Source organism: Triticum urartu, chromosome 5A, assembly GCF_056163025.1.
Source record: "Triticum urartu cultivar PI428250 chromosome 5A, HENAU_Tu73, whole genome shotgun sequence".
NCBI lineage: Eukaryota > Viridiplantae > Streptophyta > Magnoliopsida > Poales > Poaceae > Triticum > Triticum urartu.
This window is the reverse complement of record NC_141877.1, coordinates 217,683,004-217,755,092: the sequence shown is the minus strand read 5'-3', so window position 1 is coordinate 217,755,092 and position 72,089 is coordinate 217,683,004.

Sequence of the window (72,089 nt, the reverse complement as noted above, 5' to 3'; positions counted from 1 at the left end):
TGCGGAGCCGAGGAAGACAAGGCAGTGGATGCCCACGCGGAGGGGAGTACGGGGGTTCACTAGTTCCGCTGCGGTGTGAGGCTGCCGTCGCCGAAGAATAACACGGGGTGTGGGTGAGTAGAGGGAAGGCCTAGCTGACGGTGGGGTTAGGGTGGGGTGGTGAGGCCAGTGCGACAGCATTGCCACCCACGGGAGGCAGGAGCAGGCGGTCCCACCGGCGCTGGTTTGGGCGGGTGGAGCAAGAAGATCAGAGGTTGAAGAAGCAGCACGGCTGTTGGATTAACATCCAACGGTCGAGCTGCTAGAATCATTTGTTGACTAAGTTTACAAAGCCCTGCATATGCGTTAGCTAAGTAGGCTGATACGTCTCCATCATATCTACTTCTCCAAAAACTTTTGCCCTTGTTTTGGACTCTAACTTGCATGATTTGAATGGAACTAACCTGGACTGACGCTGTTTTTAGCAGAATTACCATGGTGTTATTTATGTGGAGAAACAAAAATTCTCAGAATGACCTGAAACTTCACGAAGCAACTTTTTGGAAAATATAAAAAATACCTGCAAAAGATGAAGGCCAGGGGGCCCACCACCTGTCCACGAGGGTGGGGGTGCGCCTGCCCCCCTAGGGCGCGCCCCCTACCTTGTGGGCCCCCTGGAGATCCTCTGACTCCAACTCTATATATTTTGTTTCGGGGAGAAAAAAATCAAGGAGAAGGATTCATCGCGTTTTACGATACGGAGCCGCCGCCAAGCCCTAAAACCTCTCGGGAGGGCTGATCTAGAGTCCGTTCGGGGCTCCGGAGAGGGGAATCCGTCGCCATCGTCATCATCAACCATCCTCCATCACCAATTTCATGATGCTCACCGCCGTGCATGAGTAATTCCATCGTAGGCTTGCTGGACGGTGATGGGTTGGATGGGATCTATCATGTAATTGGGTTAGTTTTGTTAGGGTTTGATCCCTAGTATCCACTATGTTCTGAGATTGATGTTGCTATGACTTTGCTATGCTTAATGCTTGTCACTAGGGCCCGAGTGCCATGATTTCAGATTTGAACCTATTATGTTTTCATCAATATATGAGAGTTCTTGATCCTATCTTGCGAGTCTATAGTCACCTATTATGTGTTATGATCCGTTAACCCCGAAGTGACAATAATCGGGATACTTACCGGTGATGACCGTAGTTTGAGTAGTTCATGTATTCACTATGTGTTAATGCTTTGTTCTGGTACTCTATTAAAAGGAGGCCTTAATATCCCTTAGTTTCCATAAGGACCCCGCTGCCACGAGAGGGTAGGATAAAAGATGTCATGCAAGTTCTTTTCCATAAGCACGTATGACTATATTCGGAATACATGCCTACATTATATCAATGAACTGGAGCTAGTTCTGTGTCACCCTAGGTTATGACTATTACATGATGAACTGCATCCGACATAATTCTCCATCACTGATCCATTGCCTACGAGCTTTCCATATATTGTTCTTCGCTTATTTACTTTTTTGTTGCTATTGCTATCATCACTACAAAATACCAAAAACATTACTTTTGCCACTATTACCTTTTGCTACCGTTACCAATACTATCATATTACTTTGCTACTAAACACTTTGCTGCAGATACTAAGTTTCCAGGTGTGGTTGAATTGACAACTCAGCTGCTAATACTTGAGAATATTCTTCTGGCTCCCCTTGTGTCGAATCAATAAATTTGGGTTGAATACTCTACCCTCGAAAACTGTTGCGATCCCCTATACTTGTGGGTTATCAAGACTATTTTCTGGCGCCGTTGCCGGGGAGCATAGCTCTATTCTTTGCGTCACTTGGGATTTATATCTGCTTATCATTATGAAGAACTTGAGAGATCCAAAAACCAAGATCTATCCCTCAACTACGATGGGAGGTAAGGAACTGCCATCTAGCTCTGCACTTGATTCACCTTCTGTTATGAGTAAGCTTGCGACACCTAAACCTGCTTCTGCTATTCGTTCTGATATGTCGCATGTTATTGATGATGCCACTTCTGCTATGCATGATACTTATGATGAAACTACTTCTATGCTTGATACTACTGTGCCACTTGGTGAATTTCTTGATGAACAACTTGCTAGGGCTAGAGAGAATGAAAATATTGAATCTGATAATACTGATGAAATTGATGATGAAGACTTGCCTGTTATTCCTGAGGGTTATGTTTTTGATAAAGAAGCTTCTTTAGCTATTTTAGCTTGCAAAGATAGATACGAACTTAAGAGGTTATTAGCTAAATGGAATCAACAATCACTAAATGCTAGAATGAAACCTGACCCTGCTTTTGCTACTTCACCTATCTGTGTTACTGATAAGGATTATGAATTCTCTGTTGATCCTGATATAATTACTTTGGTTGAATCTGATCCTTTTCATGGCTATGAATCTGAAACTGTTGTGGCACATCTTACTAAATTAAATGATATAGCTTCCCTGTTCACTAATGATGAGCGAACTCGCTACTTTTATATCCTTAAAATATTTCCGTTCTCATTAAAGGGTGATGCTAAGATATGGTTTAATTTTCTTGATCCTGGTTGTGTGCGTAGTCCCTAGGATATGATTTATTACTTCTCTGCTAAATATTTCCCTGCTTATAAGAAACAAACTGCTTTAAGGGATATATATAATTTTGTGCAAATTGAAGAAGAGAGTCTCCCACAAGCTTGGGGGAGGCTTCTCAAATTACTTAATGCTTTGCCTGATCATCCTCTTAAGAAAAATGAAATACTTGATATCTTTTATAATGGACTAATCGATGCCTCCAGAGATTACCTGGATAGTTGTGCTGGTTCTGTTTTCAGGGAAAGAACACCGGATGAAGCTGAAATTCTATTGAATGATATGTTGACAAAAGAAAATAATTGGACATCTCCTGAGCCAGTTCCTGAGCCTATTCCTAAACCAACTCCGAAGAAGAGGGGTATTCTATTTCTCAGTTCTGAAGACTTGCAAGAGGCAAAGAAATCTATGAAAGAAAAAGGTATTAAAGCTGAAGATGTTAAGAATTTACCTCCTATTGAAGAAATACATGGTCTTAATTTACCACCTGTTGAAGAAACATATGATCCTAATCCGTTACCTATTGAAGAAACTCGTGGTCTTGATAACCCGACACAGGACGTAAAGGTAAATTCTCTCTATAGATATGATAAAGCTGAAATCCCATTTACTAAAATTGCTAGCCCATGCTTAGATGAGTTTGATAAATTTATGGCTAAGCAAGAAGACTTTAATGCTTATTTTGGTAGACAATTGAAATACAATTCAAATATGCTTGAACACTTGGGTGATTATATGGCTAATGTCAAAGGTGAACTTAAACTTATTAGTAAACATGCTTCTATGGTTACCACTCAAGTAGAACAAGTACTTAAAGCTCAAAATGATTTGCTCAATGAATTGAATAGTAAGAATAACGATAATGCTGTTAGAGTTATGACTAGAGGTGGTAAAATGACTCAGGAACCTTTGTATCCTGAAGGCCACCCTAAGAGAATTTAGCAAGATTCTCAGAGAAATAATGTAGATGCACCTAGTCCTTCTAATAGGAAGAAAAGGAAAAATGATATGACTTTGCATGCTTCTAGTGAACCTATTACTGAAACACCTGAGAATCCAAATGATATTTCTATCTCTGATGCTGAAACACAATCTGGTAATGAACCTGAAACTAGTGATAATGTTAATAATAATGTTAATGCTGATGCTCAACCTAGTAATGACAATGATATAGAAATTGAACCTGCTGTTGATCTTGATAACCCACAATCAAAGAATCAACGTTATGATAAGAAAAACTTTGTTGCTAGGAAACACGGTAAAGAAAGAGAACCTTGGGTTCAGAAACCCATGCCTTTCCCTCCCAAACCATCCAAGAAAAAGGATGATGAGGATTTTGAGCGCTTTGCTGAAATGATTAGACCTATCTTTTTGCGTATGCGATTAATTGATATGCTCAAAATGAATCCTTATGCTAAGTATATGAAAGATATTGTTACAAATAAAAGGAAGATACCGAAATCTGAAATTTCCACCATGCTTGCTAATTATACTTTTAAGGGTGGAATACCCAAGAAACTTGGAGATCCAGGAGTACCCACTATACCATGCTCTATTAAAAGAAACTATGTTAAAACTGCTTTATGTGATCTTGGAGCCGGTGTTAGTGTTATGCCTCTCTCTTTATATCGTAGACTTGATTTGAATAAGTTGATACCCACTGAAATATCTTTGCAAATGGCTGATAAATCAACTACTATACCTGTCGGTATTTGTGAGGATGTGCCTGTTGTAGTTGCAAACGTTACTATTTTAATGGACTTTGTTATTCTTGATATTCCCGAGGACGATAATATGTCTATTATTCTTGGAAGACCCTTTTTGAATACCGCACGGGCTGTTATTGATTGCACTAAAGGCAATGTCACTTTTCATGTTAATGGTAATGAGCATACGGTACACTTCCCGAGGAAACAACCTCAAGTTCATAGTATCAACTCTATTGGAAAAATTCCATCGATTATTTTTGGAGGTTTTGAATTTCCTATTCCTACTGTCAAGAAATATGATATTCTTATTATTGGGGATGTGCATATCCCCGTTGAGGTAACATAGTGTTATTCGAAATTTCTCCGGTTCCATGTTATTCGGAATGAGTTCGTTAACAAGACTTGATCAACCTTGTTAGTGGATTCCTTTTGATGAGCATGAGATGGATGAAACTAGAAGGTACAACCTTCTGTACCCCACTTTTACTTTCTATTATTTATATTAAATAAAATAAAAATAAATATTTTTCTGTCTGTTATCTGATTATCTGTGCAATATAAAAATACCCCAAAAATAAAAGTTCTCCAAATGCCCTGAAATTTAAATATGATTTTTTCTAGAATATTTGAGAATATTTGGCACTGAGAACACAACAGGGGGCCATCCACCTGGCCACGAGGGTGGAGGGCGCGCCCTACCCCCTAGGCACGCCCCCTGCCTCATGGGCCCACGGTGGCCCTCCTCCACTTATCCTTTCACCCACACACTCCTTCTTCCTCCCACAAACACGAACAACCAGCTCAAACCGGAGTCCAAGCTCATTTTGCTGCCATTTTCGATCTCCTTGCTCAAAGCACCCCTCACAAAACTGCTTGGGGAGATTGTTCCTTGGTATGTGACTCCTCCATTGGTCCAATTAGTTTTTGTTCTAGTGCTTTATTCATTGCAAATTTGTGCTACCTAGGTGACCATGTTCTTGAGCTTGCATGTCAAATTTATATGGTTCCAAGTAGTTTTGATGCATGATATAGGCTCTAGGCACTTGTATGAGTAGTTGCTATCAATATTATTGAGTTTGGTTTACTTTTATTTTGAAGTTACTAAAAATTTCAAAAATTTTCAGAGGAAGAAATATGCTTAGGAAAATGTTCCAAGGTGGTTCTTCAAGGAAGCAAGGACCCAGGCTTGCAATGCGTGATGCTGATGAAGAGCCACCAAGAGACACTCCAGTGCGTCCTTGTGAATGGCCTTCTGAGAACTTTATGGATCGAGCGGGAATTAAGGAAGAATTTAACGCATATTTGCGTAACGCTGATCTTGTGAGCTTCAAGGAAGAGAAGTGCAGCCAGTATCCCCAGCTCACTAGTTCCTTTGTGAGGAGGTTTGAATTTTCATCTTCACGTAATTCTCCAACTGTCCTGTTTGATCTTTATGAAAATTCTTACACTATGGACTTAGAGGATTTTACCACTGCTTGCAAACTTCCACAATGGGGTAGTATCAGGGATCCTCGCAAATATGAATTTAGAGATTTTCTTGCTAGTATAACTGTGGGAGAATCTAGAGATATAACACAAGCCACTATAGGGAGCGTTCACTTTCCCGCTATACATTATTTTGCTCTCTTCATAGGTAGATGCATTAATGGTAAAGATGAGTCATGTCACATGTGTGTCCCTGACCTCAGTATTCTTAGGAGTGCTGTGTTAGGAGATAAATCTTATAATTTGGGAGCCATTGTTGCACGTAGGTTGCATCTTAATAGATTTAATGGAGATTTCTTTGGTGGAATTTATGCAACCCGCATAGCTAATTTTCTTAGTATAGCCACGTGAATATGATATTGAATTACCCCTGCTTACCTAGACTTTAATGCTATGGTTCACCACCAGTTTGTCGAGAGGAATGTATCACCTCTCCAGTATCGACTAATCTTTGACAGACGCCGTGCTGTCCATATTACTCTCCCTGCTCCTGCCTTCTTTGATCATCAGGCAAAAGGAAGATATGTTATTACCAGAGAGGAGGCAGATGAGTACGAGAGGAGGGCTGAGGCCGCTCGTCGCCATGCTGCAGCTCAGGAGGCGATAGCCGCTGCATCGCAGTACGACCCCAACTACTATTATGGATATCCGCCAGGCCAGCCGTGGCCATAGACCAACTTAGGCCAAAAGCCTAAGCTTGGGGGAGTACGTATTTCCCACCGACATTACATTTATGCTCACACACTCATTGCTAGATGTCGGTGTTCATACTTTTTCATTGTATTATCCATGCTAGTTTATTTTCCTTTTTTATGCTTTCTTCTTGTGTGTTTAATAAACCTTAAGAAAAACCAAAAAAAATTAGTTGTGGTTTTTAATTAGTTTACTTTCCATGCTTGTAGTAGTAATTAAAAAGAAAATCCCAAAAGATTTCCTGTTCTTCTTTTTGCTTGTTGGGAGCTTTCCCGTGTAAATAGTTTTATTTCTTTTCTTTTCTTTGGGGGTCGATCGGAGAAGACCATGATTAAATTATTGAAGTGACTCTTATATGCATAATTGTTGATCTGACAAAAGAGCCCATATTGCCTTGTCTTCTCCTGTTTATTGAATGCTTGCAGATTCCAGCTTAGTCCAATGCAAGTGCACAATTATTATTATTCACATCATTCGGTCATGCAAGTGAAAGGCAATTATGATGATATATGATGGACCGACTGAGATGAGAAAAGCTGGTATGAACTCGACCTCTTTTGTTTTTGTAAATATGATTAGTTCATCGTTCCTGATTCGGCCTATTATGAATAAACATGTTTGCAATGACAACTAGAGATCATAGTTCTTGTGCCATGCTTGATTAGCTATGAGTTATAATGGTTTACCTTGCATGCCAACATGCTATTGAAATGGTTATGATGTGGTATGATAGGGTGGTATCCTCCTCTGAATGATTTAAATGACTTGACTTGGCACATGTTCACGCATGTAGTTGAAACAAAATCAACATAGCCTTCATGATATTTATGTTCATGGTGGATTATATCCTACTCATGCTTGCATTCGGTGTTGATTAATTTTAATGCATGTTCATGACTGTTGTCGCTCTCTAGCTGGTCGCTTCCCAGTCTTTTGCTAGACTTCACCAGTACTAAGCGGGAATACCGCTTGTGCATCCAATCCCTTAAACCCCAAAGTTATTCCATATGAGTCCACCATACCTACCTATATACGATATCCACCTGCCTTTCCAAGTAAATTTGTATGTGCCAAACTCTAAACCTTCAAATAAATATCCTATTTTGTATGCTCGAATAGCTCATGTATCAACTAGGGCTGTCCATATCTTCCATGTTAGGCGGGTTATTCTCAAGAGGAGTGGACTCCGCTCCTCACTCACGAGAAAGTGGCTGGTCACCGGGATGCCCAGTCCCATGCTTTATGCAAACTAAATCAAAATAATTACAAAGAAAACTCCCCCTGGGACTCTTGTTAGTTGGAGGCACTCATTGTTTCGAGCAAGCCATTGATTGATGTTTGTTGATGGAAGGGGGAGTATAAACTTTAGCATTTTGTTTGGGAACCGCCTATAATGTGTTTAGCATGGAAGATATCGCCATCTCTTGGTTGTTATGTTGACAATGAAAGTATACCGCTCAAAATATTATTCACCTCTATTTCCAAACCGAGCTCTGGCACCTCTACAAATCCCTGCTTCCCTCTGCGAAAGGCCTATCTATTTACTTTTATGCCGAGTCATCATCCTCTTATTAAAAAGCACCAGTTGGAGAGCACTGCTGTCATTTGCATTCATTATTGTTAGTTTACATTGGGTATGACTTTATTGGATCTCTTTTACCATGAATTACAATGTCTAGTCGGTCCTTGATCTTTAAAGGTGCTCTGCATTGATGTTTTGCGGTCTCAGAAAGGGCTAGCAAGATACCATCTTGTTATATTATATTATGATTGTTTTGAGAAAGTGCTGTCATCCGAGATTTATTATAATTGCTCGCTAGTTGATTATGCCATTGATATGAGTAAACTTGAGACCTAAGCGTTATTGCGAATGTGGTTAGTTATAATCTTTGCTGAAAACTTGAATGCTGGCTTTACATATTTACAACAACAAGAGCAAACAGAGTTTGTAAAAGTTTTTCTTTATCACTTTCAGTTCGTCAACTGAATTGCTTGAGGACAATCAAAGGTTGAAGCTTGGGGGAGTTGATACGTGTCCGTCGTATCTAGTTTTCCAAACACTTTTGCCCTTGTTTTGGACTCTAACTTGCATGATTTGAATGGAACTAACCTGGACTGACGCTGTTTTCAGCATAATTACCATGGTGTTATTTATGTGCAGGAACAAACGTTCTCGGAATGACCTGAAACTTCACGGAGCAACTTTTTGGAAAATATAAAAAATACCTGCTAAATATGAAGGCCAGGGGGCCCACAACCTGTCCACAAGGGTGGGGGGCGCGCCCCCCTACCTCGTGGCCCCCCTGGAGCTCCTCCAACTCCAACTCCAACTCTCTATATTTTTTTTCGGGGAGAAAAAGAATCAAGGAGAAGGATTCATCGCGTTTTACGATACGGAGCCACCGCCAAGCCCTAAAACCTCTCGGGAGGGCTGATCTAGAGTCCGTTCGGGGCTCTGGAGAGGGGAATCCGTCGCCATCGTCATCATCAACCATCCTCCATCACCAATTTCATGATGCTCACCACCGTGCGTGAGTAATTCCATCGTAGGCTTTCTGGACGGTGATGGGTTGGATGGGATCTATCATGTAATCGAGTTAGTTTTGTTAGGGTTTGATCCCTAGCATCCACTATGTTGTGAGATTGATGTTGCTATGACTTTGCTATGCTTAATGCTTGTCACTAGGGCCCGAGTGCCATGATTTCAGATCTGAACCTATTATATTTTCATCAATATATGAGAGTTCTTGATCCTATCTTGCGAATCTATAGTCACCTATTATGTGTTATGACCCGTTAACCCCGAAGTGACAATAATCGGGATACTTACTGATGATGACCATAGTTTGAGGAGTTCATGTATTCACTATGTGTTAATGCTTTGTTCCGGTACTCTATTAAAAGGAGGCCTTAATATCCCTTAGTTTCCGTAAGGACCCCGCTGGCACGGGAGGGTAGGACAAAATATGTCATGCAAGTTCTTTTCCATAAGCACGTATGACTATATTCGGAATACATGCCTACATTATATCAATGAACTGGAGCTAGTTCTGTGCCACCCTAGGTTATGACTGTTACATGATGAACTGCATCCGGCATAATTCTTCATCACTGATCCATTGCCTATGAGCTTTCCATATATTGTTCTTCGCTTATTTACTTTTCCGTTGCTATTGCTATCATCACTACAAAATACCAAAAACATTACTTTTGCCACTATTACCTTTTGCTACCGTTACCACTACTATCATATTACTTTGCTACTAAACACTTCGCTGCAGATACTAAGTTTCCAGGTGTGGTTGAATTGACAACTCAGCTGCTAATACTTGAGAATATTCTTTGGCTCCCCTTGTGTCGAATCAAATTTGGGTTGAATACTCTACCATCAAAAACTGTTGCGATCCCCTATACTTGTGGGTTATCATAGGCCCACAAGTCAGCCACCAAATCTGCCGGGTCCCAGCTGTCATCGGGAGGAATAGTTTTTTTGCATAATAAGGAGGCACTTCCTTCCGTTCGAAGATTTGGCCAGGGGTCCCAACAGTCAGCAGGAGCAATCATTTTTTCGCGTAATAAGGATGCACTTTCTTGTGTGGGTCCCTACTGTTAGCTTCTCCACTTACATCCCTCTTCTGATGGCTGTCATTTGTTGACCATTTTAACCATGCCGCACCGAGAGCACCAACGCGGTGGACGACGATGAGGCCCAGGAAGGGAACGACCCGGAGGCGGTGAAGCCACAATAGTGGATGCCCACGCTGAGGGGAGTACAAGGGCTGATTGGTCGGTTGTGGGGTGAGACTATCGTCGCCCGAAAATAACAAGAGGTGCGGGTGGGTAGAGGGATGGCCTGGCCAACAGTGGGAGTAGGGTGGGCCGGTGAGGCATGCGCGGCAGCACAGCCGACCATGAAAGGAGGGAGCAGGCAGTCCCACCGGCGCTGGTTTGGGCGGCTGGAGCGAGATTGAAGAAGCACGACGGCGGTTGGCTGGACATCCAACAGTCACTACTCTTTGTTGACTAAGTTGACAAAGCCTTGCATACGTCAAAATATGTTTTAGGACAACATCACCGTCAACCTAGTAGGCCCACAAGTCAGCCTCCAAATATGTGGAAAACACATACAACCCTTTTGCCCTTATTTTTAATAATTTACAGCCCATTTGCTAATTATTAAGGATATTTTGAAGCCCATATTATTTTTGTTAGCATTACAGACCATATTCTGGCCACTTCTAAAAAATTCAACAAAATTTTGCATATTTCGGTGGGGCCCGAACTCTTTTAATCACGAAATTTTGAGTCACATTAAAAATAATTTTATTTCAAACTAAAATATAACGAAATTTCCCTCGCAAAAACAATGAAATTTAAAATCTTGAAATCCTGAAAAAAATAAAATTTGAATCTAGTTGTCGCTTTTTTGTGTTTTTAAAATTTACAACCCATTTCTTACTACTTATAGCCCATTTTCTAGGGAAGCCGAATACATCCCTCCTCGTCTTTAAAGATTTGCAGCCCAACAGGGCTGAGAAAAGCAAGTAGGCCTGGGTTGGGTATTGTCCAAAAAAATAAAACTGAGCTAGTCATTTTGAGAAAGAAAAAAGATATCAAGTCGGCTCATCATGTGCTTAAATGAAAAAAAGCCTGGGCTAGACGGGCCACAGCCCCCACACAGCGCAGTTAATACCCTGCTCTGTCTCTACAACTGGGCGAGCTACTGGGTCCCTGTTGTTACAATATTTCTCTCTTTAATAAAGGAAATGGCAAGCCATTTGCCTTGTTTCAAAGAAAATATGACAGTCACAGCCGAGTTGAAAAGGGAAACAACATCTAACTCAAGCTTACAAACAATACAGAAGCCCAAGGATTAATTGTTCATTAGGTTTAGACAAAACCCAGACTGACCATGGCAATAATATCTAACCCAGCCACTATTTTTGGCAGTCACAAACAAATGGATCAGTCTGATCCATAAAATCAACATCCTGTGCCAAAAAGTTTACTGGAATATGACCACAAGTTGTTGTAAATAGAAGTCGAGCGCATTCAAAAGCCCATTTGTCCACCTGAAACTTCTTTTTTTCCGTTCAACATATCCATCCGTGAGAAATTTCTTGTTGAAAAAAATTAAGCCTCATTGACAACAGTAACCTCACATTCAACAGGAAGAATGTGACCAAGCTTCTGTTTGCCTGGTTGGATGCATATCCTTCCATCGTTATTGTCCTCAAACGAATGTCATGAGAACTGAGAAAATCTTGGTGCTTATTACGCCACCGATTGGTTGTATGTTTTTCTCCATGTGTTAGTGCCTATGTAGGGATGAAGATTGAAAATAGTTAAGGTCTAAAAAAAGAGAGTGTTGAAAGAGCGACAACTGAACGGTAATTCTAGTACAATATATATGGGCTTTCAATGTGCATGAAATAATCATCTTTATGTACAAATTCTCCAAACATGGATAAAATTGCAGTAAGCCAATAATTTTGTTCAGATCAATACTAAAAATTATATAAGATCTTGACAGAATCCATCACCATAGATAGGCTATCGATGGACGGACTCTTCATTGAGCATATAACATAATAATAGTATCCAAAGTGTACTCCAAGATGGTATAAAACTTATGTGCACAAATGAAAAATGCAGCTTGTGATTACAAAAGTGTAGATGATAATATACAGTACCTGAATAAGTGTGGAGCCAAACACCATGTCGTGATGTTTAAATGGATCACAAGTTACACCCAAGGTTTCAAGTATAGGCACAGAGGTGATAATTATTTGCAAAGGTTTATAACAATTATCAAGGAGCAACCTTTGAAGTGAAGGGGCATCTTTAATGATGAGCTATTGTCCTTCAAAACAAATTCCAATGCTTTTAAGGTGAGGCAACTTTATTTGGAGACAATGGATAAGAATTTATAATTTGAAAACAAGCAGCAAGCGCTCCAGGGCAGGGCAACCGGAGTGGATGATGCTGTGTAGTGAGGCCTCAGACAGATCAACCACCACAAGCGAAAGCCTTTTTAGCAGTGGGAGTCGAACCATTAGTACCAGATTGTCTGGTAGATGGCACCGGGCTATGGTGAGGGTGTGGAGAGAGGAGGAAAACCATGAGATGGACAACAGTGGTGTGGGCACAAATACATGGCGTTCGGGTCACAGTATGTATTTTTCATATTAATGGTAGAACTCAAGCTATTGCAGTTTTTCGAATCTAGTGGATGTCAGCCAGGTGTCCACCGGGCAGGGTATGGACATCAGGTATCGTGTCGGGATGCAGAGGTGTTGAATGGGGCCCTGGTGGGAGGAGATGATGGCTCTGAGGAGTTCAAATTCATGAACAACAGATATCTGACGACAGTCGAGATTAAGAGGCACGGTGCACCAGAGAGTGCACCACTGAGATGCGAGGACTTGTGTGCGGCAGCCATCCTTGGTGGGGAGAAGGGGGATGATCTCCCCAAGGATGGCGTCCGGGAGATCGCTGATGCGGTCCACCAGAGATTCTACGGGTTCCTCAGATCCGGGTGGGGGGGGGGGGGAGGGGGCTCACCGCTTCTCCCCACGCTGCCGGGTGCGGGGTCTACAACTGGCGTCACCGCTGGCGGGAGCCTCATCTTCATGGCTGTAAGTGCATCTAGTGCCACCCCTAGTTGGTTTTGGAGTATTGACGACAAACCTAGTTGAGGGACTAATGTGTTTGTGAGAATTGCAGGATAACACAGGTAGAAGTCCCTCATTGATTCGGTTTTCTTACCAGAGATGACCCCTAAAAATGTGTGAAGACATTGATGTCAAAGGTGGTATATGAAGATATTCACATTGAAGACTATGACAAGAGAAAACATTGCATGAAGCCTATGGAGCTCGAAGACTTAGATCTTTCGTAGCTCTTTTTCCTCTTCCTTGTTGAGTCATAGGAACCACCGCACTGTTAAGTGGGGTCCAAGAGAACCATTCAGAATGAATGAAGTGATGCTTAAACAAAACCTATGTCTTCGAGTGAAGACTATGAGAGCGAATCTTGTCCAGAGTCGGACAAGTCAGCTTTGCTTGTAGCCCAAGTAAAGTTGCCGTGTGAGTTTGAAATCTGACCGTTGGAACATGTGTCAGTTCCTTAGTGACCCAGGGTCATTTCGGACAAATCAGGTCGGGTTGCCTAGTGGCTATAAATAGCCCACCCCCTACAACCATAAACGGTTGGCTGCTCAGAGTTAGTGTACGGCTTTTGTCGTTTGAGAGCAACCCACCTCGAAGCCTTTGAGAGAGAATTCCTTGCGAGGATAAATCCCTAACCACCCAGAGCCAAAGAGAATTAGGCATCACTTAAGTCTTCGTGTCTGTGTGATCTGAAGACTTATTACACTTGAGGACTGTGCATCCTCCAGCCGGTTAGGCGTCGCGTTCTGAGCATCCAAGAGACATTGTGGATCGCCGGTGAACGAAGTCTGTGAAGGTTTGGGAGTCTACCTTGAAGACTTACCAGAGTGATTGGGCGAGGTCTGTGTGACCTTAGCTCAAGGGGAATACGGTGAGGACTGGGTGTCCTGAGCTGCGTGTTCAGGACTAGGTGTCCGGGACTGTGTGTCCTCAGGTTTAAATACCTAGCCGCCCTAACCAGACGTACAGTTGTCACAACAACTGGAACTGGTCCAACAAATAATTGTCTTCAACGAGTCACTGGTTTCATCCTTCCCGTCCCTCTACTTACTGTTACTCCTTGTGAAGTCATTGTATGATTGCACTATCTTTTGTCTTCACTAAGTGACTGCGTGTTCTGTTTGGCTTCATATATCTTCCTACCTGATCCTTACTGCATTGCTGCTATTAGTCATTGTGCTCTCACTTGAATACTTGACTATGGCTTGCCTAGTGTAGTCTACCTTCCGCTGCATGGTAATATGTTTATTTCTATCGTTTGTCTTCGAAACTTCCACGTTTTGAAGACTTACATAAAAATCGCCTATTCACCCCCCCTCTAGTCGATATAACGCACTTTCAATTGGTATCAGAGCGAGGTACTCCCTTGTTCTATGTGATTCGGTTTAACCACCTGGAGTTTTAGCTATGTCGACTGCAGGGATAATCAAAGTCTCCGCTGCGTGCCCCGTCTTCGATGGAACTGAATGTCCCTACTGGAAGAATAAGATGCGCATACATCTTGAAGCCATTGACGTCGACCTATGGTATGTCGTCAAGAACGGCGTTCCCAAGGTTGGAGAAGGTGTCACTGCTGCTGATGTCAAGAAGTTCGTTCAACTGGACTCTACCGCCAAGAATATCATCTGTGGTCATCTGACCAAAGGACAGTATGGCCGTGTGAGTGCTTTGGAAACATCTAAGCTGGTCTGGGACTGGCTCTCCAAGGTCAACGAAGGCGTCTCAACCCAGAGAGATCAGAGAATTAGTGTCCTTCGCAACCTCTTCAACCGCTTCAAGCGAAATGACAATGAGAATGTCCAGCTCACGTTTGATCGACTCACTGACATCACAAATGAGCTTCAAGCCCTCGGCGCTACTGAGATCACCAAGCATGAAGTCGTCAAGACACTACTGATAACACTTGACAGTTCGTTTGACACCCTAGCCCTGATGATTCAAGAACGACCTGATTTCAAGACACTCGATCCGTCCGACATACTTGAGAGGCTCAACACACATGAGTTTCAGCTTTCTGAGAAAAGAGATATCTACAGTCCAAACTATGGGCGAACTCGTGCCTTAAAGGCAAAAGCTGTCTCCTCATCTGAAGAAGAATCTGACAGTAGTTCTGATGATCCTGAAGACATTGGAAAGGAACTTGCTATGCTTGTGAAGAAGTTCCAAAAATTCACCAAGAAGAAAGGCTTCAGAAAGTCTTCACGATCAAGCTCAAGGAATGATGAAGCTTCTGCTCATGACTACAAGAAGAAAACATGCCACAAGTGCAAGAAAACTGGCCACTTCATCTCTGAGTGTCCGCAATGGGACAATGAGAACAGAAAGAAGAAGAAGAGCAAGGAATATGACTCTGACGATAAGAAGAAGAAGAAATACTCAAAGTCTTCTTCCAAGTCTTCCTCAAAGTCTTCATCACACAAGAAGAGCTCATCTGGCAAGGCACGTGCGCTTGTTGGCAAGGAAATGGATTCAGAGGAGGAGTCCGCTTCTGAGGAGGCGGAGGTGGAGTCTGAGGAGGAGTCCGATTCTGGCGTTGCAAGTCTGGCTACAGCATACGTTGCCAAGTCCATCTTCAACACTGAAGACAATGACTTCACCACCGACACCGATGCAAATGACAAGGACTACTCTGCTCCTACCTACTGCTTCATGGCACGCGGTGCCAAGGTAAACTCACGCACTACTCACTATCAAACATCAAGTGACGATGACTCTGATTGTGGTTCAAAACCCAGCTACAAAACACTTGCTAAAATTGCAACTGAACAACAGAAAGCCATGGAACATATTCAAAAACTGTTAGACAAAAGCGATGATCTATTAGGCGCAGAAATGACTCGATCTGAGTCCTTAATTGAAGACATAAAAAATCTTCACGTTAAGTATGAGGAACTTGAAAGTCGTCATGAAACGCTCTCAACAACTCATGAAAAGTGTTCCTATGATTATCTTCAAAGGAAGCAAGATCTTGAGAAATTGAGAGCGGCTCATGAAGATCTTCAAAAAGAAAATGAGTCACTTCGCGCCAAACAGATCAATTCCGCTCAGGAAGGATTTGAACCACCATGTCTTAAATGCATTGAGCGTGAAAATGCTACTTCTGTTGCTGAATGTTCTACTGCTGCTACTGTTGCAATATCTTACTGCAGGAATGGACCGCCTATGAAGAAGATCTGGGTTCCGAAAAAGTGTCTGGAGAATCTTCCTGTGAATGTCATCGTGACACCACACGTGAAGAAGACAAACCTTAGACCACAGGCTTCATACGGTCCAAAGGCTTCATACAGACAAAGGACTCACTTGAGTCGCACTAACGCAAATGTTTTGCAGGGAAACCATACTCAGGCCTATGAATATGAGCACGGTTCATCAAACCGCCATGTTCATAAGACCAAGAACTATTCTGCGCATTCTTATGAGTACTATTGTCCGCCTGCAAGACTTTTTGCTAGGGCTCCAAAGCCAAAATTCTCAGACGCTGCACTTAGACTTATTGCTTCTAAGCCACCCTTGAAGATGTGGGTGGCTAAGAAAGCTTAACTCTCTTTTGCAGGGAAAGGTCTCCAGTAGAAAACCAAAATCGTCTGACGCTATTGCTGGGGACCTTAAACATCTTGTAGGGCGCAAGATCAAATGCCCGAATGGTCTTACTATGTACTTCGTTCCTGAATCTCTTGCTACTCTCCCTATCAGTCCTAATCTGGATCTAAGCTTTCATAACCCACTGGTTTGTCAAATGTTTTTGCTTCACAATTCTCTTCGTGAAGCCTATCCCCCTAACTGCACTATAGGGTACGACACCAGCGTCTTCAGAATGGATTATTGATAGTGGGTGTACCAATCACATGACTGGCAAAATAAGCCTTCTTATGGACTCAACCTTACGTCCATCCGACAAGAGTCACATCACATTTGCTGACACTGGTAAAAGTAAGGTATTGGGTCTAGGTAGAGTTGCAATCTCAAAGGATCAACACATGGATAAAGTCATGCTTGTTGAATCCCTTGGCTTCAACTTAATGTCTGTCTCAATGCTTTGCGATTTGAACATGATCGTAATATTTGGAAAATATCGCTGCCTTATTCTAATGGAATCTGACAAGTCTCTAGTGTTTGAAGGGTATCGGAAAGATGACTTGTACGTGGTAGATTTCTCAGCAGGACCACAACTTGCTGCATGTCTTCTAGCAAAGGCTTCAGAATGCTGGCTCTGGCATCGGAGGCTAGGGCATGCCGGCATGAGGAACCTCCACACCCTTGCAAAGAAGAATCATGTCATAGGCATCGAGGGCGTCAAGTTCAAGAAAGATCACTTATGCGGTGCCTGTGAAGCAGGGAAGATGACGAGGGCCAAACATCCCTCGAAGACAATCATGACAACCACTCGACCCTTCGAACTGCTCCACATGGATCTTTTCGGTCCCACTCATTACTCAACTCTTACTACTACTGCTTGCCTCTATGGCTTTGTTATTGTTGATGATTATTCTAGATATTCTTGGGTGCACATAATCCTCTACAAGACTGAAGTGCAGATGTCTTCAGACGCTTCGCCAATCGAGCAATGAATAATTATGGCGCCAAGATAAAGCACATCAGAAGTGACAATGGCACTGAATTCAAGAACACTGGCCTTGATACATATCTTGATACCTTGGGCATCACACATGAATTCTCAGCCCCGTACACGCCATAGCAGAATGGCGTCGTCGAACGCAAGAACAGAACACTCATTGAGATGGACAGAACGATGCTAGATGAATACAAGACCCCAAGAAAATTCTAGCCTGAAGCCATTGATACTGCATGCCATACAATCAATCGTGTTTATCTTCACAAGCTTCTGAACAAGACATCTTATGAGCTCCTTACTGGCAAGAAGCCAAATGTCAGCTACTTCAGAGTATTTGGCGCCAGGTGCTGGATCAAGGATCCACATCACACTTCAAAATTTGCACCAAAAGCACATGAGGGTTTTATGCTTGGATATGGAAAGGATTCGCACTCCTACAAAGTCTTCAATCTCTTTCATTATAAAGTGGTTGAAACAGTGGATGTGCGATTTGATGAGACTAACGGTTCACAAAGAGAACACCTGCCAAATGTGCTAGATGAAGTTCCATCCAGCGAATCAATCAAGCTGATGGGAACTGGAGAAATCATGCCCTCTGAAGCTCAACCTGAAGAGGAACTCATCATCTTCGCACCTGATCAACCTGAAGACAATGCTCAGCCTGAAGACAATCCCTCTAACAACGACAATGATCAGCAAGAGCAAAATCTTCGTCCTGTACATCCTCGCGTTGCCAGTGAAGTGCAGATTGAGAGAATAATTGATAGCATCAATGCACCAGGTCCACTCACTCGATCAAGGGCAACTCAGCTAGCAAATTTTTGTGGTCACTTCGCATTCGTCTCAATAACAGAACCCAAGAAAGTTGAAGAAGCCTTCATGGAACCTGAATGAATTCAAGCTATGCAAGAAGAGCTTCAACAGTTTGAGCTGAACAATGTATGGGAACTGGTTAAGCGTCCTGATCCTCGGAAGCACAACATAATAGGCACCAAATGGATATACCGCAACAAGCAAGATGAGCATGGTCAAGTTGTCAGAAACAAAGCTCGTCTCGTTGCTCAAGGATATACTCAAGTGGAAGGCATTGACTTCGATGAAACATTTGCTCCTATGGCTAGACTTGAAGCCATACGCATACTGCTGGCCTATGCAAATCATCATAACATACTTCTATATCAAATGGATGTGAAGAGCGCCTTTCTCAATGGCAAAATTGAAGAAGAGGTGTATGTTTCACAACCGCCTGGCTTTGAAGATTCAAAACATCCTGACATGGTATACAAGCTCAATAAGGCACCGTATGGCCTCAAACAAGCCCCTCGGGCCTGGTATGACACACTCAAATATTTCCTGAAGAGCAAAGGCTTCATACCTGGTTCCCTAGACCCCACTCTCTTCATGAAGACATATGATGGTGAACTGTTTGTGTGCCAAATATATGTGGATGACATTATCTTCGGCTGCACCAATCAGAAGTACAGTGAAGAGTTTGGATATATGATGCAAGAGCAATATCAGATGTCCATGATGGGAGAGCTGAAGTTCTTCCTCGGTCTTCAAATATGACAACAACGCAACGACATCTTCATATCTCAAGAAAAGTATCTCAAAGATTGCCTGAAGAAGTTTGGTATGCAAGACTGCAAAGGCTTCACGACGCCATTGCCAGCCAAGCATCATCTGGGTCCTGACGACAATGGTAAAGAGTTCGATCAAATGGTATACCGCTCCATGATTGGTTCTTTGCTTTATCTATGTGCATCTAGGCCAGATATTATGCTTAGTGTTTGCATGTGTGCTCGATTTCAAGCGGCACCAAAGGAGTCGCATCACTTAGCTGTGAAGCGAATTCTTCGATATTTGGCTCACACCCCAACTCTAGGATTATGGTATCCAAAGGGCTCAGAGTTTGATTTGGTTGGATTCTCGGATGCTGATTATGCTGGTGACAAGGTGGATCGCAAGTCTACATCAGGCACATGTCATTTTCTGGGACGATCACTTGTATGTTGGTCTTCAAAGAAGCAGAACTGTGTATCTCTCTTTACTGCTGAATCTGAATACATTGCTGCTAGATCTTGCTGCGCTCAGCTTCTGTGGATGAAGCAAACACTCAAGGACTATGGAATTCATCTGAAGCAAGTGCCACTCTACTGCGACAATGAAAGCGCCATCAAGATTGCCAACAACCCAGTTCAGCACTCAAGACAAAGCACATTGAAATTTTTCATCACTATGTTGATTATATATATATACTAGTGTTCTGTCCTCTACAGCATTCACTTATAGCTATGTATTCTTGTTGAATCTTTTGAACTAAGTGAATGTGATCGGACCCTAACCTCTCTATGCTTTCTATCTCAAACTCTATCTCTCCAAATCATATGCATTCTATTGAAACTGTCGAATGTCTTCTCTGCGTCCTTGTCAGCAGAAGATACAGAGACAAACATTAAGTCCGTTTTCAATGCTCATTCCTTCACCTGAAACCCGAAGAAGTGGGAACGACCACCCGACAATCCAGGCGTGCGTGGGACGTGGAACAACCCCCGATATGCTGCATGACGGCCACGTGCCCATCAGATGTGAATCGCCAGGGGCACCTGTGTAATAACGCAGTGCCGCCCCTGTACCTATAAATACACGCCTCACCACAGTCATTATCTCTTCTTCCACTCCCGCATGAACCCTAGCGCCACCGCTAGCCCTTGACGACGCCGGCGACGAAGCGCTTCGCTGCCGCAACCTCTCCGACGCCGTCTTCATGCCGACCGCGGACATCGTCCTCTCCGCCATCGCCGTAGGTGTCCTCCGTCGCCAAGTTAGGGCACGGAAGATCGAACTGCCAGGCCTCCTCTTCCACTCCGTCTAGCAGTTCTTCGTGTGGTAAATAAAACTTCCTTTTTACGGCCCCGTTGATCCTATAGCTTTGTCACTTTCTACCACAAGCAGTTTCTATTCACACAAGTTGGATCTCTTTCACACTGCATCTCATAACGTGCCTAGTATATTCACTTATGCTTCACAAAGTAGTTAGATTCCTCACTTGTACTGATCTCTGGATTCGTACAAATCTAGAACCAACTCCTTATCTATGAGTGAATGTCTTCGCACGATGAGGTCAATGTCTTCTAAACTAATTTATCTTCAAAATCTTCTGAGAATGCATATGACCTCTTCCCCTTCCCTCGCACCTTAATGCTGTCACAGGTACATGTCCGTGGGAGAATCCCTTGGTTCTCATAGTCTGCATTCATTTGCAGAATTCTTACAGCATCATATAAATTCTCCCGAAGCCAGTTCCTGTTTGTCCAGCAAGCGAAAACCTTTGAAGCCTTTGAACGTATTGAAGCCTTTCAGTTTAAAATTCATGGCTTCAGAGAAATCTGCAAGGAAGGGTGACAGAAAGCGTCGAGGAGAAACATCAAGAGATCTGCCCGATGAACTCTCAGAGCTGTACAAGACACATCCTGAAGAGGATTACAATCAGCGCAAGACACGAATCCAATGGATTCGACGCTATTGGGCAGAATAGTGGTTCAAGTACAGATTTGTGACCAAGGAATATGCTGAAAAGAATGCCATCAAGTGACCATGGGGAGACATCCTCTACAAAAATCTTCAACCCAGGACCAGAGATGAAGCCATTGAACAAGGCTTCTATCCCTGCATGGTCCGTGGACCACAGCCTGCGGATGCTGACCCATCGTCACTGCTATGGTGTCGTGACGACATTCTGTTCAAGCGTAACTTCCAGTTTACCCAGAACTCAGCAAAGCAGAACAAGAAGACATTGGGACTAGACTTCAACCCTGGTCCTTCTGCTCCAAGGGCTGACAGCACACGTGATGCAGAACCCAATGTCGTCGGTCCTTTCTACAACCTTGAAGGTCTCATCACTCATATCTTGGTTCAAGGGACAGCCGTGAATGAGCCTGCAGATGATGCTAAATTAGATGAAGCGCCTGCAGCGCCGAAGCCAAAGAAGCTGAAGCAGCCAAAAGCTTCAAAGCCTGCCACTGCACCAAAAATCTCACGGGCGAAGCCACTGGCAACTGCACCTCCTGAAGACAGTGTGCAGTCTGAAGATTTGTCACGCATCTCCAAGCCCCAGAAGGTCAAGATGCCTCTGCCACACACCGGCCAAGAGCTAACAGCTGCGGCCATTCTGCGCAATGATGCCATTGATCTGTCAAGTGATGAAGATCTTGCAGATGACGCTCTTGAGCAACTCATCAAGAGCAAAGAAGAAGTAGAAATCTTCAATAATCTGCCTCTCTTTGACGTGGCCATCATCCACAACTTCATTGATGAATGGTTTGACACGCCCAACATCAGCTTCGACGATCTGCAACTTCCCATTGGCGTTAGTGTCGCCTTCCATGGCGCCATTGCTTCAGAGTTAGCTATCGCCCAACGCGTTGTTGAACTGAAGCAGAAGATTGACTTTGAGAAATCTCAGTTCAAGAAGCATATGGCCAAGCTCAGCGTGCAAGAAGTGAAGAACTTCAAGATTATGCTGCACGAGCTCAAGGAAGCCTTTCTCACAAAATGTGCAGAAGCTCAGGGTTCTCGTGAGCGCATGAAGGTTCTGGCTGACAGGTGTGTACAAGCCTACAATGAGGCTGAGAAGCGCAAGGCCCTTGGGCATCCTGGCATCGACCCCAGGATGGCTGCAAAGAAGAAGAAGAAGCCCGCTACGGCTGATCCCGACGCACCAAGGCAGGAAGCAGATCCCATTGTCTTCCCAACCAGCATGACTGGCTCGAAACCAAAAGCCCGGTCAACCGCTTCAGAGCTGAAGAAGACAAGGACTGCTGAGGCTGAAGCCAGGAAGAGGAAACATCCTGAAGCCTCTCCTACTGCCCCCTCCAAGAAGAAGAGGAAAACCAAGAAAGAATGGGCTGCTCCCACAGAGCCTTTGATTGTTGAACCCATTTCCATGGTTCGTCCTGACGCTGAACGCCAACTGACAATCCATGAGCCTGCTTTCACAGAGGCTCATGAAGCTGAAGACTTTCCAGCAACTGATCCCATCGCTGCTGAAGAGATTGGTCACCATGACCATGTAGAAGATGGTGCAGTCCTTCCTCAGCTCGAGCACAACGAACTCATCAGCATTGGTCGTCCTCTGAAGCCAATTGCTCAGGATGCTTCATGGGCTGATCGTCCACAAGAGGAAGAAGACTTTGAGGCCCAGCCAACACCAACTCCACAGGCGTCATCAGCGTTACGCAGGCTTCGCAAAGGACCAAGGCCTCCAGTCTCTGAGTCTGAAGCTAAAGCTGCTAAAGACATTCCGGCTGCATCAGCCGATGGAGAAGAAACCCCAGAAGCTCCTACTCCCCCGTCCCACCAAGAAGCTGTTCTCGAGGAGAACGTGATTGTGACTGACCCTCCAGCTCGTCAAGTGGAGGTTGAAAATCTTGAGGCTGCCACCACCAACACCACTGAAGCCACTGACGCAGTCATGGCTAAAGCTAATGTGGAGCCCTCACCCACAAAAGCACCAGAAGTCAGCGAAGCCACTGATCCCACTGCTTCTGTTCCTACACCTGCTGCCGGTCCCCAGTTCGACTATCATGTTGAGCACATGCCTCAGGTACAGAAGCCAATCCCAAGATTGCCCAGGTTCCCAGGTCCTGCATCAGCACCTGGATCCTTCAATATCAATGGCTTCAGAGCAGACAACACATTCTTCAATAGCTCCAGGAACCCCTACTCAAGGGAAAGAATATCATCTGATCGGTTCTGGAGCTATCCGCAGCGAAGCTATTACTCCTGCATTCTATACAATCAAGGTCACATCTTCCCACACAAGCGTCTTGACATTGAAGCAATAGCTAGTCTGCCCTGTCTGGAAGAAGCTCTGGATTGCTTCAAAGAAGTTGGATTGCTGCCATTCGTCACTGACCAAGAGCATTGGAATGAAGAGTTGCTGCTCCAATTCTATGCCACACTTCACATCCGCGGGTATAACAGAGATCCGAAGACTTGGGTCCTGGAGTGGATGACAGGAAACGTTCATCACGAAGCCAAAGCCTTTGACATCATTGAGCTCACTAGTCTGCCCACTCCCGGCGATCTCTACGAATTTGGCTGTCAACTTCACAATGAAGCTGTGGAGAGCATCTTTCAGAGGCCTGAACCTAACATGAGTCAGATGCTCAGTATGATGAAGCCATTACCCCAAGATGCCGCATATCCCAAAGAGTTCTTTGTTGAAGACCTAGAGTATCTGCCAAGGACTATTTATCACATCATAAGGCGAACTCTCTGGCCCATCAAAGGGCACTCTTCACATGCCAAGCTGGAAGGTGCAATGAAGACTTTGGTCTTCTATATTCTTCATGGCAAATGCTTCAATGCACAGGACTTCTTCATTCGCCAACTTGCTGCATCAGGCTCTGATCTGTTTGGCTTGAAGTTCTACGCCCCATGTGTAATGCAGCTGATCAAACTTCACTCCGCTATCTCATATCAGCCATCTGCTCGCAATCATCGGATCTTTTTGCCTGATGTGGATATGTCTATTGAAGCCATCTATCCTGAGCCTGCCAAGGAACCTCTAAGTCTTCAGAATGCAGAGCATCAGAGTTTTTCTCAGAACATTGAAGGAGTTGAAGCAGTCGCTCGTGTGTATCCTTTGGCTGGCACTACACGTGCACCGCATCCTGCTCTCACTGCAGCCACTGACAGTACAACTGCTCCACGACCCAAGAAGCGCACTCGTGTTCTCAATGACCAAGAGCTTCTTGTGGCTCTTCATCAGAAACATGATAGGCATCATGACTGGCTGAAGCGTCAAATGCAAAGCCTCTTGGTGGATGTTAATCGCATTCGCAATCTTGCCACCAAGAATGCTTTTGTTGCCCATGAAACCTCTCGCCACACATGGAAAGGGCTGACGCTGATGTGTTCTGAAGATGGTCTTCAAGAGGATGGCTTCTCTGAGCGCTTCAAGTTTGACTCCACACCTCCTCGAAGGGCAGTGCTGCAATGAACTCCATCTCTTGAAGACTCTGAGTTCTCTTCCTCTGCTGCAACTGTGAATGCCAGAGTGATCGAGGATGAAGACGATGCTACTTCACCGCCACCTCCTTCAGCACGCTTCGACTCTGCTCCAAGCTCTTCTGCACCGCCAAACACCACCAACGACCCTGCTGCTTCACCTACTCTTCATGGGAACGAATAGATGCTCTATGTCTTCAAACCTTTTTGGTCCTTACTGACAAAAGGGGGAGAAGCATATGAGTTTGATAGTCTTCAAGCGGGTCTATATGGGCGGGTGCTTTATATTTTGCTTCGTGTTTGCAACTCTCGTTTTGATACATTTGGTTCTTTGAGTTGTAACACTTAAACTCGATGGTCGTCTGCTACCTATTTGCCATTTTGTTATGCGATGATAAATTCCGCATGTGCGACGATAAATTCCGCACTTAGATCATTTTGCAGACGTCCATTTTCCATTATGCATGTCATTATCTTCACATACCTTCACATGCATAGTGGATTGTCATCATAAGTTGAAGAGGATCTCCACAAGCACAACCTACCATGTGCATTTGCATTCCAAAAGCAAATTACTTATATGCACATCTTCAGGGGGAGCCCTTGCAACTTATGAAGACAACTCCTTATCCTTTACAATTTCACATATTATATTCCCCGTTGAAAACCTCAACTAGTTTGTCATCAATCACCAAAAAGGGGGAGATTGTAAGTGCATCTAGTGCCACCCCTAGTTGGTTTTGGAGTATTGACGACAAACCTAGTTGAGGGACTAATGTGTTTGTGAGAATTGCAGGATAACACAGGTAGAAGTCCCTCATTGATTCAGTTTTCTTACCAGAGATGACCCCTAAAAATGTATGAAGACATTGATGTCAAAGGTGGTATATGAAGATATTCACATTGAATACTATGACAAGAGAAAACATCGCATGAAGCCTATGGAGCTCGAAGACTTAGATCTTTCGTAGCTCTTTTTCCTCTTCCTTGTTGAGTCATAGGAACGATCATACTGTTAAGTGGGGTCCAAGAGAACCATTCAGAATGACTGAAGTGATGCTTAAACAAAACCTATGTCTTCGAGTGAAGACTATGAGAGTGAATCTTGTCCAGAGTCGGACAAGTCAGCTTTGCTTGTAGCCCAAGTAAAGTTGCTGTGTGAGTTTGAAATCTGACCTTTGGAACACGTGTCAGTTCCTTAGTGACCCAGGTTCATTTCAGACAAATCAGGTCGGGTTGCCTAGTGGCTATAAATAGCCCCCCCTACAACCATAAACGGTTGGCTGCTAAGAGTTAGTGTACAGCTTTTGTCGTTTGAGAGCAACCCACCTCGAAGCCTTTGAGAGAGAATTCCTTGCAAGGATAAAGCCCTAACCACCCAGAGCCAAAGAGAATTAGGCATCACTTAAGTCTTCGTGTCTGTGTGATCTGAAGACTTATTACACTTGAGGACTGTGCATCCTCCAGCCGGTTAGGCGTCGCATTCTGAGCATCCAAGAGACATTTTGGATCGCCGGTGAACAAAGTCTGTGATGGTTTGGGAGTCTACCTTGAAGACTTACCAGAGTGATTGGGCAAGGTCTGTGTGACCTTAGCTCAAGGGGAATACGGTGAGGACTGGGTGTCCTGAGCTGCGTGTTCAGGACTGGGTGTCCGGGACTGTGTGTCCTCAGGTTTAAATACCTAGCCGCCCTAACCAGACGTACAGTTGTCACAACAACTGGAACTTGTCCAACAAATCATTGTCTTCAACGAGTCACTGGTTTCATCCTTCCCGCCCCTCTACTTACTGTTACTCCTTGTGAAGTCATTGTATGATTGCACTATCTTTTGTCTTCACTAAGTGACTGTGTGTTCTGTTTGGCTTCATAATATCTTCCTACCTGATCCTTACTGCATTGCTGCTATTAGTCATTGTGCTCTCACTTGAATACTTGACTATGGCTTGCCTAGTGTAGTCTACCTTCCGCTGCATGGTAATAGGTTTATTTCTATCATTTGTCTTTGAAACTTCCACGTTTTGAAGACTTTCATAAAAATCACCTATTCACCCCCCCTCTAGTCGATATAACACACTTTTAATGGCACTGGGGCCAGCCGACTCCATTTTCCTTGCGGGTGTCCCGTCGAGCTCACGGATTTGAGCAGAGCAGTCAGAGACGAGCCTAGTGGCAGTGCAAGTGGGGAAGAAGAAGGGCTGGGGTTTTATGTAGGAGCGAGGAAGAAGGAGAACATGTGTTTTCTGTACGAGTGAGGAAGAAGGGAAACATACGTTTTCTGTATGAGTGAGGAAGAAGGAGAGCACGGGGAATTGGGGGGCGACGAAAGGGGAGAGTCCAGCGGGATGCAGGTTTTTTGGGAGTGGTGTCTACTATGCAACTTTATTCTTGTAGACACGTGTTAGGCCTCCAAGCGCAGAGTTTTGTAGGATAGTAGTAATTTTCCCTCGAGTGGATGACGTAAGGTTTATCAATCTATGGGAGGCGTAGGATGAAGATGGTCTCTCCCAAACAACCCTGTAACCAAATAATAAAAAGTCTCTTGTGTCCCCAACACACCAAATACAATGGTAATTTGTATAGGCGCACTAGTTCAGCAAAGAGATGGTGATACAAGTGTAATATGGATAGGAGATATCGATTTTTATAATAAGAACAATAAAAACAGCAAGGTAGCAATTGATAAAACGGAGCACAAACGGTATTGCAATGCTTGAAAATGAGGCCAAGGGTCTGTACTTTTGCTAGTGCAATCTCTCAACAATGCTAATTTAATCGGATCATATAACCATCCCTCATAGTGCGATGAAGAAGCACTCCAAAGTTCTTATCTAGCGGAGAACATAAGAAGAAATTGTTTGCAGCTATTCTTTCCGATCGATCTATCCAAGAGTTCGTACTAAAATAACACCAAGTTATACTTTTCGATCGATCTATCAAGAATTCCTACTAAACTACTCCCTCCGTTCTGAAATATAGGTCGCTGGAGGATTTGTTCCGACCAGGTGAAAACGGTGAAATTTACATCGCTGCCCCTAGTTTGAATCGGTATCCCTGGCCATCGTCTTCCTCCATCCGCCAGGCCATCGTCCATCGTCCGCCCGCCCCTGCTTCTCCTCCAGGCGCCTGGATTTGAAATTCTCCGCCAGGCCATCATTCGCCCACTCACCCTGCTTCTCCTCCGCCCGCCCCTGGTTCTCCTCCACACGCCCAGGTCCCAGGTGCTACTAGGCCCAAGTCCCCTGCTCCTCAGTGCACCCAGGTCTTCATCTCCAGCAGCAGTAATCCAGGGGCGCAGTGATCCAGGGGCGCCAAGGAGGGTCCTCGTCTCCCAGAAGGAGCACACAATAGCATCGATCCTAGGTCCCAGATCTAGCAGCAGCGATCCCAAGTCCCAGGTCCTTAGGGCCTTATCTTGCTCCTTCTTCTTCTCCTGGGCGTGCTCCTTCTTCTCCTGGGCGTGCTCCTTCTTCTCCTGGGCATGCTCCTTCTTCTCCTGGGCGTGTTCCTTCTCCTGCAACAGCAGCAACAGCAAAGATTAGAGTCATACTGATCAGCAACAACAACAAACAACTGTTGGGTTCTTCTGCAGGTGGAGTATGACAACAGCAGCAGTAGTAGTTTGACAATAGAAGCAGTAACAGTTTCACAGCAGCAGCAGTTTCACAACAGTAGCATCAGCTATGCATCCTGCCCTAACAGTTTCGAATTATCAACAACAACAGTAGTTTGACTCTCTCATTACTTGCCAGATTAGCAACATCAGCAGTAGCAGATCAGCAACAGATAAGGAGCAGCAGAAGGTTCTAGAGAACATGTTTTACCTGTAGTACCAGATCACCGCTGACAACTACCTCGTCGTCTCGCCTGTAGAAGATGCTTCTCCCAGACCTCAACAACACTCCACCTGCAGAAGATGAGATGATTGAAGATGAGATGATTGATGAAGCAGGAGATGAAGATATACTAAATGTAGATATATTTCCGAATTTATTTGACATGAACTAGAACAATGGGAGTACACAATGAGGATCAAATAAAACAATGACCAGTTAAAGTTAAAGTTAAATGCTCTGTTAACATGCAACATTTTCAGTTAATTCTAACTGAATTTTTTGAGTTAACTAAAAAAAATCAGTTAACGTTAACTAAATATTTTCAGTTATCATTTGATTATTTGAATAATTTCAGTTAACTGAATATACACTTAATGAAATGATCATTTGATCATTTTATGAAATGATCATTTAATTTTATTAACACAGAACACCACCACAAAGTTTCATTTAATTTTATTAACACAAAAGATTCATTTAGATTAACACAAAAGGTTTAATTTACATTTATTAACATAGAAGATTCATTTGGATTTAATTAATGGAGGATGCTTGAGATGCTTGAGAAGAGGAGAGAAAAGAAGAAAGAAAGAAGAGAAAAGAGGGAAATTGGAGTATTGGATTTAGGGCTACTATAGCTTGCAATCCTACAATAAACTACAGTACTAAAACTACTGAACTATTGAAACTACTTGAAAGAGGAGTACACTACAGTAGCTTGCAATCCTCTTCTTGCAAGTCCTACACTAAACTACTGCTTGCAATCCTCTCTTGAAGTACTTGCTGTTAACAGTTGCTATGAGTAAGAGCTGCGACAGTGGCTACTGCTTGCAGGAAGAGAGAAGTGAGAAGAAGAGAGAAGAGCTACTGCTTGCAAGCACTACTAGCTGCAAGTCCTACAGTAAAATGGTTTCAGTTAATTAACAAAAAATCAGATAATTTTAATTAACACAAATGGTTTCAGATAATTTTAATTAACTGAAAAGGTTTAAGTTAATTAAAGGAAAAGGTTTCAGTTTATCTTGATTAACAGAAAAATGTTACTCCAAAATTACTCCATGCTTTTGTTAATTTAGTGAATCAAGTCTGAAGAAGCTACAGGAGATCACTACAAATCTCTACTCCATGATGCTGCTTCCAGTGGCAGTCTGTTTGTGCAGGTGGTGCGCGAGGATGGGCCGGAGCTCATGGAGGAATAAGTGGTGGTTGGTCTCGTCCTTCAGGTAGCACCAATCCAGCCTGTAGTAGGGGAACGCGCACGGAGGGGGAAATGTTCAGTCGGGAAGGAATTAAGGGCAAAATTAAATGGGAACTGAGTAAGGAAACCAAGTACCCTTGCGACGAAGAGGACGATGTGGAAGGAGGGGTCAGAGCTACGGTGGCGGGGGTGAACGAGAGGACGGCGCCGGCGCTAGCTCCGGAGGCACAGGGGCGACGGCTACGCGAGGCGACGACCTGGGACAACGATATCCTGGCGGCAGGAGCTGGCGCTGTCATCGTGGTGCCCGCCGCGGCAGATCCTGGCGACGACCCTGATGGCACCGTCCCCTCCGACGAGCGCAGGCACCGCTGATGCCACTGCCTCCTACTCCATCAAAATCAGATCCACAACGCTCAACAGCAGCCGCCACCTCCACATCCAACGCCTCCATCGCTCATCACCGGTGCAAAAATCGATCTTTTCACCATCGGACTCACCGACGCATACGATGGTGGGGAGAAAGGGGGTGGTGGAAGATGTCGACGACGTTGAGAGGGAGAGGCATAGGGGAGGCCGACGTTGATGGGGAGTGGCAGAGGGGAGGCTGGCGACGGGGACGAGGGCCGTCGACGAGCGGATCTGGGAGAGCGATGGGGAGAGCGAGTGGAGCTAGCGGTGCGAGTGAGCAAGCGGTGCAGACGAACAACAGTGAGCGAGCGATGCGGGAGGGCAAATTGGGAAAGTGAAAGAATTTCGTAACGTGATGAAAATTACACTACCATCGCTTAAACGACGTACATTTCGGAACAGAGGGAGTAACACCAAAGCAAATTCAGATTCATAGTAGTCAATCCAACATAAAAAACCTCAAAGAGTGCCCCAAGATTTCTACCGGAGAAACAAAAGACGAGAACATGCATCAACCCCTATGCATAGATTACCCCAATGTCACCTCGGGAATCCGCGAGTTGAGTGCCAAAACATATCTCAAGTGAATCAATATAATACCCCATTGTCACCATGGGTATTCATATGCAAGACATATATATCAAGTGCTCTCAAATCCATAAAAGTATTCAATCGGATAACAACGAAATCTCAAAGGGAAAAACTCAATTCATCACAACAAGATAGAGAGGGGAAAACACCATATGATCCAACTATATTAACAAAGCCTGCGATACATCAAGATCGTGACATCTCAAGAACACGAGAGAGAGAGAGAGAGATTAAACACATAGTTACTGGTATAAACCCTCAGCCCCGAGGGTGGACTACTCCCTCCTCATCATGGTGGCCGCTGGGATGATGAAGATGGCCACCGGTGATGATTCCCCCCTCCGGCGGAGTGCCGGAACGGGGTCTAGATTGGATTTTCATGGCTACAGAGGCTTGCCATGGCGGAACTTCTGATCTAGGGTTACCCCCAGGGTTTTTGGAATATTTGGGATTTTATAGGGCAAAGAGGGGGTGCGGGAGGCCACCCGGGTGGGCACAACCCACCTGGGCGCGCTTGGGCCCCTAGGCATGTCCTAGTGGGTTGTGCCCCCCTCGGGGCACCCCCAAGTGCTTCTCTGGCCCACTGGATGTCTTCTGGTCCATAAAAAATCCACAAAAAGTTTCGCGGTGTTTTGACTCCGTTTGATATTGATTTCCTGCGATGTAAAAAAACATGCAAAAAACATCAACTGGCACTTGGCACTATGTCAATAGGTTAGTACAAAAAATGATATAAAATGACTATAAAATGATTATAAAACATCCAAGAATGATAACATAACAGTATGGAACAATCAAAAATTATAGATACGTTGGAGACGTATCAGGGAGCGCCCCAATTCAAGAAATATGGGCTTTTCCTCGCAAAAAAACTAATGGGCTTTAAGATGGATTGGATTTTGTATTGGCCTGGTCGGCTGCCATCATGTTTCTCGTCCTGGACGGTCTTAACACTAGAGGCAGCCGATAGGAGACACTCTCCAGCTGTCCCAGCTTATTGCCCATTCGAAATATAAAAAAGAGACGCCCTCCATCTTATCGCTCCTCATCGGTAACCTTTTTCAACTTAAAAAAAATTATGGCTCCTTCTCAGGACCGCTTGCCATCCACCAAATTAGAGGACGCAGTACTACATGCAGACGCTCACACTGGTGGCAACGTGAAAAAATGAGGTGTTAAATGAGGTGTCAACATTCACATTAAACTAAGCTTCAGAAGATACGGTATGCATACTAACATTCACAAGCACAAAAGTTCAGCATGTTTATGCATCTCAATGATTCACCATACTATAACCAAGACAAAGCTATGAGAAGGTGCAGAAATAAAGAAAAATGATCAATGCTTCTCTGAGCAAAGGGCCTCCCTGCGCACACATTAATTTCCTGGGCATGCTTGTTTCTTCTCAATGTTGCGAGCACTTTGAGCATGTTGGCAACTCCACAGCTTGCTGCTTTTTTGCTCCTACACTACTCGCCGACCATGCCGTATTTGACTCGGGACACTTATATCTTACGGTGACGTTGCGGCTGCACTGCTTGTTTGCTCCTACACACATGACAGGTTCTGTTGGGGATATAGCTATCAGTTATGACCCGCCCAGGAGGGGCCGGGTCAGTCCCAATGACAGGTCACAAAGGAAGCCCAATAAACATTCAAGGTGATAGTTTATTAAGGCTTATAGAAGGCCTAAGCCCAGAGGCGGCTTAAGGCCCAATATTGTAAACCGCCGTATGTAAAGAAAGACTTGTAAGGAAAGGCATGTAAAAGAAGTCACCGAGCCGGACACGCTTTATGAGCCGGCCGGGACTCTGTAGGCCACCAGGCGTCAGCCTGTGTATATAATGGGACAACCCGGTGGCGGCTTAGGGCAAGAAACAAGAGATCGAGAGCCAAGCCGGTGGATTAGCCTCTTGGTGATCGAAACCCCAACAATTCCAACACAACTAGACGTAGGCTTTTACCTTCATCCTAATGGGCCGAACTAGTATGAAACCTCTCGTGTCCTTTGTCCCGATTAACCCCTTTAAGCTTCCAAGTTGCGATGGGCCTACGACTAAGTCCTTTTGCTAGGACATCTGCCGTGACAATTCCACGACAGTTGGCGCCCACCGTGGGGCTAGCGCACGGTGAATTTGAGTTCGTGAAGGGCAGCTTCGAAGGGATCAATGGATACGTTGTGGGCCGGATGACCAAGAGTTATCGTGGCAAGCTCTGCATCGATGACGAAGGCTGGGGCCCCGAGGACGGCTCAATTGAGTACGGGTACCGGGTCCCCTTTGGCGGGATTCATGTCTTCATCAGCCGGATCGGCGAATCAGGCCCTGAGCCAGACATCTGCACCAACATCATCGAGACGACTCAGCGTGCGAGACCCGCCCAGGCTTGACCTACCGTAAACCATGCTTTTGTGGGTTGCATCCATGGAGGTGAATACTCAGAAGGATCAGTGGATGGCGGTGAGACGGCCATCAGTTCGGACGCTACATCATCAACAGGCGAGACAGACTCGTTGTATCAGCTGCAGGAGGGCATGCTTGGGGGCTGTTCCGATGGCAGCAGTATTCCGGACCCTTTGAGCCGCCAAATCGAGCTGGAGTTTTCATGGCAGGCACCCAGCCCGGGCAGAAGTCGACGGCTGCGGCAGCGACGACCACCGGGTCAGCAGCGGCCGGGTCAGGAGACCCCGCGCGCTCCCCGGCTCAGATACTAATGGACCTCACGGATAAGCTGACGACCCTATTGACTGCCGTGGTGGAACCGACGAATAAAGTTCAGCATGATGCGGAGGTGGCACGGGTGCGCGAAGGATGGCACAGGCCAAGGAAAACTTAATGGCCGAAGAGGTCAGGATGGCCGCGGAGCGGGCAACTTTGGATGCTCGTGCTCAGCAGCTTCAAGCAGAAACTTTCCGGCTCTCGGTGGATCTGAATGCATCAAACAAGGTCATGAGGAGAAGGCACCAGAAAACTCAATCACGTCTACCTCTGATGCTCGACCCTAGGAACCTTTTCCATACACCTGGGGCCGGTCCAAGTAACCCGTCGGAGGCAAATCGGATCACGACACCCGGAGCACCGGTTCAGCCGCGGGCCATGGAACCGCCTCGCATGCATACCGCTCCGCCTCATTATGCGCCAACCCCGCCGCGTCACTTCTCCAATCCTTTGGAAAACCTCATTGCTGCGTCGGCTCGTTTGGCGGCTCTCCCGATGGAAGGTAACTCTCCGACAGCAGTCGAGACACGAAGGGTGAGGGAGCTTCTTCAGACAGCTCTGGCACAGCAGGATGCGTACTCTTATAGTCAAGACAGAATCCATTCAACCCCTCGCCCGAGCTGGAGCCCGAGCTATAGCAGGCATATGGACTCAGCTGATATGTCAAGCAACGCTCAATGCCGCAACCAGCCACGTAGGCATGAGCCGGTGCAGGCGGGAGCCCTTAACTTAGCGGATCAGGAGAGGATTCGACAAGAGGCTGAGCGGGCGATTCAACTGGCAGCTGAGCAGGCGGCTCATCAGACTTTCCCGGCTTATCCAGCAACCTCTGTTGAGGCAGGAGTAGCCACAAGGACCGGAGGCGTTCCTTTCTTGGTGCCGGCTATACGTAATGAACGCTTACCTAAGGACTTCAAGGGACCTCGTAAAGTGCCTAACTACACAGCTGATTTGCAGCCTGGGGCATGGATTGAGAGTTACGAGATGGCAATGGAGCTTTTGGAGGTCAGCGATGCAGCGATGGCTAAGTACTTCACCATGATGTTGGATGGAACGGCTCACACTTGGTTGAAAGGGTTGCCACCCAATTCCATCGGCTCATGGGCGGAGTTGAAGGCTCAGTTCATTCAAAACTTCAAGGACACATGTAAGGAACCTATGTCAATCATGGACCTGACTAACTGTAAGAAAGAGGAAGGGGAGTCCACAACCCATTGGGTGCGCCGGGTCAAGGAGATAATACATTCATCTGATAAGATGGATGCTGGATCGGCAGTCTTAATGTTGGAGAAAAAATGCCGTTTGAACCTCTGAAACAGAAGCTGGGACGACTCAAGCATGACTGCAATGACATGGGCCAGTTGATGGCGGCTCTGGTTAAGTATGCTGATTCTGATAATACCAAGGATCCCTTGTCTGATGAGGAGAAAACAGGGAAGGGAAAGAAGAACGGCAACGGCAAGGGTCACCAGCATAACCCGGCAAATCAAGGAGGTAATAAATGTAAGGCTGGCGAACGTGGCTAGCACCAATACACAGGGTAACAATGAACGACGCAAGGGTAGGCAACCCCCTCGGTCAGGCGGGTCAGGTCCCACCCTCGAGCAACTATTGAATGAACCTTGCCCAAGACACGGCACCCGGGAGAAGCCATCAACCCATCTGTGGAAGGACTGTACGATCATGAAGGCATTTAAAAATTCAAACGTGTTTGACGGAGGTCATGGGCCTGGCGGCGGTTCATGCGGAGGCGGCTTTCATGGCCCGGGCGCCGGTTCAGGTGGAAGCGGTTTTCACGGTCAAGACCATACAGGTAACTAGGGAAGTTACAATCAACAACCCGGCCAAGGCAATCAACAGAAATAGTCTGGATATCAGAGCAACCCAAAATAGTTGAATAGTGGGCAATACCATGTATTTACCACTAGTTTGTGCAAGAGGGACCAGAAGCTTCATAAAAGGGCTGTCAATGTTGTTGAGCCGGCGATACCACGTTATTTGAGGTGGTCTGAACAGCCCATTGTGTGGAGCAGAGAAGATCATCCTCCTCGGGTTGACAACCCGGGTCACTTAGCCTTGGTAGTGGCACCTTAGGTCGGTGGATATAAATTCACTAAAGTGATTATGGATGGAGGTAGTAGCATCAACATCCTCTACTATGAGACGTTCCGTCGGATGGGGTTGACTGATAAGAGTCTTAAGCAATCCAACACTGTTTTTCACGGTGTTGTACATGGCAAATCGGCATACCCAGTTGGTAAGATTGAGCTGGAAGTAGCCTTTGGGGATGAATATGATTCCAGGGCGGAGAAGTTAACTTTTGAGGTGGTTAAGATCAAAAGCCCATATCATGCTCTGTTTGGACGGCCGGCTTACGCCAAGTTCATGGCTCGGCCGTGTTATGTATATCTACAGCTCAAGATGTCGGGTTATAAGGGCACCATTACAGTGCATGGAAGCCAGAAAATAGCCCTGGAGTGTGAAGAAGGGGATGTTGCGTATGCTAAGTCTGTTTGTGCAACAGAGGAGTTAAAGTTTTATAAAGATAATGTTGACCCGGCAGACATGACATCGTTAAAGAAGCCAACAACGGAGCATGAGCCGGTGTTGAAATTCAAATCAGCTGATGACACCAAGACGGTTAACTTTGTTCCCGGCGACTCATCCAAACAGTTCATCATCAGTGCCAACTTGGATCCAAAATAGGAAAGCGCGCTCATTGAGTTCATCCATGAGAATCGGAACATCTTTGCATGGAAACCTTCTGATATGCCGGGTGTCCCGAGAGAACTCGCTAAGCACACTCTCAATATTGATCCAAAGTTTAAGCCGGCCAGACAGTTTCTCTAGCGGTTTAACGAGGAAAGGCAAAAGGCCATTGGAGAGGAGGTGACCCGGCTCTTGGCATCCGGGTTCATTGTGGAAGTTTTTCACCCAGAGTGGTTGGCCAACCCGGTGCTTGTACTCAGGAAGAATGGCACCTGGCGTATGTGTGTGGATTACACTGATTTAAACAAAGCTTGTCCAGCTGACCCTTTTTCTCTCCCTCGTATTGATCAGATCATTGATGCTACGGCGGGTTGCGCGTGTTTGAGTTTTCTGGATGCTTATTCAGGTTATCATCAGATCAAATTGGCAGTTAAGGACCAGGAGAAGACATCCTTCATTACTCCGTTTGGAGCCTTCTCCTATGTGTCTATGCCTTTTGGGCTTAAGAGTGCCCAGACGACTTATCAACGGTGTATGCAGAATTGTCTTCACAATCAGATTGGGCGCAATGTTCATGCTTATGTAGATGATATCGTGGTGAAGTCCAGAAAAGAGGAAACCTTAGTAACAGATCTGAAGGAGACCTTTGATAACCTCCGGGTCTACAAGATGATGCTTAACCCAGCTAACTGTGTTTTTGGAGTTCCCGCTGGCAAACTCTTGGGTTTTTGGTGTCTAGCAGAGGTATTTAAGCTAACCCAGAGAAAATTAAGGCAATCACCTCCCTGGACAAACCGGTATGCATCAATGATGTTCAATGGCTGGCGGGTCGTGTCGCTGCTTTGAGCCGGTTCATAAGCCGGTTAGAGGAGAAGGCAATGCCTTTGTATCAGATGATGAAAAAGACGAATGATTTCGTTTGGAGCAATGCTGCAAACTCTGCTTTTGAGGATCTGAAGAAACAACTTGCTGAGCCGCCGGTTCTTGCTGCTTCGGTCGAGAAAGAGCCGCTATTGTTATATGTAGCTGCTAACTCATGAGCTGTTAGTGTGGAGATTGTGGTGGAACGCAAGGAGGCTGGCAAGGAACATCCGGTCCAACGGCTGGTTTACTACGTCAGTGAAGTGTTGATTGAGTCCAAACAAAGATATCCACATTGGCAGAAACTCATATATGGGGTATTCATGGCGAGCCGGAAGCTCAAACATTACTTTCAGGGTCACCCAATCACTGTGGTTAGCTCTGCGCCTTTGGGAGACGTCATCCAGAATAGAGAGGCTACTAGACGAGTCGCCAAGTGGGCCATTGAACTTGGGTCTCATGGGTTGAAGTATGTGCCACGTACTGCGATCAAGTCTCAACCGCTAGTTGACTTTATTAATGACTGGACAGAGATGCAGATGCCCGAAGAGAAATCGGACAACATTTATTGGACGATTCACTTTGATGGGTCTAGACAATTGGAAGGCTCGGGGGCTGGAGTTGTTTTAACTTCCCCTCGAGGTGACAAGTTTTATTATGTGCTGCGACTAATGTTTCCTTGTACTAACAACACATCAGAGTATGAAGCCCTGCTCCATGGTCTTTGAATGGCCCAAGAGATGAGCCTGAGCCGGGTCCGGTGTCTTGGCGATTCAGATCTGGTGGTTCAACAGGTGTCAGGCAAGTGGGATTCAAAGGACCCTCTCATGGCGGCTTATCGTCATGAAGTTGATGCTGTTGCAGGACATTTTAAAGGTTATCAGGTGGAACACATTGACCGCAGGAAGAATGAAGCGGCGAATGCTCTAAGCCGGTTGGGGTCTCAGCGTAAGCCGGTGCCACCTAACACCTTTTTGGATGTTTTGCATAACCCGTCTGTTAAGTTACCTACAGAAGAAGATCTGGCCGTTCCTGACCTGGAGGCACAGTTGGTGGCGGCTCTTCACGTCATCCCAGATTGGATAGTCCCGTTCTTGGCTTACATGACCCGGGGCGAGTTACCAGAGGATGAGACCCAGGCCCAGTAGATAACCCGGCGGTCCAAGTCAATGACGATTTCTGACGGAGAGTTATACCATTGCAGCGTCTCTGGAGCGTTTCAGCGGTGTGTTTCTCCTGAAGAAGGCCAAGAGATACTTCATGAAATCCATGAAGGGGATTGTGGTCATCACGCCGGGTCAAAGTCTCTTGTGGCCAAAGCTTTTCGTCATGGTTTTTACTGGTTAACGGCTCATGCCGATGCAGAAGATCTGGTCAGTAGGTGTGATGGATGTCAAAAATTCGCACGGCGAGCACATGTGCCGGCTCAAGAATTGTGGATGATTCCAATCACCTGGCCGTTTGCGGTCTGGGAGCTTGACATGGTTGGACCTTTTAAAAGGTCTAAGGACAAAAAGACACATCTTTTAGTGGCAGTCGACAAATTCACAAAGTGGGTTGAGGCAGAGCCAGTGAGTAAGTGTCATGCGGCCATGGCGGTTCAGTTCATGAAAAAGGTGATTTTTCATTTTGGTTTTCCACACAACATTATCACCGACAATGACACAAATCTATCCCAAGGGGCTATGGAGGAGTTTTGTCAACGTGAGCATATCCGGCTTGATGTTTCTTCTGTAGCCCATCCTCAATCCAATGGTCAAGCTGAGAGAGCAAATCAGGAAATTTTAAAAGGTCTCAAACCCTGGCTTATGGTTCCCTTGCAGCGAACACCAGGTTGTTGGGTAGAGGAGTTACCCTCGGTGCTGTGGAGTATCAACACCACTCCTAACAGGTCTACAGGTTATACACCTTTCTTCATGGTTTATTGAGCGGAAGTAGTGTTGCCTAGTGACATCCTTCATGACTCGCCTCGTGTAGCGGCTTATGTTGAAGCTAATAACGAGCAAGCCAGACAGGATGCACTTGACTTGTTGGATGAGGAAAGAGACTTAGCAGCGGCTCGATCAGCAATTTATCAACAGGACCTGCGCCGCTATCATAGCCGCCGGGTTAAGTCCAGGACTTTTCAAGAAGGTGACCTGGTGCTCTGGCTCATCCAGGATCTGTCAGATGCACACAAGCTATCCCTTCCTTGGGAAGGACCCTTTGTGGTCAGCAAGAACTTAAACAACGGGTCATATTACCTCATTGACGTTCGAGAGCACAAAGACTCACGTAAGTCGGAGGAAGAGACCCGCCGGCCGTGGAACATTGCTCAACTTCGGCCATACTACACCTGAGCCACCGGCTCTCATCATGTACATACTTTGACATTGTATATATCATGATAAGTAATAAAGCAGGACCTCTGTCCTTTTACTTTTCAAAGGTTTTAAATCTTTACTCTTTTTTACTATTTAAAATGACTATTAAGGAGCTGATCATATCTGAACCAAGTCTAACCTTTCTGGTCCGGCTTATGATCGTATTCGAATCTAGTTGAAAATCTCAAGGTCACTTGGGGGCTTCCTGTTCAAACATAGGTCGTATTTGAACCAAAGAGAACATAGCTGTCGTAACCCTCTTGATCGGCTCAAAGCCAAACTCAGTAGGGGGCTTCTTGATCGTATCTGAATCATAGCTTAACCCCTTTTGGGTCCGACTTGGATCGTATTCAAATCAGGGTCGTTAAAAACCTCTCTAGGTCATTTGGGGGCTTCCTGTTCAAACATAGGTCGTATTTGAACCAAAGAGAACATAGCTGTCGGTACCCTTTTGATCGGCGCAACGGAAAAGCCACTGGGGGCTATTTGATCGTATTCGAATCTTAGCTTAACCCCTTTGGTCTGGTTTACTGATCGTATTCGAATCAGAAACCCCCAACCTTTCATTACAAGGTTATTTATATTGTTTACCACCTGGTGTTTGTTTTATTGGTCTTTTATTGTCTCAATTTTAAACAATCAGCATGGTCTTTTCGCCGGCTTTACTATTTGACAATAAGCCGCCAAGGCATAAGAATCATCAGGTATTTAGAAGCATTGCCTTCTCAAAAAAGGACTGGATCATCAGCCTCACTAGCCGGGTCATATAAACCGGTGGTCCAGAGGTCGAAGATACATGTATGACTGTTGTTTATGAACAGTTTCTTTATGTGTTACTCCAAGGTTATTTCAAACCTGTTTTATCTTTACGTTTAGTTCTGCTTATCTACTATGATAAGGCTTTTGGTCATGAACCGGGTCTTCTGACCCGTTCGGTGTTAAACCGCCAAGCAAGTATTTCCTTTTTGTTACAGGAACAGAGTAGAAATATTACAAGGATAACCATGACTATGATGCACATATTGAAATTAGGAAGCACATAGTCACACACGGCGTTTTATGCATGATGGCATAGGCAAAATATGTAGTGTTTCAAAGCTAATTATATTACAAGGCTTCTTAAAGCCCACAAGGATGGTGCTCACTCTTCCCTCGCCGGTTCACCTCCTTCTATCAATTGAAAGCTAGGATTGGACCAATCAAAGCCGTTCACAGCAACGAACTCTGATTCATCGTCAATCAATCCAGCCGGATCAACCTCTGGAGCGAAAGTGTGTTGACGAACTGGCGGGATAAGGTCTGTCACTTTGTAGGAAGGAGTCACCATCTTCTTATTTTCCAAATCAAAACCCGACTGGTATTTATCGATATTTGTTTCATCTCCGAGAATGGTGGCCTGAGGTCGCACCTCCCTCATGCAAGCAACGAAGTCATCCTGTTCAAACAGAGACCCATCTTCTTTCACCGTGGGGTACCCTCTAGCTACATCCGCAGGGTCTAGATCTGGCACCCAAGCCTTGGAGAAGCTCAGGGAAATCAAAGCTCTGGCTCTGGCACATGATCGCTTGACTTCTTGGAACCTGGCGGGTAAGATTGACAACTTTTTCAAGACATCACTGAGCCGGTTGGGTCCTTGATTGGCAGGAGAGATAGCGGCAAGTGCCCGTTGTGCGCCAATGTACAACTGCTCCACTAAGGTATAGACCGCCTTCAGTTTAGTCACGTTGTCTTGGCTCAGATTCTTGCTTCGCGGGCCTGCACATATTTTGTGCACAAAGGGTCGGCTAGCGATTTATATTCCGGGTCAGCAGAAGGTACAAAAGATCAGTACAGATGACGTACCAAAGATGGCGGAAACCATCTGCGACACCTGGTCTTTTAATCCGGCCAGCTCCGTAGTAACCTCTTCAAGAGCTGCTTCAGCTTTTTCAGCGTGTTGTGTCGACATCGTTTTCTCTTCAGCCCAGGTTTTCTTCTTGGCGGTCAAGTTGGTTCTCAATGTCTCCGTCTCAGCAAGACTTAATTGCAGTTTGGAGTCAGCAGACTTGATTTCTGCCTCCTGATCCGCCAGCTGGGTCTTCGCATCAGTTAATTGCGAGCTCAGTTCAGATAAGGCATTCTACAAAACATACACATGTGTGTCAAGGTTTCAATTAAAGTCCAAGAGTCAAGATTCAAGTCTCAAGTACTTTGCACTGCAAAACCACTTGACACTTGGGGGCTAATGTATGCCAAAACAATTTTTTATGACTCTACTATACTTCAAGTCCCAAGTACTTTACAAAGTAACAACACTTGGCACTTGGGGGCTAATGTATGATATTCAACAAGTATCTCAAAGTAAGTCGGACTACAATATTTGTTGAGTTCGGCACAAGACAGTTATGAAATTCAAAGTACCGGCTCATTTATGGTCAAGTGAACCGGCCCTTGGGGACTACCGGTGAAGTTTATTCTATTTTATTGGACTCCAGAAATATCTAAAGGTAAAGCTTTAGCCTATATCATAAGTCTACAGATCATTCAAGGTTTTATCATAATCTGAAGACTTGGGGGCTGGTAGAATATAAGTAAGCCGGAAGAGCATACCTCATACTTCAGCTACAACTGCTTGACCATTTCGATTTCTGAGTCATGACTGGAGTGCACATGGCTCAGATAGCCGGACAATATGTTGTTGGCGTTCAGATGGCCATAATGAGAAATGTCAAAACACACTTTTTGTCTCTCCAAAGCCTCTTGTTTAGCCGTGTGACGAGCCAACACGGTGGGATTCCCCAGCTCAACAAAGCGGCTTCCAGTGCTCAGAACATCCTGGGCAGACAGCGATGGCGGGTTGGCTGAGTAGGATGGTCCGGTAGCAGAAGGATTAACAATGGTAGCGTCAGCTGACGGCTCAGGAGGATATGATTGAGTATTGACAGCCGGGTCTTCTGGTGCTTCCGTCTGAGGGGGAGAAGGTGGCATGGCCGGTTCAGGTTCAAGAACTGGCGGGTCTTCCGCCGGCCTAGTCACCTTGGCTTTCTTGGACTTGGCTTGGCCACTAAGAAAGATATTATGAAACAGTCAGTATAAAAAAGCTGTTTGAAAGACACAGGAAAGATGATTTCTTCCTTACCCAGGGGCAGTCTTAAAGGTCGGGAATTGAGTTTGAGATGAGTCGCGAGAAGAGCGGGACACCTCCTGCAAAGATAAAATAAAGTTAATAATACAAGGGAGAAGATCCATTAATGGAAAGTAAAAAGCGAAGGAATAAATCTCGGTCTGGCGCTTTTGAGGAGTTTTTTTTAAAGAACAACAAGCGGTTCATCAACGTTTCGGGCCTGACGGCGGTTCTCGTGTTGTTGCTTTTTCAAAAGAAAATGAGGGTCCAGATAGGCCAAAGGGTGTGAAAACCTTACTTTCCGGGTGACAACTCGAAGTTTCTGTCTTGGCAAATGGGCTGAGTTAGAGGAAATAGTTACCTCTTCTTCCACGGCCTGACTGGCCCCCGTCTCGTCCTGGCAATTATCAGTGTTAATAAGATTGTTAAAAAGCTGGCCAAGGGAGTCAAGGGCTACCTCCGACTCAGAAGTATCATCATCAAGCTTCAACAGATCTTCAGCGGTGCTTTTCTTCTTTTTCTTAGATCTCCGGGTCGTCTTCTTGGCGGTTATGGCGGCGGCTCTGGCTTTCTTGGCGGCTTCGTGATCGTACTTGGCTTTCCAAAAATCAGATTTAGCCTATAAACAAAGAAGCAAGATGAAAGGTCATGCAAGTATTTAAAACAACTGAGAAAATGCAAAGAGGAAGAGAGCAGAGGTTCTTTACCTCTAGCACCAGGTTAAGCTTGCAGAAAGGGTTTAACCCGACTTTACTGCAGTCTTCGTATTTACAGTTCACCAGAAGAGTTGACATTGAAACAATATCTTCTTCCGTTAATTGAACAGAGCTGTGACGAAGAGAGTCAGCTGGGCCTCCACCATATTCGTACATCAGTTTGGATCGGCGGCTTAGAGGGATGACCCGCCACGCAACCCAGTAATGGGTTAAGTCAACTCCGGCTAAGCCGTTCCCCAATAAAGCGTTAATCCTTTTAATGTATGGTATCCGCTTCTTGTGTTCGGCGGTAGTGATCTTATCAGGGAGTGCAAATTTGGAGTCAAGACACTCTGCACGATAACCTGACAGTGGATGCTCATTTGCTGGTGAAGTGTCTTGACAATAGAACCAAGTCTGATTCTAGTCCTTGGGATGACTCAACAAGACTATTAGGGGGAAGACGGCGCCTTGTCGATGCTGAATTGAGATACCTCCAAGTTCTAGGCTAGGGCCATTGGTGCACTCATTCTGGCGGTTTAGATAAAAATACTCTCTAAAGAGTTCCATAGTCGGTTATTCTTGAAGGTACACCTCGCAGAGAACTTGGAAGTTGTAGATATTGGATATTGAATTAGGCCCGATGTCTTGAGGGTGGAGCTTGAAAAAATGGAGGACATCTCTGAAGAACTTTGAGCCGGGTGGGGAAAAGCCACGGTTCATGTGATCAGAAAAGATGATAACTTCACCATCTTTTGGATTGAGCCATTCCTCGTCCGGGTCAGGCGCACGGTAGGACATAACATTCTTCCCTGGCAAAAAACCTATGGTAAAGAATTCCTTCAGATTGTCCTCAGTGACTGTTGAGGGAACCCAGTTGCAGACAATTGGTGCTTTGGACGGCATGATGTTCAAAAGACGAACTGAAAAGAAAGCAACATACCGGCTTAATTCAATGACAATGGTGAAAGTAAATGATGATGATACAGGGGAGTAATGACGGCTTAAGTAAGGGCTAATGTCATATAAGGAAAAGTAAGCCGGCACAATAAGCCGCCATGACTACAGATATTTGAGAAAGCAAATTCAGCTAAGTGTTGAGACAAACAAGTTTCCCAAATTGCTTGATATTATTCCATATCAAATGGCTATTCAAAATGGAAAAAATGCTATACCTAAAAGTTTAGCGCAGATGAGTTTGTAAGTCCTAATGAGGCCTTTATATTGGGAAAAGGGATCTACTAGTGTCAAGAGCAAGCACAAAACAACTACTGCACAAACATGTATCTCCTTTTGGATCAAGAAGAGGCTGCAGGGAAGAACTATGGAGAAACTGCGATGAACTACGAAGAACATGCAGAAACCTAGAAAGCCCTAATGTAGATCTAAGGGGCAAGAAGGGAAACGCTTATAGCCACAGAGCTTCCACGGAAGGTCGCCGCCATTTTTCTGGACTGATTCCGGTCGATGCAGCGGCCGAGGTCGACGGAGGTGAGAGGCTCTCTGGCGGCGGCGGAGCTCGAGCAGCAGCGGAGATTGCGAGAGAAGGAAGACGAAGGAGAGAGAAGAATGAGGAAGACCGGGGCGTGCCTATTTATAAGGGAGTAAGCGAAAAGGCGGGCACGAAAATCGAGGAGACCCGAATGATGATTATCCAACTAAACGGACGCCTCGATTCTCGGAAGGCATTAAATAATAAAGATCCATTGAGAGATGACGTCACAATGGTTTTTTGTGTTTTCAGAAAATGACGTCATGGCGGGTTATAAAAATTTCTGTGAAGAAAGGAAGATGGATTTTTTCTAAGTATTGAAGATTGACAAAGAACAAAGTTCAAAGTCAACCTGGGGCCTAATGTTGGGGATATAGCTATCAGTTATGACCCGCCCAGGAGGGGCCGGGTCAGTCCCAATGACGGGTCACAAAGGAAGCCCAATAAACATTCAAGGTGATAGTTTATTAAGACTTATAGAAGGCCTAAGCCCAGAGGTGGCTTAAGGCCCAATATTGTAAACCGCCGTATGTAAAGAAAGACTTGTAAGGAAAGGCATGTAAAAGAAGTCACCGAGCCGGACATGCTTTATGAGTCGGTCGGGACTCTATAGGCCGCCAGGCGTTAGCTCGTGTATATAAGGGGATGACCCGGTGGCGTCTTAGGGCAAGAAACAAGAGATCGAGAGCTAAGCCGGTGGATTAGCCTCTTGGTGATTGAAACCCCAGCAATTCCAACACAACTAGATGTAGGCTTTTACCTTCATCCTAAGGGGCCGAACTAGTATAAAACCTCTCGTGTCCTTTGGCCCGATTAACCCCTTTAAGCTTCCTAGTTGCGATGGCCCTACGACTAAGTCCTTTTGCTAGGACATCTGCCGTGACAATTCCATGACAGGATCGTTCCACACAACAATCAGTAAGTCAACATACAAATAAGCTTATTTCATCTTTCACTGGTCATTGTACCTAGTTACGAATGTAGGAATACCTGGAGCACCATGAGGTTAGCTGACAGCAAGTAGATGCAGCCATGTAATTTTGTGTGGTTCTACAAAAATTGAGGTTTGTGTCCCTTCCCCTTCTTATGAGAATTCTTCTTGAAGTTAGTCGATGTGACGGCTTGTTCTTTGCATCAAACTTGCCTTTCCCCTGAGATTTGTTCTTGTTGTTTTTGGGCTTATTGGGGTGGAAGTTCTTCTCGTCTACCATGTGGGCACTAGAAGCTCCCTCAGCGACTCGAGCACTGATGCGGCTTGAACTACGTCGGTATTTCCCCAAAGGGGAAGGGATGATGCAGCATAGCTACGGTAGCCTAACATGTGCATCACATATTATTTCTTTTATAGCATGGATAATTGGACTTTTAGATGGTTCAAAGAAATAGTATAGTTTTGAAATGAGGACTTTAATACTCAAGCATATCAACAAGCAACCATGTCTTTCAAAATATCAACGCTAAAGCAAGTTATCCCTAGCCCATTATGCTCAATCATTGACCCATTCATGAAACACACTTGCATATTAGCTACACCCAATGCTCAAGTATGATCATAGTGCCCCTTAGTTGCTGCTTTATAAGAGAAGATGGAGACTCAAATAAAAAAATAAAAATTGCATAAAGTAAAAAGAAAGGCCCTTCGTGGAGGGAAGTAGGGATTTGTAGAGGTGCCAGAGCTCAAAGCGAAAAAGATAGAGATAAAACATTTTGGGTGGCATGCTTTTCCTGTCAAAGAAAATGATCGAGTAGTTCCCAGTACTTTCCATGCTAGATATATCATAGGCGGTTCCCAAACAGAAAATAAAGTTTATTCCCTTTTCCACTATACTTTCACTTTCCATGGCTAACCGTATCCACGAGTGCCTTCCATACCAACACCTTCCAAGGAATTTATTATTTGACAACATAAAGTAAATTCATTTTTCATTTCAGGACTGGATATCCCTAATACCTTTGCCGTACTCTCGTGCAATGACAAATGAATAAACACTCATCTTGAAAATAACACATCTAGCATGGAAATATATCAGCCACCCCCTACCGTTGCATGAGCGGTACAAGCACACAAGAGAGAAGTTTATTTTGGAAATTAGAGATGGCTCATACAAATTTTCTTAGAACGGCAAAAGAATACCGCATATAGGTAGGTATAGTGGACTCATGTGGCAAAATTAGTTTAAAGGGTTTTGGATGCACAAGTAGTGATCATACTTAGTGCAAAATGAAGGCTAGCAAAAGATTGAGAAGCGACCAACCAAGAAATGAAAAATCTCATAAGCGAGCATTAAGCATAACTAACACCGAATAATGCACCACAATTAGGATGTAATTTCATTGCATAACTATAGACTTTCGTGCTTGCATAGGGAATCACAAACCTTAACACCAATATTCTTACTAAAGCATAATTACTCATCAACATGACTCACATATTATATCGACATATATCAAAACTATTACAAGGAATCAAGTTTATTTTGTCCAATGGTCTTCATGAAAGTTTTTATTATATCCTCCTTGGATATCTATCACTTTGGGACTAGTTTCATTTGTTGCTTTTGATATCTCAAACAAATCTAAGAGAAGAACATGAGCATAACAATTTTTATTCTCTCAAAATAATTTAAGTGAAGCAAGAGAGAATTTCTTAATTTTTTTACTAAATCTCAAATAAATCTGAAGCATGAGAGAATTTCTTCAAAAATACTAAAGCACACCATGCTCAAAAAGATATAAGTGAAGCACTAGAGCAATTCCATAGCTCATAAATATTTAAGTGAAGCATAGAGAGCAATTCTAACAAGTCATGGCATAAATTTGGCTCTCTCAAATAGGTGTGTCCAGCAAGGATTTATGACTAAAAACACAAAGCAAAACAAGAAAAGAATCATATCATACAAGACGCTCCAAGCAAAACTCATAATATGTGACGAATAAAAATATAGTTTCAAGTAAAATACCGATGGTTGTTAGAAGAAAGAGGGGATGCCACTCGGGGGCATCCCCAAGATTAGTTGCTTGATACTTCTTGAATATTATCTTGGGGTGCCATGGGAATCCCCAAGCTTAGGCTTTTTCTAATCCTTATTCCTTCATCCATCGTAAAGTCACCCAAAACTTGAGAACTTCAATCACACAAAACTCAACAAAACCTTCATGAGATCCGTTAGTATAAGAAAGCAGATCACTACTATAAGTATTGTTTCAAACCCATTCATATTTTATTTTTTGCATTATATCTACTGTATTCCAACTTTTCTATGGAAAAAACTCTTCAAAGAAAACCATAGAATCATCAAAACAAGCACACAACGCAAAGGAAACAGAATCTGTCAAAAACAGAACAGTCTGTAGCAATCTGGAGATTTCGAATACTTCTATAGCTCGAAAAATTCTGAAAAATTAGGACAATGTGAGAAATTTGTATATTAATCTTCTTCAAGAATAACCAATATTTTATCGCGCTTCTATTAAAAATATATTTTTCTGGGTGCAAAATTTCCTGTTTTTCAGCAAGATCAAATCAACTATCATCCAACAAGATCCTAAAGGCTTTACTTGGCACAAACACTAATTAAAACACAAAAAACACAATCATAACAGTAGCATAATTGTTCAAACACTCAAGAACAGAAATAAAAAGACAAAAATAAATTGTATTCATTGGGTTGCCTCCCAACAAGCGCTATTGTTTTATGCCCCTAGCTAGCCACAAGATTTCAATGATGCTCGCACGAAAGATAATAATTGAAACACAAAGAGAGCATCATGAAACACGTGACAAACACATTTAAGTCTAACATACTTCCTATGCATAGGAATTTTATGGGAAAACAAATTTTCAAGACAAGAAATATCTAGCATATGCAAAGGAGAGGAATAAAACATAGACAATCTCAACATAACGAGAGGACATTTAATAACATGAAAATTTCTACTACCATATTTTCCTTTCTCATAATAATTACATGTAGGATCATAATCAAATTCAATAATATAGCTATCATATATAATTTTCTCTTCACTATCCACATGCATGCAAAGTTGACACTCTTCCAAAATAGTGGGATTATCAAATAAATTCATGGCCTCTCCATGCCCACTTTTATCAAAAAAATCATAAGATTGAGCACTCTCCAAATATGTGGGATTATTTTTACCTAAAGTTGACACTCTTCCAAACCCACTTTCAATATTATTGCAAACATTATTATCAATGACATATTCATCATGGGGCATAAATAAGTTTTCAAGATGATAAGAAGAATCACCCCAATCGTGATCATTGCAATAAGTAGTGGACATATCAAAATTAGCATCCCCAAGCTTGGGGTTTTGCATATTATTAGCAAGATTAACATTAATAAAATTTATAATAACATCATTGTAATCATGCTTTTCATTCAAGGAGCTATCATGAATCACTTTATAAATTCCTTCTTTTAACACTTCATCACAATTTTCGGATTCATAAATCTCAAACAAAACTTCATAAATATAATCTAGTGAACTCAATTCACTAGCAATTGGTTCATCATAATTGGATCTTTTGAAAATATTAGCATGTAGATGAGGATCCATATCAACAAATTTTTAGCAAGCAAAGATGCAAGCAAATAGAAGGCACATGGTAACACAAGTACATATAGCAAACAAGAGACCTGACAAGAAAAAGGCGAACGAAAAAGAGGGCGAATAAAATGACAAATTTTTATGAAGTGGGGGAGAGGAAAACGAGAGGCAAATGGCGAAAGAATGGAGTTGTTGAGCGAAAGAATAGAACTCTCATCGAGATGGAGAGAACAATACTTAGTGAGTATAAAACTCCTATTCGCTTCTGGGCTGATGCTATTAACACTGCTTGTCATGTTGTGAATCTTGTTTATCTTCACAAATTCCTTAAGAAAACTTCATATGAGCTCATCACTGGCAAGAAACTAAATGTTTCTTATTTACGTGTTTTTGGTGCCCCTTTCTATATTCGTGACATGAATCATAATTCCAAGTTTGCACCTAAGGCACATGAAGGTTTTCTTCTTGGTTATGGCTCTAACTCGCATACTTATCATGTATATAACTCTCACCACGGGAAAGTTATGGAAATAGTAAATGTGTGTTTGATGAATCTAACAGCTCCCAAAAGGAGCACGTGCCTAATGTGATAGATGAACCACCGATTTCGGATGCTATTTGGCAAATGGCCATTGGGAGAGTCAGGCCAGATGAAGGAAATGTACCTGATACTTTCGATGATGATGCCCCCATGACTTGAAGCAGCACACGCCAAGCCACTGTCAAAGAAAATGCCACTCCAAACACAAATGGCAATCCCGATGAAAATGGCGACACAAATGCTCATCCCGATGCTGATGCTGAGGAAAATGAAAATGATCATCAAGATGGAAATCCTCACCCACGAGTGGCTAATCGAGTTGACCCTGCATTACTTCTCGAAGATCTCGAGAATCCAGGTTATCGACCCACAACTCATTCTCGCACTCGTTTGGATAACTACTATGGCAGTTTCTCTTTTGTCTCATTGAAAGAACCTACCAAGTATGAGGAAGCCATGAATGATCCCGATTGTATGAATGCCATGCAAGAAGAGTTGGTGCAATTCGAATTGAATGATGTATGGGATTTGGTTGACAAACCAAATCCTAAGAAGCACAATATCATCGGCACAAAATGGATATTCTGAAATAAGCAAGATGAAAATGGCATTGTTGTGAGAAAAAAGCTCGTCTTGTCGATCAAGGGTATACACAGGTAGAATCTATTGATTTAGGTGAAACATATGCTCATGTTGCTCGCATTGAGGCAATTCGTATTCGTGTCGCTTATGCAAACTATAATGACATCCTGCTTTATCAAATGGATCTAAGAAGTGCTTTGTTTAATGGTGAAATTGATGAGGAAGTATATGTTAGGCAGCCACCTGGCTTTGAAAATCCTTAGTTTCCTAACAAAGTTTTCAGGTTGAGAAAGGCTCTATATGGGCTGAAGCAAGCCCCTCGACCTTGGTATGACACCTTGAAGAGGTTTCTGCTCGACAAAGGATTCAAGCCAGGATCCACTAATTCCATTCTTTTCACTCGTGCTATTGATGGTGATCTATTCGTGTGTCAAATTTATGTGGATGATATTATTTTCAGTTGTACTAACAATGCTTGCAGCATGGAGTTCGGGAGAATGATGCCCGAGAAATATCAAATGTCTAAGATGGGTGAACTTAAGTTCTTTCTCAGACTGCAAATACGTCAACAAGACAATGGAATTTTCATATCTAAGTGGAAATATCTGAGAGACTGTCCGAATAAGTTTAAAATGCAAGATTGCAAACTGAAGGGCTACAAAACTCCAATGCCCACGAATGGTCAGCCGGACACAAATGTGTATGGTAAAGATTACGATCAGAAAGCTTATTGTTCGATGATTGGTTCTTTACTCTACCTATGTGCATCCATACCTGATATTATGTTGAGTGTTTGTATGTGTGCTCATTTCCTAGCTGCACTGAAAGAATTGCATGACCAAGTGGTCAAGCGTATTCTGAGATATTTGGCTCACACCCCCACCTTAGGTTTATGGTATCCTAAGGGAGCACAGTTTGATCTCGTTGGATATTCAGACTCAGATTATGCAGGTGACTGGGTTGACAGGTAATTTACTTCGGGACATGCCATTTCCTCAGTAGATCTTTGGTATGTTGGTCATCAAGGAAGCAGAATTGTTGTGTGTGCGTGTCTCTCTCTACGGCTGAGGCCGAATATATTGCTGTTGGCATGTGTTGCACTTAGTTATTATGGATGAACCAGACTCTGAAGGATTATGGCATCAAGGTCAAGAAGATTCCTCTATTGTGCGACAATTAGAGTGCGATCAAAGTTGCACACAATCCAGTGCAGCATTCTTTAGGATCTAAAGTAGGTCTTGAGGGGGGGGTGATTAGACTACTTGACCAAATAAAAATCTAGCCTTTTCCCAATTTTAAGTCTTGGCAGATTTTAGCAACTTAGCACAGGTCAAGCAATCAACCTACACATGCAATTCTAAGAGTGTAGCAACAGAAAGTAAAACATTGCATATGAAGGTAAAGGGAAGGGTTTGGAGAAGGCAAACACAATGTAGACACGGAGATTTTTGGCTTGGTTCCGATAGGTGGTGCTATCATACATCCACGTTGACGGAGACTTCAACCCATGAAGGGTAACGGTTGCATGAGTCCACGGAGGGCTCCACCCACGAAGGGTCCACGAAGAAGCAACCTTGTCTATCCCACCATGGCCATCGCCCACGAAGGACTTGCCTCACTTGGGTCGATCTTCACGAAGTAGGCGATCTCCTTGCCCTTATAAACTCCTTGGTTCAACTCCACAATCTTCACAGAGGTTCCCAAGTGACACTGATAACCCACAAGTATAGGGGATCGCAACAGTTTTCGATAAGTAAGATTGTCAAACCCAACAAGGAGCTAAAGGCAGAACAAATATTCCCTCAAGTTCTATCGACCACCGGTACAACTCTACGCACGCTTGACGTTCGCTTTACCTAGAACAAGTATGAAACTAGAAGTACTTTGTAGGTGTTGTTGGATAGGATTGCAAGATAATAAAGAGCGCGCAAATAAAAAGTAGGGGCTGTTTAGATAAAGACACAACTAAGTTAGTTTTAGTAAAGAGCTTTTTGTTAGGAGAAAGTTATTTGTCCCTAGGCAATCGATAACTAGACCGGTAATCATTATTGCAATTTTATATGAGGGAGAGGCATAAGCTAACATACTTTCTCTACTTGGATCATATGAACTTATGATTGGAACTCTAGCAAGCATCCGCAACTACTATAGATCATTAAGGTAAAACCCAACCATAGCATCAAAGCATCAAGTCCTCTTTATCCCATACGCAACAACCCCCTTACTCGGGTTTGTGTTTCAGTCACTCACGCAACCCACTATAAGCGAATCATGAACGTATTGCAACACCCTATAGGCGGGATCCCTCACGCTTGCACGACATGGAGAGCACCATAGGACAACACCAATAATAAAACATGCAACTCAAACCAATCACGATCATCAAATAACCCATAGGACAAAACGGGTCTACTCAAACATCATAGGATAGCCATACATCATTGGGAAATAATATATAGCATTGAGCACCATGTTTAAGTAGAGATTACAGCGGGTAAGAGAGATGTTACACCGCTGCATAGATGGGGGAAGAGTTGGTGATGATGGCAGTGAAGTTGTTGGTGAAGATTGCGGTGATGATGATGGCCACGGCAACGTTTCGGCGCCACCGGAAGAGAAGGGGAGAGGGGGCCCCTTCGTCTTCTTCTTCTTCCTTGACCTCCTCCCAAGATGGGAGAAGGGTTTCCCCTCTGTTCCTTGGCCTCCATGGCATGGGAGGGGCGAGAGCCCCTCCAAGATTGGATCTATCTCTCTATCTCTCTCCGTTTCTGCGTTCTCAGATTCTTCCCTTTCACCGTTTCTTATATTCCCAGAGATCCGTAACTCCGATTGGGCTGAAATTTTAACACGATCTCTATCCGGATATTGGCTTTCTTTCAGAGAAAGAAGGGCACCAACCGCCTTACAGGGTGGCCACGAGGGTCAGGGGCGCGCCTGCCCCCCTGGGGCATGCCCCCCTGCCTCGTGGCCCCCTCGGGCATCGTCTCGCATGGATTTTTCTTCCCAAAAATCATATATATTCCAAAAAAAATCTCCGTCGGTTTTTATCCCGTTTGGACTCCGTTTGATATGGATATTCTGTGAAACAAAAAACATGCAACAAACAGGAACTGACACTGGGCACCGGATCAATATGTTAGTCCCAAAAATAGTACTCCCTCCATTCCTAAATATAGGGTGTATAGTTTTTGGCACGGAAATTAAAGAATGCATGTGGAGGGAAAATTTCACAAGTTTTGGGCGAGACTACACCTGAGTAATTGACATAAGAAAATAGAGGAGCTTGCCCTATGTAAGGAAATGTAATCAAATCCCTTAAAAAGTTATCCAAACGAGTGGTGCAAGGCAATTCACCTTATATTTCGAAAAAAATCTCAAAAATCTATACACCTTATATCAAGGAACGGAGGGAGTATAAAAAGTTGCCAAAAGTATATGAAAATTGTAGAATATTGGCATGGAACAATAAAAAATTATAGATACGACGGAGACGTATCAGCATCCCCAAGCTTAATTCCTGCTTGTCCTCGAGTAGGTAAATGATAAAAAAGATAATTTTTGATGTGGAATGCTACCTAGCATAATCTTGATCACATATCTAATCATGGCATGAATATTAAGATACGAGTGATTCAAAGCAATAGTCTATCATTTGACATAAAAACAGTAATACTTCAAGCCTACTAATAAAGCAATCATGTATTTTCAAAATAACATGGCCAAAGGAAGTCATCCCTACAAAATGATATAGTCTGGCTATGCTCCATCTTCACCACACAAAATATTCAAATCATGCACAACCCCGATGACAAGCCAAGCAATTGTTTCATACTTTTGATGTTCTCAAACTTTTTCAACTTTCACGCAATACATGAGCGTGAGCCATGGATATAGCACTATATGTGGAATAGAATATGATGGTGGAGCTTGTGGAGAAGACAAAAAGGAGAAGATAGTCTCACATCAACTAGGCGTATCAACGGGCTTTGGAGATGCCCATCAATAGATATCAATGTGAGTGAGTAGGGATTGCCATGCAATGGATGCACTAGAGCTATAAGTGTATGAAAGCTCAAACTGAAACTAAGTGGGTGTGCATCCAACTTGCTTGCTCATGAAGACCTCGGGCGTTTGAGGAAGCCCATCATCGGAATATACAAGCCAAGTTCTATAATGAAAATTCCCACTAGTATATGAAAGTGATAACTCAAGAGACTCTCTATATGAAGAACATGGTGCTACTTTGAAGCATAAGTGTGGCAAAGGGATAGTAACATTGCCCCTTCTCTCCTTTTCTCTCATTTTTTATTTACTTCTTTATTTTTGTGGGGGCTTCTCTTTTTTTGGCCTTTCTCTTTTTTCTCTTTTTTTATTTTCTCGTCCAGAGTCTCATCCCGACTTGTGGGGGAATCATAGTCTCCATCATCCTTTCCTCACTGGGGCAATGTTCTAATAATGATGATCATCACACTTTTATTTACTTACAACTCGATATTACAACTCGATACTAGAACAAAGATATGACTCTATATGAATGCCTCCGGCAGTGTACCGGGATGTCCAATGATCTAGCGTAGCAATGACATCAAAAAATGGACAAGCCATGAAAATATCATGCTAGCTATCTTACGATCATGCAAAGCAATATGACAATAAATGCTCAAGTCATTGTAACATCCCAAATTTTCAATTTGGAATGTTATACATAGTCATCCATGCATATCATATTTTATTCGCATTTCGTCTCACGATCCTCGCAATCCTAAGCAACTCAAGGACCCTCGGAGAGAGTTGGGGATTTCCCGGTTTTCAAATTTGATCTCCATCAAATCTTGAAAACGTGGATTTTTGGTTTTAATTATTTTCTGTCCAAAAATATTTCACACTAAAATATATGAGAGGAGATAATATGACTTCTCCAAGATAATTGAAATATTGGAGGAAAAATATTAAAACCAAATAATTGTTTTATTTGGATTTTATTGCAATTTTGTTTGCATTAGAAAAAAATTGCACTTTTTCCAAAATTGCATTTTAGGGCCAAGAAAATGTTCATCCCGTTCTAAATATTTTATTTAGACGGTGAAAATTTATTTTGGCATTTTTAGATTTTTATTTTTATTTTTTAGGATTTATTTCGGTCGGCGAAATTATTTAAAAAGAAAAGAGGTTCCCGCGCCGACTGGGCCTAAGGCCCAGCCGCGCCAGGCCGCCGCCGCCGCCGACTCGGACTTGGAGTCCGAGCCGGACTCCTCTTCGCCGCCGCGTCTTGCCACCTCCTCCAAGCCGCCCCGCCCCGCCCTTATATACGCCGCCACCCCGCCCCCAACACCCCACCACACCACCGCCGCCCGCGCCGCGCCAAGCCGCCGCCGCCGCGCCGCCGCCTGCTGCCACCGACTGCCGCCGCCCCCTAAGCCGCCGCACCACCGGACCTCTCGCTGGAGGTAGCCACCGCGCCCCGCCGCCGGTTTTTTATAAAGACCGACCGGTTTTTTAGAACCCTAGATCCGTTTTTTTAGGATTCGCCGGTTTTTCTCGGTTCTTCTATTTAGCGGACGTTCGTCCGAATGATCATTTTAACGAACAGTTCTTCGCCCGTTAGAAACAGCCAACGAACGCTCGTTCATTAGTCTGTTCGTCAGTTTTCTTTTATCGGATTTATTCCGTGATTTTCTCTGATCGCGATTTCTGATCCAATCTTAGTTTCTGTTTTTCTTTTCGCTCGTTAGTCGAAATCAGGCGATTCAAGCGCCTGGAGTTTCGTCTCGAAACCCTCTTTCCTCTAAACCAACTCAAACAAGTTTTATCTACTGTAAAATTTGACCTAGTTTCAGATTAGTAAACGAAGCTTCTTTCTTTCGCCGTTTGAGTTTCGTTGCTCCATTTGATTTGATTCTTTTTGCGAACCGGAGTTCTTAAGTTGAAACTTCTGGTCAACCTCTTTTGTTTGAGTTTTGCTTGTGCATCGTTGCTTGTTACTTATGTATGCTATTGTTTGCTTGCGATAGAACACCCGGAGTGCGAAGCGTGCTACTACGAGTCCCTAGGTTTCGCAGATCGTCAGCAAGGCAAGTAACACTTTGATCATATCCCTTTTATCACCCAGATTTTATGCATTAGTCTCAATCCTCAAACATTGCATGATTAGGATGTTATTAACTTGTGGTTTGGGAAGTAGTCGATGAGGTACAACCTATTGCCCTGTTACATTCAAACCCTTGGGAGTTACTCTACGCGTTGCTTATATATACTATGCTATGCTATGCTCGTAGACGTGGTTTGGGTTTGAGTGAAATACATGACATATGTGAGCTTGTTAATTAATGGTTCAACTTAAGGTGGCAACTTAATCAAACATCTGGGTGGATTGAGGCACCTGGAGTACCCAGTGTTGCCTGTATTTTTTTGGAAATCCCGGAGTACCCGTGTGATCTTCCTATGGACCGCCACCCAGGCTCAAAGGGAACTGAGATGATTCATGCTAGAAACTTCCGTGTGCAGCCACAAGCTATTATGGGCTCTAGCATAGTTGAGTAAGTTACGTGAAGCTCTTGAAGAGGCAGATCAGCAGGTAGTGGGATGTAGGTTTGGTATGGTCTGTCCGGAGTAGAGAGTTAATGTTTCTGAAAGACTGTGTCTCGGTCATCCGTTTCTCAAACACCATGTAGTGCGAGAAATCAAACGGAGGCGATCGAGTCTTGTGGGGAAAAGTGCGCAAACCTCTGCAGAGTGTACAAACTAATCATGGTTAGCCGTGTCCCCGGTTATGGACAATTCTTGCGTATCTAGTACTTGGATTATCACATGTATCTCATCACTCTTAATTAATATTGTTGGGTTGCTAATCACTTTAATTGGGATTGAGTTGGAGGAACCTTCTCAATGATGTTTCAACTACCATGATAGTTAAATAAAATCTATTCCTTTGTTGTAGGGAAAAATTGGCTTTTCGCAAAACTGTAACCATAGAGCTTTCCACCAGCCAAATATGCATGTAGTGATAGCATTATTCTGTTCCTGCTCTACTGTGTTAAATTGCCAGCATATTCCATGTGCTGACCCATTTTCGGGCTGCAACGTATTATGTTGCAGACTTTTCAGACGAGGTGTAAGGTTCGTTATGTAACATCCCAAAATTCTAAATTTTGGAATGTTATAATAAATAGATAGATTGATTGATTGTTTGATTGATTGTCTGAAAATGAGTGAATTCGAAACCTTTTGAAAGTTAAACGAGAGGGAATAAAAGGACTTTCCCAAACTTTCATTTTTTTTAATTTAGATCTCCATGAATTCAAATTCTTTTCAAATACAAAACCCTGGAGAGAAGATGACATGACTTCTTCCATTATTTAAATGACAAGGGGTGTTGAAAATATTTGAATTTCATTTGGAAAATATTTCCAATTCTGAAACTTTATGCAACTCAATGATTTTCACAAGAGGAGATAAAATGACTTCTTCAAATTATATGAAATATGAGTTGGGAGTTTCAAAGGATCAAATTCAAAGTCTTTTTGAATTTATTTTCCATTTGGAGTTATTTGAGTTTTATTCAAATTATTTTTCTCCAAAAATAAAATATATGGAAAATAGGGTAACATGATTCCCTACATCAGAAAATTGGAGATAAATAAATTTGACTTCATTCTTGTATTTCTAAAATGATTTTTATTGGATTTTATTAGACCAGTAGCACTCTTTGAATTATCTGAATTTGTGTGTATTTTATTTAATGCTAGAAAAATGTCCACGTTGTAGAAATTCTTTTTCTGAAAATTTTGATATATTATATGCCTAGGTTATTTTATTTTTATTCGGATTTATTTCATTTTGAAGTGTCTCTAAAAAAAAAGAAAAAAAAACTTTCCCCGCGCCAGGCTGAGCCAACTGGGCCGAAGCCTAGCCAGCCGGCCCAGCGTCGCGCCCCGCTCATCCCCGAGCTCGGGCGGACTCCCGCCGCTGCACGCCGCCGATTCCGCCTCGGCTACGCCGCCGTGCCCGCCTCGGCCTCCCCCTGCCCCCTTCTCCACGCACCGAGGCCGACCCCCCCTATAAAGCCGCAGCTCCGCCGCCCCTGTCCCCCTGTCGCGCCGCGCCGCCCCTCCCGCATCTCGCCGCCGCCCGCGCCGCAAACCGCCGTCGCCGCTGCCAGATCCACGCCGCGCCGCCGCCGCATGCTGCCACCGCCGCTGCACGCCCTGCGCCCCGCTCCGCCGCCCCGCGCCGCATGCTGTCCCCGCCTGGAGCCGCTGCCGCCCGAAGCCCGCAACCGCCGCTGCCAGACTCCCCGCCGACCGCAAGCCCGCCAGTTTTCTCGTAAAACCGACGAACCGCACGAACCGGTAAAAAAAACCCGCACAAAACCCGACTCGGTTTTTCCCTTCGGTTTTCTGTTAAACGGTTTATTGTTTTAGGTTAATTTAATTAGAGATCGTTCGCCCGTTAGTCCTCTGTAGCGAAGGACTTTCATTCTGTAGGGTTCTGTAGCGAACGTTCATTTGATAGGATTTTTCTTTTTCTTTTTTTTCAGCCAGGGACTCATCTGTAAAGGTTTTATTTACAGTTTAGTCCCTAAACTTCAAACGATCATTACTTTTCGCTCGTTTGTCCAAATCCAACGAAACCAACGCCCACGTCTTGGTTATGATCTCCTCTATCCAGTAATCCAACTCAAACATGTTTTTGAAAATATTAAAATTTGAATTAGATCAGATTTGAATTCAAACTTCGTTTGATCATAACTTGAGTTTCGTAGCTCCGTTTGAGTTGATTCTTTTTGCAAATCGAAGCTCTTCACCTAAACCTTATGATAAGGCCAAATTCACATAATTTTGGTATTGTTAGAAATTGTTTTATGTTGCAAGAGTTATTTGCTTGGTTTTGAAGTTTTCCGAATCATCTTCTTTGTTCTTTCCGATCTTTGAGTGATTGCTTATTTGTGGTTACTATTGCTTGCCCACGATAGATTGACCGGAGTGTGACGAGTAGATCTATCGAGATTTTTGAGTGCGAATCATCTTCATCAACATTGCAGGAAAGTTCACACTTTGAGCATATCCCTTTTCATACCCAGTTTTTATGCATTAGTTTCAACCCTCAAACATTGCATGAGTAGGATTGAAAACATGTGGGTATTGGGAAGTAGTTGATGAGGTAGTACCTATTACCTGTTTATTATCAATCCTTTGGGAGTTACTTCTACGTTTGCTTATTATGCCATGCTATGCTAGTAGACGTGGATTGGGTGAGTGATATCCATGACAGATGTGAGTTTGTTAATTAATGGTTTATCTAAGGTGGCAACCTAAACACACATCTGGGTGGATTGAGGCACCTGGGTATTCCAGGACTTGCCTATTTTCTTTTGGACCGCCACCCAGGCTCAAAGGGATCATGAGATTATTCATGCTAGAAACTTCCGTGTGCAGCCACAAGCTATTATGGGCTCTAGCATAGTTGACTAAGTCGTGCGAACTCTTACAGTGGTAGACTAGCAGATGTAGGGGATGTAGGTGGTACGGTCTACCCGATCGTAAGGTGCGAGCGCTTCTGAAAGACTATGTCTCGGTCATCCGTCTTCTCAAACACCATGTAGTGCGAGAAACCAAATGGAGGCGATCGAGTCTTGTGGGGAAAAGTGCGCAAACCTCTGTAGAGTGTAATAAACTAATCATGATTAGCCGTGTCCCCGGTTATGGACGACCTTGAGTATCTAGTACCCTGATTATCATGTGAATCTCAACATGTTACCCTAAATTAAATTTGTTGGGCTTTGTTTAATGATGATACTTAATTGGGATTGAGAATGCTGTCAACCATTCTCAATGTTTAACAACTACCATGATAGTTAAATAAATTTATTCCTTTGAAGTAGGGAAAAATTGGCTTTACGCAAAACCCTATAACCATAGAGCTTTCCACCAGCCAAATATGCATGTAGTGATAGCCATTGTTCATCATTTCTCTCTATGGTGTGAATTTGCCAGTACATTCAATGTACTGACCCTTTGTGGCTGCAACGTCTCATGTTGTAGGTTTATATTACGACGAGTAAGTGATACGTTAGGGTTACGATTTCTACACTCAACTTTGCTGTTGGTGTTGATGGGAATCCACAACCTTATTACTTCCGCTATTTTTGGATTGAGGTAATAGTATTTATGTTACTTTATCCATGTGATTTACCTCTGTTATAAATCCTCGAGTACTGTGTGTCAGCATACCGATCCAGGGATGACACTTAAGCACAGAGACTTGATCCATTCGGGTTGGGTCGCTACAAGATGGTATCAGAGCACATGTTGACTGTAGGACGTGACCCTAGAAACTGGCAAGCCCATAGCAAAGCTTTTTCTCTACAACTTACCCTTTCAAAAAGACCTTTTACCTCTCTTCTCTTCTGAGCTTATTCAAAAATTTCCTTTAGTGAGACCATACCCCTTTCCCCTTTCGACCACACGAAGATTCGACCGATGAGACCACTCCAAGAAGTACAAGATATCGAACAACCAAGACCATTCAGAATGAAGAGGATTATACCATACATTATAATAATGGAAACTGCAACGGTTGAAGACTCCACAGACTAGGAGAATTTGAAGGCCCTGTACAATTTCTAGATTTGTATGACCTAGGAAGGCACCCCTTATGGAACGTGGCAGACTAAGGAAGTTGTCAATGCCCAGGGTGTATCGGAGAAAGACCGGAGCATGGAGAGTTAAAAAACTTAAAGTTTTGTCAAAGAAAACCCTATGGAAGGAGATATCAACTACGGAATGATAGCTCATGGGAATGACAAGAGCAGAAACACGGTTATCCATGATGTCATCGCTCGCTGATGCTATTGTCACCGTGCTGAGTTAAGGATGCATTTCTTCAGAATGGATTTGATGGAAGAAGGCTGATGGAGCATCTATCAGCAAGAGGTGAAGTTTTAACCATAGCTAGTGTATCACCAGGATCTGGAGTAGTACATCAAGAAGTTTAAGATGGACTTGTAGGAAGTCAAATTTGACAAGGAGGCCATTCGTGAAGAACTCAGGAACCAAAAGATGAAAGTAGCCAAGCTGGAGGAGCTATAACCTCGAGATACCGGAGATTTGTCAGGAACTGAAGGACAGTATGACCATGGTTCATGTGAAGGATGTTGAAACCGGAAGTTTGGAACGCAACTCCAGAATGTTAAAGGACGTCACGGGAGACTTCGCATCAACAAAGTTGATCTGGCAAAAGAACTTGAGAAAGAAAAGCATGATCGGAAGAAGCCATTGGAGGAATGAACAAGGCTGGAAGAGTTTGGCGACGTTGAAGATTTATTGACCTTTAGAAGATAAAACCCCTGTTATATGCCTACGTTAGATGCGATGTTTGTGAGCTGTCATTTGTTTGATGTTTTTCGACAGCCACAACAAAAATCTGTCTTTTCAAAACTGTTGTTTGCATTGTGTGTATCCCTCTCTATCTCTCTTATCTCACCCCAAACCCATGGACCCAATAGAGGATGAATGAAGATGAGCTTATATTTTCTGGACCGATGAGTCAATTGGAGATGGACCAATGGATTCAGAACATGGAGGATCACATGGAGAATAACCCTATAGTTGGACATGATATGACCCAACATGCTCTTCAGTGCTTTGAAAGAGGTGCTTCTACTTGGTGGAGGATGTACCAAACCATCAATGGATGGCAAGGAGTAACCACTTGGAAAGAATTAAAGTTGACTCTGCCAAAGTCTCGGCTTGTGTCCCAGAAGTTGAAGCCTTATGGAAAGGATATGAAGAAACCTTGCGCGTGCAAGATTTGTGGAGAAATAGGACACACCCATAAAGAACACAAGGATGAATGCCCAAATTGTGAAGGAAGTCACCCAGTTGAAGAATGCCCAACTAGGCAGATTACTTGTTTCTTGTGTGAAGGGACTACCCACTATCCTGCTTAGTGTCACATTTACCCCATGGTACAACGAACCATCCAGCAGAAGAAAGAAGAAATGAAAGGAGCCCTTATGGAAATTTTGGAAGAACTCATGATGAAGGAAGATGTGGAGGACACACCTAAAGAGGACCCGAGTAAACCCTGCACTAAGTCTTGCTATTCATGTGGAGAAGAAGGACACATCTCCCAAAATTTTTTGAATAGGGATCTAGTAGAATTCCTGACAGAGGAAGTAGAATATGACCCACAAGAAAAGGAAGCCATGATTGGCATGGAAAGGTCCAGGAAGAGAAGCAGATTGGATTCCAGGAAGGACCTGAGTCGTATCACCTGTTACAGGTGCAAGGAGTCAGGGCACTACCTCAGCAGTTGCCCAAAAAGGAAGCCAAGGACCCAAGGAGGCTATATAATCAGAAGGAAACCTCGGGACTTGTCAGAAGTAATATGTTTTAGTTGTAATGGAGCAGGGCACTTTGCCAGAGAATGCCCCAAGGAGAAGGAAACTTGTGCTAGATAGTTGAGTTTGCAACAAAAGAAATGGAGTAGTAGAAGTGAGAACATTTTCTTTTATATTGAGGTGTTGAGTTGAGACATGTAATGGAAAAGCGAGAGATTGTAATCACTTGAGAATGAATAAAGTTAGCATCATTGGTACTGATATGGATTTTATGAGTTGTTACTCTATGAAGAAGAATTTTGGCCATTCTGAGGATACGAGAAATATATTCTATGGAAGATTCGTGCATTTTAAGGGTGGTAGTACCCTGTAAGAACCATTGACCCCTGGAAAAGATAAGGATATTCCACTGAGTGGATTTCGGACAAAATGAATACGAGTTTTGTCTCGATATGTGTGATGCCCCAAGAGTATGTGGGATGAAGTTGGAGACCGTCAGTTGTTGGACCAAATGTGATCAAGGAGCCAGAATAGAATGTTAAGTTGATTCGAGGTAGACTGAAGGTAGCTCAGTCCAGGCATAAGAGTTATGTAGACTCAAAAACTCAAGGAGGTAGTCTATGAAATTGGAGATAGAGCATGTCTTCGTGTGTCCCCTCTGCGAGGAGTTAAACGATTTGGAGTTAAGGGGAAAGTTAGCCCCGAGATTTGTAGGACCAAACCGAGTTTTGGAGCGTATGGGAGAAGTGGCCAACAAGTTGGAGTCACCTGAAGGACTGTCAGGAGTTCATGATGTGTTTTATGTTTCCCGGTTGAAGAAGTGCCATGCAGAGATGGCCAGTATTCCCCTGTAAGAACGCTTGACCCTGGAAAGGATAATGCTGTTCCACGAAGTGGAATATGGACTTCATAAGTATAAGTTTTTATCTCGGTATGAGGGATATCCCACAAGGATGAAGAGATAAATTACTATTGGATATAAAGGAGGTATGATGCCAGAAATATGGATCCATGGAAACTCCATGATGAGTCTGAGTAATCATGTCCTAGTTTGGTGCCAATAGAAGGAAGGAAGACAATCAATTGGATGGATTTAAGAATACTAGGAAGTTGGAAGTTGGAATAATGATCAGTTGCCCGATGATAAGTTCAAGGACTACAAGTGATAAGATGGGCCATAACCCACAGGCCCCAGGACATGCCAAGAAGCAAGCACATTCTTGCTGAAGGAAAAACCCTGGAGGAAGATACAACGTTTATCGGCAGACAATTTTATAGGAGTAACGCAAAACCTGAGAGTTGTGAAGGAACGATAGATGTTTGTTTGGCTTGCAGAATCCATGGAATTATCCGAACTTAGTTCGTCGACAAGAGAAATTCTGCAATGCTTGTGAGGATGACTGAGTGTTAGAATGCGAGATTTGCTAAACCGTATACAAGGTAATGATTTGGGTGCGGGATGGATTGATCACCATACCGACTTACTCTTATTATTCGCCTTGCTATATGGGATGGTAAATCTGAGTGACTTGCCTATAGTAGAGAGACGACGATATTAAACCTTGTTTGAACATTAGAATGGTATAAGTATTTTTCCCTTGTACATGGCAGTTGTTGCCAACCGTAGGTTATACGGTGAGATTCAACCCAGACCCATTTCCTGCAGGAGAAACCATAAATTGTTGACCACCATGAGATATCGATAGTTGTTTAGCATTGGCGCCAGACCCATCAGCTAAGAAGACCCAGTCCCGGAATAATCTTACCAAGAAGAAATGATACAAAAGAATTGAGGAAAAAGGTTATGCCACTACCGGAAGAGCCAGAGAAGGAATTATCCTTATGATCTAAGAAGACCGTCCCTGTCAAGAATAAGGATGGAGTATATGAGTATTGATGGGACCGTAACGATGTTTCTAAGGCTGGTAGCACCCCAGACCCCTGTGATGATCGATGGATTTTGAGGAGACCCCCAAACCCTAACCTTTTCTTGCTAGCCTCTCCGAATCTCGAGGACGAGATTCATTTTAAGGGTGGTAGGTTTGTAACATCCCAAAATTCTAAATTTTGGAATGTTATAATAAATAGATAGATTGATTAATTGTTTGATTGATTGTCTGAAAATGAGTGAATTCGAAACCTTTTGAAAGTCAAATGAGAGGGAATAAAAGGACTTTCCCAAACATTCATTTTTTTCATTTAGATCTCCATGAATTCAAATTCTTTTCAAATACAAAACCCTGGAGAGAAGATGACATGACTTCTTCCATTATTTAAATGACAAGGGGTGTTGAAAATATTTGAATTTCATTTGGAAAATATTTCCAATTCTAAAACTTTATGCAACTCAATGATTTTCATGAGAGGAGATAAAATGACTTCTTCAAATTATATGAAATATGAGTTGGGAGTTTCAAAGGATCAAATTCAAAGTCTTTTTGAATTTATTTTCCATTTGGAGTTATTTGAGTTTTATTCAAATTATTTTTCTCCAAAAATAAAATATATGGAAAATAGGGTAACATGATTCCCTACATCAGAAAATTGGAGATAAATAAATTTGACTTCATTCTTGTATTTCTAAAATGATTTTTATTGGATTTTATTAGACCAGTAGCACTCTTTGAATTATCTGAATTTGTGTGTATTTTATTTAATGCTAGAAAATGTCCATGTTGTAGAAATTCTTTTTCTGAAAATTTTGATATATTATATGCCTAGGTTATTTTATTTTTATTCAGATTTATTTCATTTTGAAGTGTGTGTAAAAAAAACTTTCCCCGCGCCAGGCCGAGCCAACTGGGCCGAAGCCCAGCCAGCCGGCCCGGCGTCGCGCCCCGCTCGTCCCCGAGCTCGGGCGGACTCCCGCCGCTGCACGCCACCGATTCCGCCTCGGCTATGCCGCCGTGCCCGCCTCGGCCTCCTCCTGCCCCCTTCTCCACGCACCGAGGCCGACCCCCCTATAAAGCCGCAGCTCCGCTGCCCCTCTCCCCCTGCCGCGCCGCGCCGCCCCTCCCGCATCTCGCCGCCGCCCGCGCCGCAAACCTCCGCCGCCGCCGCTGCCAGATCCATGCCGCGCCGCCGCCGCATGCTGCCACCGTCGCTGCACGCCCTGCGCCCCACTCCGCCGCCCCGCGCCGCACGCCGTCCCCGCCTGGAGCCGCCGCCGCCGGACTCGCCGCCGACCGCAAGCCCGCCGGTTTTCTCGTAAAACCGACGAACCACACAAGCCGGTAAAAAAAACCCGCACAAAACCCGACCCGGTTTTTCCCTTCGGTTTTCTGTTAAACGGTTTATTGTTTTAGGTTAATTTAATTAGAGATCGTTCACCCGTTAGTCCTCTGTAGCGAACGGCTTTCATTCTGTAGGGTTCTGTAGCGAATGTTCGTTCGATAGGATTTTTCTTTTTCTTTTTTTTTCGGCCAGGGACTCATCTGTAAAGGTTTTATTTACAGTTTAGTCCCTAAACTTCAAACGATCATTACTTTTCGCTCGTTTGTCCAAATCCAACGAAACCAACGCCCACGTCTTCGTTATGATCTCCTCTATCTAGTAATCCAACTCAAACATGTTTTCGAAAAGTTGAAAATTTGAATTAGATCAGATTTGAATTCAAACTTCGTTTGATCATAACTTGAGTTTTGTAGCTCCGTTTGAGTTGATTCTTTTTGCAAATCGAAGCTCTTGACCCAAACCTTCTGATAAGGCCAAATTCACATAATTTTGGTACTGTTAGAAATTGTTTTATGTTGCAAGAGTTATTTGCTTGGTTTTAAATTTTCCGAATCATCTTCTTTGTTCTTTCCGATCTTTGAGTGATTGCTTATGTGTGGTTACTATTGCTTGCCTACGATAGATTGACCGGAGTGTGACGAGTAGATCTATCAAGATTTTTGAGTGCGAATCATCTTCATCAACATTGCAGGCAAGTTCACACTTTGATCATATCCCTTTTCATACCCAGTTTTTATGCATTAGTTTCAACCCTCAAACATTGCATGAGTAGGATTGAAAACATGTGGGTATTGGGAAGTAGTTGATGAGGTAGTACCTATTACCTGTTTATTATCAATCCTTTGGGAGTTACTTCTACGTTTGCTTATTATGCCATGCTATGCTAGTAGACGTGGATTGGGTGAGTGATATCCATGACAGATGTGAGTTTGTTAATTAATGGTTTATCTAAGGTGGCAACCTAAACACACATCTGGGTGGATTGAGGCACCTGGGTATTCCAGGACTTGCCTATTTTCTTTTGGACCGCCACCCAGGCTCAAAGGGATCATGAGATTATTCATGCTAGAAACTTCCGTGTGCAGCCACAAGCTATTATGGGCTCTAGCATAGTTGACTAAGTCGTGCGAACTCTTACAGTGGTAGACTAGCAGATGTAGGGGATGTAGGTGGTACGGTCTACCCGATCGTAAGGTGCGAGCGCTTCTGAAAGACTATGTCTCAGTCATCCGTCTTCTCAAACACCATGTAGTGCGAGAAACCAAACGGAGGCGATCGAGTCTTGTGGGGAAAAGTGCGCAAACCTCTGCAGAGTGTAATAAACTAATCATGATTAGCCGTGTCCCCGGTTATGGACAACCTTGAGTATCTAGTACCTGGATTATCATGTGAATCTCAACATGTTACCCTAAATTAAATTTGTTGGGCTTTGTTTAATGATGATACTTAATTGGGATTGAGAATGCTGTCAACCATTCTCAATGTTTAACAACTACCATGATAGTTAAATAAATTTATTCCTTTGAAGTAGGGAAAATTGGCTTTACGCAAAACCCTATAACCATAGAGCTTTCCACCAGCCAAATATGCATGTAGCGATAGCCATTTTTCATCATTTCTCTCTATGGTGTGAATTTGCCAGTACATTCAATGTACTGACCCTTTGTGGCTGCAACGTCTCATGTTGCAGGTTTATATTACGACGAGTAAGTGATACGTTAGGGTTACGATTTCTACACTCAACTTTGCCGTTGGTGTTGATGGGAATCCACAACCTTTTTACTTCCGCTATTTTTGGATTGAGGTAATAGTATTTACGTTACTTTATCCATGTGATTTACCTCTGTTATAAATCCTCAAGTACTGTGTGTGTCAGCATACCGATCCAGGGATGACACTTAAGCACAGAGACTTGATCCATTCGGGTCGGGTTGCTACACGTTAGGTCGTTGCCGTGCAGCTCAGCTATGCTGTTGGAGTTGATGGACTCACTTTATCTTCCAAGCCTTCCGCTGTTATCATATTAGATGGCCTTAAGCCATATTATTGTAATAAGTTCTCTCTTGAGACATTCGATGTAATAAGTGTGTGATTGCTACTCTGTTATAAATCCTTCGAGTACTGTGTGTGTCAGCATTACCAATCCAGGGATGACACTGGAGCACAGAGACTTGACCATCTGAGGTCGGGTCGCTACAAGATGGTATCAGAGCACACGCTGAGTGTAGGGCACGACCACTAAGATAAACCCTAGGTCACACCTCTCTTCTCATTTCTGACTCCTCTCCATTTTCTACTCTTTAGGATGACGGAGGTGAAGAACAAGTTTGCACAACCGGATGAAGACATACCTTTTGGACGTCACTTCAAGGAAGTCACTAGGTACCTGAACATTGGAATACCAAGTTTCACCAGGACGTACAACGCCACTTTACCTGAAGAGGAGCGCTGGAGGATACAAGTACAAGTTCCAAGAAGGACATTCTCACCAACTTCTAAACCCATAGAGTTTTCTTTCGAAGCACCCACCTGGAGTCTAGGCAAGAGCATGGCAGCCCACATTTCCATTGGACGCCTTGGAGAAGTTTACAACAGGGAACTTAAGGAAACTATTTACCAAATATGTGGGCGCCGAGACGAGCAATGAGAAGTAATCAGCACCAGGAAGGATAGATCCATTGCAGCTTTCATCCAGGAGTTAAACCAGCACATCCGACGTCAGGAAAACCAGATGTGCGTGAACATGATGGACTTGAAGAAGGCGAAGACTAGGATCATTGAGCTGGAGGAAGAACTCAAGTTTACACGCGATGGATATGAGGAGGAAATCAAGACACTACTAGAGAAGAATGACGATTTAGTCAAGAAGATCGGAGTATTCAAGGGAGGACCAGCACCAATAGAAGAAGAACCCAAGGAGATACGCCCCGAGGACTACATCATCATCGACGACACCGATTCCGATCCTAGTAATGATGACTTTGAAGATGAAGCTGGAGCAGACATCATGGAGTCTTCCACCGATCAAAATTTCTAGATGACTACCATATATCACTAGTATTCCCCCATGTATTTAGTAGTAGTTGAGCACTTGTGCGATAGTTCTAGATCGTTTGTATGCCCTTGCTTGATTGATTGAGTGAAATGATTGTGTTTGTCTCATGTGCATATGGGTAGTGTTTTCTCATTAGACCCCCTTCTCTATTCTAATCTCTTCCATCTAAACCCTCAGATGCCTCCGAGACGTGACACCGGTTTTGCCTTCCCACCGGAGCTCACCCAGTTAATCCAACAGCAGAATACCTTGATGCAATTGCTAGTTCAGAATCAGGGCAACAACAACAACAACCTGCCGCCCGTGGACAACCAGCCTGTTTTCTAAGGTTACAGCCGCCGGTGTTTTCTAGTAGCACCGAGCCCATAGTTGCGGACGATTGGCTACGCCGTATTGGAAGGGAGTTGACCACCGTAGGTTGCACAGATGCTGAGAGAGTGCGCTTTGCCACACATCAATTGGATGGACCAGCAACCTCATGGTGGGAGAATTACACAGCCACTTTCCCTATAGCCAATGTCACTTGGGACCAGTTTCAGCAAGCTTTCCGCACAGCCCATGTCTCCACTGGAGCTATGCAAATGAAGAAGTAGGAGTTCCGCAACTCACGCCAGGGGAACCGTACTATGGCTCAGTATGTGGATGAGTTTAGCAAGTTATCTCGCTACGCCCCTGATGATGTGGCCACAGATGCAGCGAAACATGAGAAGTTTATGGATGGGCTGAATGATGAGATGAGTATGCAGTTGATGGTAGCAACCTTCAACAACTACCAGGAGTTGGTAGATAAGGCTCTTATGATTGAAGGGAAGCAGCAGCAGATTGAGAGCCGCAAGAGAAAGTATGGACAAGGGAAGTATAACTCTGGAGCTCAGCAGAAGCTTTGCCTAACCCCGAACTCGGGAGGACTTGTTCATAACCATGGAGGTCACAACCACACTGGAGGAGGATCGCATAACCACAATGGATCTAAGAATGGGAATGGGAACGGAACCAACAATAATCATAACCGCCCCAACCCAGCCACACCCGCCAAAAGGGACTTAAGTCATGTTACTTGTTTCAAGTGCGGGAAGACTGGACACTACGCCACGGAGTGCCCTGAAGGAAAGAATGGAAATGGAAATGGGAGCGCTAGGAAGAAGCCAAATCCATTCAACAAAGGACAAGTGAACCACGTTAATGTGGAGGAGGTTGAAGAGCAGCCGGACGCGGTAATAGGCAAGTTTATGGTTAAGTCATTTACCGCTCTTGTTCTTTTCGATACTGGTGCATCGCATTCATACATATCAAGGGGATTCGTGGATAAGTTTAAGCTACCAACCCGGACCCTTAGGACCCCTCTTTTAGTGAGTTCACCCGGAGCAGAGTTTATGGCTAGCCGATGGTGTGACCAGATACCCTTAACCATTGGTACACATGTTTTTCCATCTGACCTAATTATCTTGGAGTCACAAGGATTGGATGTGATATTGGGTATGGACTGGATGTCAAAGTTTGGAGGAAGCATTGACTGTGCTAGTAAGTCGATTTATCTCACCACTCAGGAAGGAAAAAGGATTAAGTATGTATCTAGGCATGTGCCTAGGAGGAGTCAGGTGAATGCCCTTACGGGAGTTGTTCAGAAGGAAGTGCCTGTAGTGAAGGATTACCCAGATGTTTTTCCAGAGGAGTTACCAGGCATGCCACCGGATAGAGACATTGAGTTTTTGATAGAACTGTTGCCAGGTACCGGACCAATATCCAAGAGACCCTATCGGATGCCCGCAAATGATCTAGAAGAAATTAAGAAACAGATCAAGGAGTTATTGGAGAAAGGATACATCCGAAGAAGTTCATCACCTTAGGGAGCCCAAATACTTTTGGTTGAGAAGAAGGATAAATCCCTGAGGATGGTTGTTGATTATCGAGCATTAAATGAAGTGACGATTAAGAACAAGTACCCACTGCCGATGATCAACGATCTGTTCGATCATTTGCAGGGAGCTAAAGTGTTTTCAAAGATCGATTTGCGATTGGGGTATCATCAGTTGAAGATACGAGAGAAGGACATACCGAAGACAGCGTTCACAACACGATATGGATTATACGAGTACACAGTCATGTCATTTGGACTGACTAACGCCCCTGCCTATTTCATGAGCATGATGAACAAGGTGTTCATGGAGTATTTGGACAAGTTTGTTGTGGTGTTTATTGATGATATTATGGTATACTCGAAGAATGAGGAGGAGCACAAGGAGCATTTGCGCTTAGTTCTCGAGAAACTCAGGGAACACCAGTTGTATGCTAAGTTCAGCAAATGCGAATTTTGGTTGAAGGAAGTCGGGTTCCTTGGAAATGTTATATCGGGAGAAGGTATAGCAGTAGACCCCAGCAAAATTCAGTCAGTCACTGAATGGTTGGCACCCACTTTAGTTAGCGAGATCCGCAGCTTTCTTGGACTCGCAGGATACTACCGGAGATTCATCGAGAATTTTTCCAAGATTGCAAAGCCAATGACTGAACTGTTGAAGAAGGATACTAAGTTTAAATGGACAGAAGATTGCAGGCAAGTTTCCAAGAATTGAAGAAACGCTTGACTACAGCGCCAGTGCTAACACTGCTAGATATACATAAGGAGTTCCAAGTGTACTGCGATGCCTCATGCTTAGGACTTGGATGTGTGCTTATGTAGGACGGGAGAGTTGTTTCGTATGCCTCACGACAACTGAAACCTCATGAGTTAAACTATGCCACGCATGATTTGGAGCTAGCAGCCGTAGTACATGCATTGAAGACCTGGAGACATTACCTTATTGGAAACCGTTGTGATGTGTACACAGACCATAAGAGTTTGAAGTACATTTTCACCCAGAAGGAGCTGAACCTTCGACAGAGGAGATGGTTGTAACTTATAAAGGATTATGACATAAAGCTACACTATCATCCAGGAAAGGCCAACGTCGTAGCAGACGCTTTGAGCTGGAAGAGTTATGCTAATATCCTTGAAAACAAGGGACTGCCGAAGGAATTAGCAGAGGACATCATGGAACTTCGATTGGAGATT